Below are 62,234 nucleotides of genomic sequence, written 5' to 3' on the forward strand. Positions count from 1 at the left end.
GTTTTTTTCCCCCCCTCAAAGGTTAATGCATATTTCTTTTTTCATTTATTTATTAAGGTTTCTTATGTGGATGTAAAAAAGAGAAAATTGGTAATACAAATTTAGTATATAACTACAATTGTACGTACCAATGCATGTGTGTAGTTTATAGGTGCTGTGCATGGGCTAATACATCTGCTTCCTATGCCCTCTGCATCTCAACATCATGGAGTGGTGCCAGATACATTAATCAAGCCTTTTGAGCAGTGCTAATATTTATGGTTGTTCTTTTATCTATTCAAAAGGACAAAGTCATGTATAAGTGACAATATGGATCTACTATTTCCATCTATGCATTGTGCGTGCCACACTGAAAAAATATGGATTAACAATAATTTTTTTAAATTATTTATGTACATTTCCACACATCGCATATTTCAGGTAAGCTGTTGCTTTGTTTAGTCGTGTGAAAAAGAAAGTAAACCCTCCTTGAATTTGATGGTTTTACAAATCAGGACATCATAACAATCATCTGTTTCCTAGCAGGTCTAAAAGATAGGTGTATGCAACCTCAGATGAAAAACAACACAACGACATATTACACCGTATCATGATTTAGTCAACAAAAATAATAAAATGAAACAATAAAAAGCAACAAAATCATGGTTCATTGAATACATAGCAACACAAATAAATAACTCACACATAAATAAGTCATTATAATTGGACATTAGTATATACCGTATTTGCTCTATTATAAGATGACCCCCCCAAATCTGAATATTAATTTAGGGGAAAAAAAGCCTGAATATAAGATGACCCTATAGGAAAAAAGTTTTACTAGTAAATGTTAATTCATAAATAAAAGCTATGATTGAGAAAAAAAATGTTTTTATTTCCTTTTATATTCCAACCTGCAGTTATGCACATCTGCCCCCAGGCTTGACACGCTACCCCAGAAATGCCTTATACCCCCTATATGCCACTGTGCCCCATGATATGCATTTTAACCCTCTAAATGCCACTGTGCCCCATGATATGCATTTTAACCCTCTAAATGCCACTGTGCCCCATGATATGCCTTTTAACCCTCTATATGCCACTGTGCCCCATGATATGCCTTTTGACCCCCTATGTGCCACTGTGCCCCATGATATGCCTTTTGAACCTCTATGTGCCACTCTGCCTCCAGAAATGCCACTCTGGCATTTAGGGGGTTAAAAGGCATATTATGGGGCAGAGTGGCATATAGGGAGGTATAAGGCATTTCAGGAGGCAGAGTGGCGTATAGAGGGTTAAAACGCATATCTGGAGGCAGAGTGGCTTTAGGGGCGTTAAAATGCATATCATAGAGCACTTTGCCTACAGAAATGCCTTATGCCCCCCATTTAACACCACCCAAACTTACCGGTGAAGCCGGAAGGAGGTCCGGTTAGTAACGGGGGGGTCGCGTCCATCGCGCATACGCCCTCCGGCTGTAAGAGAGAATACCTCACAGCATTGCGGGGAACTCTGCTCTCCGACAGCTGGGGAAGGTCTGCGCGATGGACGCAGACAACCCGCGCTGCTAACAGCACCTCCTTCTAGCTGCAGCGGAAGTTGCCTATGCGAATCGCGTAGACGTCTACCCGCTGCCCCGACTACACACCAGGAAGTCAGACGCACCGGTAAGTTTTTTTTTGGGGGGGTGTTAAATGGGGGGCATAAGAGAGGAGGATCCAGGTCCCCTGCAGCACTGCGGGGGATCTGGATCTTAGTCTCATAGGCAGACCTATTTGAGGTCTGAATGGATCACTATGCCTCCTTAAATGGTCCACAAGACCACATAATTGTGTCTTAGCTCAGGGCCCTGGGGCATATCAGGGGTGGGCTGGCACATTTTGGCATAGGGGGCAGGTAAAGTCTTTTGGCTCCTTGCTTCCCCTGGCCTGGTAACTTATATACGCACTAGCATACACACTGACTCTCACACTAACACACTCACACATTTACACATAAACACTAACACTTATACATACACACTCATGTTGAACATCCTCACTGTATCATTACACCTTACTCCACACCTTGCATCATCAGATCATCACACTGCCACAGAGTTACCTTGTCGTATGGCTGCTCTCACACTGTGATCTATTCCATCCTACTTAAATCACGCTACCATAACTCAAATTATTATTATTTATTGTTTCATATAGCGGCATCATATTCAGTAGCACTGTACAATGGTTGGCCAAGACAAGAGGATGGCCCTGCTTAAGTGAGCTGACAATCAAGAGGGAGTTAGGGTGTATTAAACAAGAGATAAAAGTGCTACTGTTAAGGATGGACCAGCCACACTAGTATAAGTATTGCAGGAAAAGGCCTAGGAAAGATGAGCTAGAGGAATATGGGAATATGAGAGCATTGGGAGGGTGGCCATGCAAGAGCCAGACTGAAAGAAACCCAGACTGAGAGGAGACCCCTGTGGGTGTAATCTGTTTGCTGGGTAAATCCAGTGAATGCAATCTGGCCAAGTCTGTGTGTAATCTGGGTGCTGGTGTAAATCCTTATGTATTATTATTATTTATTGTTTTATATAGCGCCATCAAACTCTGTAGCGCTGTACAATGGGTGGACAGGACATAACAAGTAGTAAGTAACATATCAATTTGACTTACAGAGACAACAGGTGAGGAGGGCCCTGCTCAATAGGTAAAAGTGCCGTTGTTAGGGATGGACCAGCCACACTAGTAAAAGTATTGTAGGAGAGGGACTAGGAAAGGTGAGCTAAAGGAATATGGGAGGACATTAATGTGCTATGTTGTAAGCGTCTTTAAAGAAGTGGGTCTTGAGGGATTTCTTGAAGGAATAAAGGCACGGATAAAGACGGATATGCTGGGGGAAAGCATTCCAGAGCATAGGGAAATCTTGTGCATAAAGGAGAGGATAGAAGGAGAATGAGTGATGAGATGTAGGTAGGGGAACACCTGTGAAGGGCTTCCAAAATTAAGCGTAAGTATTTTGAAATGAATCCTGAAGCGCACAGGCAGCCAGTGAAGAGACTGACAGAGGGGAGAGGAAGATAAGTCTGGCGGCAGCAGGGTGAGACAGTTAAGAGGGAGACCAGCTAAAACAGAGTTACAATAATCAAGGCAGGAGATAATAAGGGCATGGATAAGAGCCTTAGTGGCATGCTGTGTTAGGAAGGGACGGATGCGGGCAATGTTTTTAAGATGGAGACGGCAGATTTTAGAGACAGACTGAATGTGGGGGGTGAATGAAAGGGTGACACCAAGACAGCGGGCATGAGGAGACGGGGAGAAGTTAGCACCATTAACATTAACTTATGTGCGCAATCTAATTGCTGAGCCAGATGTATGCAGGCTAGGTGCTGGGGCAAATCCTTTGGATGTGATCTGGGTGCCTAAAATGTGTATCTAAGATGGTCTTTTTATGCTTTACGCTTTACTCTTACAGCCAGAAAGTGATGAAAATTGTTTTAGGGCACCAGTGCCTTAGACTAGCTTGGATACACCCAGACAGACTTTTTTATTATTACAGCATTGGTGGATTAAGGAGACTGACTCCTTCTTGTGTCAGCCAAGCATAGAGGATCAGACTTAGTTTTATTAGCTTGGTGAGCGGCTGGCTTTTCCTCATGTGAAGTGTGTATTCTCACCTTGGTATATATTTTATTTGTTGTTGTTAATTATAACTGTTAGACTGACTTAGACTCTCAATGAGCCACTTTACAGTACCTCATCATTTTTCAGAGGGGTAATATCATTACTGTACATGACATCCTTATTCCAAGCTCAAATTCCCATGCTATGTTACATTTACCCCAGTTAAACGCTTTTATACGTATTCACCACACTTTCATGAAATTAAAACTATTTACATTACATCTAAGCCTCTGACCCTCTAGTTTTAGTCTATGGCCACTTGATCGTAAGTTTCTCTCCCTTTGAAATATACTTTAAACCTCCTGAAGCTTGTTTAATCCTTTAAATATTAAAATATTTCTCCATATATATGCATTTTTAATGTCAAGTTTCAAACAGACCTTTATGGATCTTATAAATAAACTACCACCCTTCAGATAATCTGTGAAATTTACAAATTTCATTATCATTCTATACAGCAACTGCAGGACTCACTGATGAAATCCCTTATATTAACAGAGCGTAATTTAGCCACGGCCTAGTATGGGGTTTTTTCTACTTCTCAAGGACATGCAATTTTCTGCTGCTGTAAGCATGTGGGTAAATCTCCTTGTCTATTTTGCTGAGTATTATACAGAGAGGAGGCCTGGCATCTTTTAACAATATTTGTAAATGTATGACCCTGATATGAAGGCCCCAACAACATCTGGCACACATCTGACAAAATTCACTAAAACCTGTCCAACATACCAGCAATAAGAACAGAACTTGGTAGCAAATTGAGTAATGGAACCTAGTATCTGAGGCAGGTCCGGACTGGTGGCAAATGCTCAGTGTGCTGGGTCTCGACAGTGCCTCCCACACCCTGTTCCATACACAAGGCTGTATAATCTAAATGTGTGCATGCTGCAGGTTTACCTCTGATTTATGGGCTGCTGGCCAAGTGCCAGGGTCAAGTTCCTATACAGTCTGGTGCTTATCAGATAAAAGAACAATAGGAACGAATGAACATTTGCCATTACCACCATCAATTGAGACCACCCTCTTTGCACAACTGGCCATCTAACTCAACTACTGTCTTAAATCAAAGCTACTTAATTACACAGTTAGTATTATAGCGATAGACTATATGAGTGAATCTAATGTAACACATTTATAAATCAACACTTGTTAATTCTTTCTTAGGAACATACTGAGGAAGAATAGATACCATATGTTCCGAATATGATATGGGCCATATTATACACTAAACAATTAAAAGAAGCATTAGAGAAGCACACAACCTAAAAAGCATAAAAGACACATACATTTATATTACTGGGTTGCTGCTAGAAAATTAACCAATAAGTACACAAAACAAAGGAATTTGGCGCATATCTAGCACATCTGCCAGATCTTCCTCTTCCATCACTTTACTAACACCTATCCCCTCTATCTCTTCACTCTCTGCCTGTGCACTTGACTCTTACTTTCAGAGCTCTTCATAGCGGCTCAACCGATGATCTCTGTCTGCCCTCCTCTTCTAGCTCTCATGCACGCTTACAAGACTTCTCAAGAATGCCCTCCTTCAACCTAGCTGTCTTTTCCCCACCTTTGCTTCTTCAAACTAGTGTGGCTAGTTCACCACTAACAGTGACACTTTTACCTCTGGTATAATTCCCCCCAACTCCCTCTAGATTGTAAGCTTATTTGTGCAGGGCCATCCTCACCTGTTTCTTCTGTGCTGCCCTCTTGTTATGTTATATACTAATTATTATGTCCTGTCTTTCCTTTATACAGCGCTGCAGAAGCTAATGGCATTATATAAAGTAATGAATAATAATAATAGTTTGATGGGATCCCTAGTATTTATATATTGCTATGATCTAGTTTCTGCTTATTATTCCATTTTGTTGACATACCCCTCCTGCAAAGCCTGTTTTAGATGTTTTTTAACCCCTTAAGGACAATGGGCGGTCCCTAAACCCATTGAAAACAATGCATTTTGAGCCCGTACATGTACGGGCTTTGTCATTAAGGGGTTAAATATAGGGACTTTGTGCCTGTCGTTCAAGACAGGTTGTGCTACCACAGTGAGAAGTGTTATTCTATTTACTCTTTTTTAGGACTGACATGTTCCATACTGTAGGTTTATAATGGTTGAAACGACCTCTTAGGTCAATCATTTCCTGGCAGTTGACAAGCCAGCATGTAGTTCTTGACCTATTGCTCTTATAAACATCAATGTCTCTATGGCAACTTAAAATAAGAAATAGTAATTAGGTTTATTTTTATTTGGCTATATTATGATGATAGTAGTGTGAATATATACAAAGGGCATTATTGAATTTGTTTTGGAACACAATGCTTGCCATAGTATGTTTCATGCTTGACTGTATACCACATAACACTGTCCCTTCTATAAAATTGTTTATAAGCTTTGATGATTTAGCTCTTCAATGTCTTCAGGATCATTGCTTGAAAAGCATTCAATAATAGACCTGAACAAAATTCCCTATCTCTTTAATAGTAATATATTAATTAGTACTAAATCATTTAGTGCTTATTGATATAAACACATGTGTTTAAAGACTCTTTATATGGGGTATTATACAATTACCATATACTATATATAAACATATCTGACCAAGAGTATGTGGACACTTGCCCATTATACCTATATGAGCTTGAACAAAATTCCCTATCTCTTTAATAGTAATATATTAATTAGTACTAAATCATTTAGTGCTTATTGATATAAACACATGTGTTTAAAGACTCTTTATATGGGGTATTATACAATTACCATATACTATATATAAACATATCTGACCAAGAGTATGTGGACACTTGCCCATTATACCTATATGAGCTTGTTGGACATCCCATGCCAATACCATGGGCATTAATATGGAGTTGGTCCCTCTTTACCACTCTTCTGGTAAGGATTTCCACAAGTTTGTGGGGTGTGTCAAACCCAAGATAATCCACCAGACTTTCAGATAGTGAAGCAAGATTCATCGCTCCAGAGAACAAGTTTTGACTGCTTCAGGGTCCAATGTTCTTTACAGTTACACCACTCCAGCTTATCCTTGGGATTGCACATAAGGATCTTTGGCTTGTGTGCAGCTACTTGCCCATGGAAAACCATTTCCATACCTCCCAACATTTCAAAAGGTGAAAGAGAGGCACTTTTTTTTTTAATCGCTCTCGCGGGAACTCATATACACATACACTGCCCTTACACACGCCTCTCCATACACACTGCCTGTACACACACCTGCCATAAACATACATATACACGTACAGTGCCCTTACACACCCACATATACACATACACTGCCCTTACACACGCCTCTCCATACACACTGCCTTTACACACACCTGCCCATAAACATACATATACACGTACAGTGCCCTTACATAACACACATACACTGCCCTTACAGACACCTGCTCATAAACACACATATACACATACACTGCCCTTACACACAACTGCCTTTACGCACACATATACACGTGCATTGTGCTTACATACACATATACACATACACTGCCCTTACACACAGCTTACATATACCTATACTGCTCTTATATACACCTGTCCATACACACAAACAAGCTTACAAACACATACATTCATATATACTGCCATTACACCCCTTTCTCCCCATCTCTTACCTCTTCCACCACCCTTCCTTCTTCCTTCATTCTTCATCCTTCGTCCTCCATCCTGTGGTGGGAGCGTGAGGCCTGTCACTTCAGACCTCGTTTTACTGCTGCCTCATCACTACACGCAGGCTATTGCTGCAGAGTGCAGGGATGATGTCATATCCCCGCGCTCGGCATTATTTGCCGTCACGTAGTGATGAGGGAGCAGGTCTGAAGTGACAGACCTCGCGCTTCCTAACGTTGAACCGACTAGAGGGAGATCGTGATCTCCCAACTAGTCCTGCAGGCTGCAGCTGCTGATCAGGCGGCTTTTGCCTCACCTTACCTTTGCCCCTGCAAAGCGGGACAAAGGTAGGGACAAAGGTAGGGATAGGTGGGACAGCGGGACAGACACTCAAAATCGGGACTGTCCCGCCCAAATCGGGACAGTTGGGGGGCATGCATTTCACAAAGCTCCTGTGCTTGTGTTGCTGTTGCTTCCAGAGGCAGAGGTTTGGAACTCTGTAGCAAGTGATGCTACATAGATAAGATAATAATAATTGTCTCTAAACTATACTATACTATACTATATACTATATTTAGCATATTATTCAGTGCAGGGTCATTCGAAAAGAGAAGTAGTGAAATGCTTTTCTTGCTGCATTCTCTGACAAACACATGTTGGAGTGGGAGGACTTCCTAAATTTGGCTCATTTTACCCAATGTAGGGGATGGGCCACGTTCTGTAAAATGTAGGGTTTGTGAAGGTGATGGTCCAAATATCTGTGTGTCTGTACCATGCATTGTGTAGACTGCAGATCTATGTAAACATTTCAAGGTCCTAGAAAATCTGTAAATCTAAGCAGCCTTCTCATTTAAAACCACATTTTCATGTGGATTTTTAAAAGAAAGTACTATAGCTCAGCAACTGTGCATACTCCTTGATGTAAATGTGGCATCCGTCTGAGGACTAATGATTTCAGTAGTGAAGCCCCCCCTCTGTCGTTGCATAATTTAATTTTGCTTAGCTTGCACAGTTTCCATAAAATGCTGCAACACCAGGAAGGTGACTTGAGGAAAAGCCTTTCACAGCTATTTTACAGATGTGACAGCATTCCTGGTGGTGTGTGGAAATAATTAGTAGCCTGTGACTCTGTGATGAGAATAAACCTTATGAGATTAGGTTACTTCCCATCTTAGATATTTTTTTCTACTTAAAATTGCATTGTAGATCTTGTGACACATAAGGGGCTAATTAATTGTATTGATTAAAATGAAAAAAGCAGATCTAGCAGACCTAGTTAATAAAAAAAACACAAATATTAGTCTGGAGCCAAAGCTATTGGCATCGAATGGCTGCTAGAGTATTGTTTAAGAAGGCCAGCAGTTTAGTTTGCAAGGGTCCTACTTTACTCTATTTAACTCACTCTAACAAAATATTTTAGTTTTATTTTCTATTATACAAACTACAGGGATGTCTCTACAAAGTATTTCTAATGTAATTTGATAAACTGCAGCAACATGAAACATTAAAACAAATCTTACAGTCCATATTAACATAATTGGGAACTTTCAGGCTTCGGCCACACAAAGCCCTCTTTGCAGGGTGTGGGTAGAAGGTCCCGCTGACATTTTGGGTCGTCCCGCTGATGTCAGTAGGTGGTCCTGCCAACATCGCATGACACATGCAATTTTTAATGGGGAAGTAGGTTGAGAGTACGGCATGCTGCAATGCGATCTGGAGTTTTCCCTTAATGACCTGGATAAGCAGTGCTATACCCGGAGTCTCTATTCAAGTGTCGGTTAGTTCCCAGTTATGCATATAAACCCCTTTATGACTAATGTTTTTTGCACATGTAATTCATGTAATGACTGTTACCCCATAGATATACAGGGCTGGTGCAAGGATTTTTGCCACCCTAGGCAAAACATAATTTTGCCATCCCTGACACCACCCCACAAGCCCCTCCCATTTTGCCACACCCACTTATACCCCACCTCTTTTAATGCTTGTTATGCTGGGCCGCACCCAACCAAGTCTCAGCAGACAGCAGCTCAGCGTGAGCCTCCCCCTCCCTCCTCCCACCAAATCTATGCGCAGGGCAGGAGCATAATTACAACAGGGGCGCCCATAAGGTCCTCCTAACTTGCTGACTTGCTCCCACTCCTCCCAATAGTGCCTGCGCACCAGCCTGCCTCCCATCAAGTCACTGCGAGCCGTGCGGCTGCCGGCCAGGGCTGGACTGGGAATGAAAAGCAGCCCTGGAAACATTTGGAGACCAGCCCCATATAGTTTATCTTGTGGTCGAGTTCTTATACCCACCTATATGCCACTCTGCCCCATGATATGCCTTTTAACCCCCTTTATGCCACTCTGCCTCCAGAAATGCCTTTTAACCCCCTATATGCCACTCTGCCTCCAGAAATGCCTTATATCCCTATATGCCAGGGGCATATCATGGGACATAGTGGCATACAGGGGGTTAAAAGGCATTTCTGGAGGCAGAGTGGCATATAGGGGGTTAAAAGGCCTAACTCCTAACTTGCTGACTCGCTCTGCAAGCGCTGCCATATTGCCCTCAGTTCAGGCATGTTAAAAATTGTATGCAGTTTTTCTAGAGGTACTGAAAAGGCTGTCAAGATGAAAATTCTTCATACGCTCATTCAGAGTTACTTGCTACCCTCAAGTAAAACAGTTTATGCTAGACTTTGAGCGATTCTATTGGTTGCCGATAGGGGGCTCCTCTGGCATTAACCAATGAAGGGCAGTTGCTATTCATTGGTTGATCCCAGACAAGCCCCCAGCCGGGACCAATACAGTCACTCTTACGGACCTTTAACTCTTGGCGCGATCCTTCGAAGACTAAAGGTAGGCTAGAAGCAGTGATTTGTGTGGGGGAAGGGGCCAGGGAGATTAGCTAGGAGATATTTACAAAGACGTAAGGAAGAAACGAAGATTCTTCGTGTCGTGCTTCTGCGTCTTTGGGTACATTTATCTGCCGCAATATTTGTATTCAATACAAATCGGTATTTAGTTTGAACAACAAAAACACAACTTTTCTCCCAAATCCGAATGCAGAAAGTCTAGTTTATACCCCAAATGCTGTTTACAAAGTGATTTTTGATATGTATGATTATCATCCCATCCACTGTGCTCGCATTACTGCAGGCTTTATCTAGCATACACTATGGACTGGGCCCAGTTGGCACAACCTCCACAGCAATCTTTCCAATTTTTCTGGATTGCTTATAAAATTAGTTTTTGTAACATTACCAGGTGCATTTTATTGCTGATTTCCATTCTATATAAGGTATTTTAATAACTGTGTGTGACATACATATTTATCTTGCTCCATCTTTGACAATGAACATTTAATGAGAGTGAAAATGTATGTTCTGTTCTACTGGAAAGTGGCTCATTTCTAAAATTATGCTCACACTCTTGACAAAATAAAAAAGCAGGTTTTCTCTGTAACAAAAGCCACTTGAAGCCACTTACCATATATTTGCTGAATGCAGCAAAGGCTACTATCCTGATAATGTGAAAAAGACCTTCCACCCCATCCCTCTTGGCGTGGTTCCATAATGTTGAGTTTATAAGGTCTGTGAAGGACTTTACTCATACATTTACATTTAAGAGACCTGACCATGAGCTCTGTTGGCTGTCCTGGATAGAATATATTAAAACACAGCCTTTTCTTGAGATCATTGCCCTGAATGATGACCGGCCAATTCTCCCCTAGCTAGAAAATAAGACCCCCAAATCTTTACCCACGATTACACAAAATGACCCTGGCCATTCACCTACCCATACACATCATATACTTCTGAATCATTATCATTGCAAAAGTAGCACATATTTAAATTATAATACAAATGTTACAAATTGTTTGAGAATGTTTGTTTATAATTTTTTAAGCTGGTGCCCACCAACAGATTTCAAGGTTATTTCAATATGTATCCTATAAAATTCTGCATATTTTTGTACCACTGATAATACGACTACTTAAGACATTTACATATGTTTGTTTATGATGTTCATGCTAGTATCCAAAAAGTATTGTATTGTATTCATCATGTACTTTTGTATCCTCAATAAAACTTGAGAATTAAAAAACAAAAACTAAATTGTATTTCCCATGATTGCAACAATTGATTAAAATAAAAAAACAATCAGGTACCAAAATTCCAAACCACAATTTATATTATTCGTCTATTGCTTCTGTTTAGTTAAAATAACACATCTTGTTTATAGAAAAATATTTTTGCAAATATGATACCTTACTAAGGCATCATTAGCAGTGTTTTCTTTCGGTCTGAAAGTATTTCAAGGTCTTTTCCCCTGGGAACATTGAAGTTGCAATGAAACTATTTTCTGGTACTTAAAGTATCACTGCACAGTACCAATGCATGACATGTTTGCTTAAATTAAGGAATAATATAGTTTACTTTTTGATCTTGGTTCATTTACCAAAATGTTATCCCTGCTAAGAATATTGTCTGGAATTATGCAATAATGATGTGCTGTAAATACTCTTAGTAGAAAAAACATAAATGGAATAGATATAATAAATATACCATATAAAAATATATATTGGTTCATACCAGGGGGAATTGTACTGATTTTGCAGCCAGATGCCTGCTCATACAATGAATTATCTCTCTCTCTGTATATATATATATATATATATATATATATATATATATATATATATATATATATATATACACATTTGTATTGGAAATTAAAATTTTATACTTAAGAGATTTCACAAAGTTGTCCTTTGGCCTCAAAGCAGGAGTTGACCCTGGTTTGGTTCATTGCAAAATACATTAAAACATCCCTTAACAGGATTATATCCCTGCTATTATATTTTCTCTGATTTGTTTAGTTTATAGAAGGGTGAAAATACAAAATATAACCAAAATAATTCCCTTTGTTGTTAAACATGATGGAAGGATATTTTTGCTAATTATGCCAATACAAAATCCCACTGTATTCAACAGCATCTTTACTGTATGCGTAAAAAAAGAGAAGAACTAACTGATTGTGTGAAAAGTATATTGCATGGCCTCTGACTTTTGGAATGACCTTGGAATCTTTTTTTTTTAAATAACTGCTTGGTAAGGCATTTTCTAAATAATCCCTCACACATAGAAGCGCTTTGATATAGCAATTACAAAAGAATTCTTTATGGAGTGGCAGGACTGGGGCCTTGTGTTCTAGAGGTCAGAATACTTACAAGGCTGCCCTTTGATTTACAGGGGGAAAGTAACAGGAGAAGAAACCAACATAGTTCATTAGTGAAAGCTGAAGGAGGAGAAGGAAATGAAAGCTGTAAATGAAAGCAACCCAGACAGCTATTTACATGATTTGTTACAGGCGCAAGTTCTGCAGTTTATCAACTGTTTGTGCAGCCACACTTAGCAAATTATAATAGAATTGCTTTAAACTGGACACAAAACATAACACCCTCTCTATTTGTATTACGTGTTTCATGGCAATGGATTTTCTCCTTAGATCAAGGATTCATTTGCATGATATACAGTAACAAAATGGTGGGACAGAATTAGGACTGCATGTTAATTTACCTGAAGATTATATTTTAATATTATTTAATGATCATTATAGCAACAGCAAATATTATTATTATTTATAATGTATTATTATTGTATTATGTACTATTATATGGAATCAAAGATCCTGGTTAAATAGAAAAGGATTATTCACTGGTAGCAGTGAATCATGAAGTGAAGAGTTCTTGTAACTGTTTTTTGTTTGTTTGTTTTTTATTTTTATAATAATTCTTGTAATTTTATGTTTGTTTTGCAGAGAAATGAGTGATGTCTAAACTTACTGAAAAATCAAAGTCAGCACCTTTTCTGTACGAATAATCAATCTGCACCTTTATCAATAAGTGAAAATGATTCAAAGAAAAATAAATGTATTATATTTTATTTATATAGCACTTATGCAGTGACTCTTAAATTGTATACATGACAAAACTAGTGCTTGTAAGCTTACTATTTAATACCCTTCTTCTTTTATAATAATGTACAAGTTACTGAATTAATGAATTGCATAAGTGAAGCAAACGGTTTCCTTGATTGAACCCTGGGTACACAGATTTGTGGTACATATATTTGCTTCTTATTATGTCAGGGGCATGCTGGGTGCACTGCATACTGATACATATATTATTATCATTATTATTATTATTATTAGGGTCCATAATAATGCATGATCCAATCTGTTTCATGGAACTGGCAGAATAGACTGACCACATGGGAAATATAGGAGTGTAAAATGTGCTTATTTGTCAGCATTGTGTATATAGTAGCAAGTTAAGTATTATTTGAGAAATGTAGTATTAGCAAGTTAATGTGTTGATTATATGGTAAAAATACTTTTTGGTCCTACAAGGACGGGACACCATTACTATAGACCGATTACTATAGACTCATTATTATATACCATACACCTATACATCTGTCTTATTATTTGGTGAATGCAGGGGTGAAAGGTATTTGATAATGTCCAGGTTCATGGAGGTTTCCCTATGGGAAATAAAGAATTCATTTTAAAAATACTGAAGCTGTACATTTACATTTGTCATCTTTAACATCGTTTTTTGTTAATGTAACAACATTTTTATTTCTAGGTTACACTTGCAGAATGTTTTTACAGGAATAGCCATATTATTAACATAAATTCTTTCATCTGCCATGCATTTAACTAAAATAAATGTACTTGCCGGTAAAAGAAACGTGTAAATGTGAATATTTACCTCCTGCCCTAAAATGTTTCTGCAGTTTAAGCTCAATCATGCACAATCACAAACAGATTATCCAAAAATACTACTTGGTCTAAAATAGCAAATTACATATAAATGGTACCAGCTTCACTTTATGCAAATCTTTTCATCTACAAGCAATAAACACTGTACAGCACAGTGAAAAGAAAAAATGTCGGTGCGCTAAGCTAGTCTCGGGCTCAAATAATACAAATGTGTAATACGAGGCCTACCAAACAGGTGTAAGCATGGTGCAAAAACAGTGTATTGGCTGTACAATGTATACAAGAAACAAAAACTGTCTGCGCTTCTTACCCTAATAAAGTTGGCAACAAATATATAAACATAATATAAATGAGAGGTTTTTGTTATATGAATTGGCCAAAGCATAATTAAGCTCACCCGCCACGTCAAGGCACACTCTCAATAGGGTGAGAACCTACTCTCACCTCCTACGTAGTGTTCAGTTTGAAAAAGCCAAATACTTTTAAAGGCTAAAAAAAACCGCAGTGTATGTAAAATGAGATGCTACTGAATACAGTCAAATGTACTGACCCCTAACAAGTGTATCTGAATGAATATCTTTCCCTCACTGAGACTGAAGTATGTTTATTTATCTTGTGTACTCGTGGGAAAACCTTTGATTGTTTAGAAATGTATTTGACCTTTGCAACCATGGCCTCTCTAGTATGAAATCTGATATAGAAATTGAATGGTGGTAATAAAGGTCTAAATTCAATTAAATTGAGTTATAAAAGCTAGGATGAAGTATATAAAGTATATAACTGTGATGCAAGTGTTAGTGGTGTTATTCCTAAAGCTTGAGAAGGCGAAAAAGGCACTCAAGCTTTTGCTTAGTCTTATGATGGGAAGAATATCATACAATCCAGGCCTATAATTAAATGGGCACAGTGAGTGCATCTTATAGCCAACTGAGAATTTGAGGCCAATGCAATAGGAAAGTGATATAATTCCAATATTTGCCACCTAAACGTGTGTTTTTCTCTCTTCTGCCCACCGAGCTGGGATAGCATACCATACACATAAAAATAGGGCCTCAGCACTAGCAGGATCAGAATGCAATTCACCCCCTCTATCTACAGATACGACTGCACCCTTAAATAAAGTGTATTTCTCCAGTTGCCCAGACTACATTTCTCCTTTATTATCATAAATAACATGGCAACGTAAACCCAATTCATGCTAAAAAAGAATGTTTTCATAATCGGATGTTTTAAGGTGAGAAAGGTCAAAGGTCTCTCCTGTGATAAGTAGCTCTCTAAATTCCTGTATCCGTAAACCCTGTTTAATGATTTTTTAAACTTTTCAAAATTCCATGGATCCATCATGCTGGATTTATGGCATTACAAGAGGGTTGTCCACCTCAGTCCTTTAGGGCCATATTTTCATGAAAATTAGCTATGGGTTCCACTAAAAGTTGCACCCTAAACTATGCAGTAAAACAGAGTTATAGAAACCAATGTCTAATTTAAAGATACAGAAGGCATAGAAGACCTTGATTGTTAAGCCTTGATATGCAAAATGCAGAAGTACTGAACATGAGATTACGCTATTTTAAACAAATATATCTATGAAAGTCATTATAATAATGTATTGTTGTGAGAATTGTTTGCCTCTGATAGCCTTTTTTGTTAAGTAGAATTTGTTGTAAGTAGAATTTTTAGAGTTGTGGGTTACAATAGTTCTCAATTTATCTAAACCGGTTCACTAAAAGAACAAACAGTGTCTTTAATACAAAACTTAGAAAGTGTCAGGCATTAAAAGTATTTACTTCAATGTTCAATGGAATCAGGGTCATTTTAGTATTGTTTAGTTGTCTGGAGCAATTCAATCAATAGCAAGATGTCTTCACATCTACTCTTAAGGATACTTAACAATGACTTACTAATTAGTTTATCATAGTATAAACAAATACTCATTGTTTAATGGTTAACTAATCAACCAGATCACTACACAGAAAATATAATTACTTTATAAATGAGTATATGGGATATTTTGTATGTATTTTATACATTGTAGTTCTTTTGGATGAAGAGTATTCATGAAATAGATCAAAACGCTCTTAGCCTTGTATTTTTAAATGAATCTACTCGCTGCTCTGACATAATACCCTTGCCCATGTAATGAGAACAGAAGGTGTTTTCATATTATATAGCTGCCTGCATAATATGGGCGACCCACATATGACATCATGTTCTGCGTTAGATTCAGGAGACACTCGGGCAAACAGCAATATCTAACACCAGGGATGGGACTAGATAGGCCAAACCGTTCTTATCTGCTGTCAAATTCTATGTTTCTATGTTTTAACAATGACAGATGTGTGTGGGATCCTATAAATCACATTATACATGGGACCCTTCAGCCTTCCCTGTGTTCTGTGTATATCTGCCAAGTTTTCTAATCCTGACTATTAACAGAAATGTATCAAGAACTGGAAACCCAATCAGGTTTCCCTAAAATGTGCTTGTGTTAATGTACAAAATATTGTATATAATATTAAACAAGATTATGCTGTCCTGACAGCTGTCACAATAAATGACAAAAGGGCAATTATGTGCCATTCATGTGGTCATCATTATTGCAGCCTAGCAGGTTACATTTTATATTATTATTATTTATTGTTTTATATAGCGCCTTTATATTTCAAGCCACCCGGTCAAATGAGTTTACAATCTAGAGGTCATGTCAGTCTGAAACACAAGGAGAAATAAATGGCATTAGGTGTAACAAATACAGCTTATATTCCTCATGCATAGTATTTAACTTGGTGCCCATAGCAATGGCAAAATAGCATTACAATTAGCAGGGCTGGCACCTCCCGCAGCAAGCTTACTCAGTGTTAAGGGCCACGCAGGTCTGATTTTCCTTCCTGATTTTTATCCATAGACAGCAAGTTGTCTATATACAGTATCTCCAACTAAATACAAAGTAAACACGTGTGACGATAGACAATTTTTTGTCTCTATGTAGACAGAGATCACTAGAGGGATATAATAATAATAATAATAATAACAACAAAACTTGCATGCTATTGCGCTAACTCTACAAAAAAGCATAACTCCTCCCCCTGTTCACTACCCCCAAGGGATGGATGTGGCCCTATAGAATATATACATGAGGCATTTCTGTAATGAGGGGATGTTGGCAAACATACATTTGATCATTGTTTAATAGTTGCACCTCATGTGTAGAGCAAATTCTATGCAAATTGCAAAAATACTACATACTAGCACTTACAATTATTATTTTTGTATGTTTCTATGGTTTCAAATGAAAGCTCCACATATGGTAAACATGGCAAAGAGAGCCCGCCCCCGAGGGGGTACCAAAAATCCTGGGGCATTGTAGTGAAACTAAATGCTGGGATATGACATCATATTGTCGCACTTTTTCATTACATCACAAGTTGGCAATGTGGGAGCTGTGATGGAGGTCAGCAGTCAGTGTTCAGGGGAGACCAATGGAACTCCCCAACTTGCCCATGACTTTTGCTGCCTACAATGGTGGAGCTGCCTGGCAGGACAGTGCTGCAATAGGACAGAAAATAGGACACTCGGGAAGTATGGTATAGCCTCCAACATAAACAAAATCAGAAAAACATGGAATATAAAGGGGTTATATAAATGGCAGTAAATTATAACAAATAAAGATAATAATACACGTTTCCTTTCTTGTGTAATATGATAGTAAGCTGCGTATATGGAAACATACTGGGATTTAAAGCAACATACATGAATGGAATGTCGTGTTATGGAATGTGTTAGATTCTCCAGTTAGGCATCTGTGCTCTATTTGGACACATAGGAGAAGTAGTAACAGATGCGTGAATGCATATTGGTTAAAATGGACTCAGTTGGCTATTTCTATTTTTATTTACAGCACATATAAAGGAGTGTTTTTTTAATGCCAGTTACTTGTAGAATGGAATTCCACAAACATTGCTTATGTTTGTTTTCAATGTTCCTGAACTGACCTCTGCCAAATTAAGGTCAGATGTTAGTTGGGGAGGAATCCAGACCCTGATGCTATCTCAGCGAAGTAATTTAGTCAATTAGAGCGGATTCTAGATTTTCCCCCCAATGCTGATTATATTATGTGCTTTCTTGGAGATTATTATTATATTTACATTTATAATTGTGAATAATTGGTTTTTAATTGTAGTATTAGGAATATTACTTAATTTTCTGGAAAATATCCTTTTGGGAGGGAGATAGATGTATTGAAAATGCTAGTTTGCCTATCTTTCGCCAATCTTTCACCGCAAGTGTCAGTTTCTAAAGCCAAAATTACTTTTAAACTAAACATCTCCAAAACAACTACACTGAGATTTGTATTTTGTAATAAGACTTTGTTGAAGACCTCTAAGTTTGAGACATTGGAAATATAGGTACATATGTAAAATGGAATTATTCATTTTTCCTTATAAGTTAGTGCATGGTAAATGTATTTGGTTTGACCGGTCAGTTTGATTGTGTGTGTATGAAAAATATTGTGATTTTTTTCCTTACTGTAATAAACAAAGTGACCTCTACTTAAAGGTCATTCCATATATCATTACTATAAGGCAGTACAAAGTCACACAAGATAATGTGAGGTATAAAATGACCAGGAATATGTTCGTCTTTACCCTAACATTGACAAAGCTCTATGACTAGTAGTGAGTAAAAGTGACAGAAGCCTTAAAAGGCCTCACACGATTATTCTAGAATCTTGAAAAAGGCAGAATAGGAACTCCAGGCAAAAACAAATAGTGTGAAATGGAAATCCCTGCCCCAGGGAATGTGTAGTTAAAAACATCAGCTGTCTGCATGCAGTCTGGACCATGTGTCTGCTTAAAAAATGTAGCATTATATTAGAAGAGATTTTAACAGATTACAAAGCAGTCTCGATTCAGTGGCTGTGGGTGATACAATACAATCCCAGTGCATTGTATGCAACACAAGTAAATGTGATTGCTTTATAACACCTAGAAGGACAATGTTTTTTTTTATATTATACATCCACTCCTGATATATAATCAGCGTCGATCAGGATATTTCCTGGATATGAATAAAAAGAATGATGCGTTTGCATTGTAAATGTCATCATAAACACAAGTAGGCATTGTTATTCTTAAAATCTCTCTGTGATGTTATTGGTTTTGAACTCTTGTTTAACTGCTTTTGAGTTTCTGTCAAAATTTGATGACCAATACAATTCCTAAAAGTCAAATATGTTACTGTGAATTTATAATAGTGTCTGACTTCATCAAACAAAGAAGACTTTAAAACTAAATGAGGTTACGTTAGCCATTGTGGATTATATGTAAAATGTGTTGGTTTGTCTTTATCTGTTCTAGTTCTTGAATGTATCTATTGAAGAAGTGCTGCATAAATTGTTGGTACACTCTCTCTCTATAATAATAATAATAATAATAATAATAATAATATGTACTATACAACATGAAGCTAAACTCATTTGCTATCCATGAATTATATTTTCCTGTGATTTTAGGCCAAGGACTAATAAAGGTTTGAGTCCTTACATCCAAAATATGGGCAAACTAAATGGCAGAATGGTTGTCAAATCAATTAGGTCTCATATCGATTAATACCAATCATATGTAATAATCTAGATTATGATGTAAACCTGCAGTTTAAGGATAAAACCCATGTGATTTATTGTAAATTGTGTATACTGTAAGCAAAATAAATTTTTATTCAGAAAAATCTTTACAAAATTCTAATTTTCGGATTATAATGTCAGATTATATTGTATACAAATGCTTTACAGTACTGTATTTCTGGTTTGTATATGAGAAGGAATATGGGAGTGGGAGTCTACTAATTTGGCACGTAAAGCGTAAAGAAAGTAAAATGTAATAGGAATTGGGCAAAACTAGGTTTTGACATTTTTAATTGATTTTCTATAGATTGAATAGATTGATACCAACCCAATATTTGGGTGGCACACATTGGCCAGCATGTATTTTTATTATGATGATCTAGTTACTTGTTATGCATGTAGTTGAAAATGAATTACTGAGATAACCTAAAATATCATCTTGGATACAAAGTCTCGGCTAGTTGTTAACCTCTAGTGTTGTTTTTTTCTCTCCTGTTTGGACTGTTTCTTCCTATTCTACACATTAACATTAAGCAGTCTCCCCTGCGGCCATGAGGCTGAGACAGCAGGGGGAATAAGCATGGCCTGCGGCTGTCTGTATATGAGTGGGCGAGCCAGTCATTCAGATGTAGGTGGGAGGCCATTTAACAGTCTAGGTCTGGGAGATGTTTATCCGTGAGGGAAGCAGTGACAGAATAGAGAGGGGAGGGTGAGTCGGGAATGAATAGTATAGCGCTAGGAGGTGTTAAAGGGATTCGGAGGGAGTGACTGAGAAGCAAAACACCGGGCAGTGGGAGGGGACACAGGAGGAGTGAACTTTGAATGTACTGAGATACCAAAGCTGCAAGTGTACCGGAGCAGAAAGCCCGCGACATCGTGCAAGTGCCTCAGCGATCTTTGCTCCACTCGGAATGGCATTTAAGCCGCACGCTGCATAGATTACTCACTGGAGATCGGCCCGAACCATTATAACGATCTGGGACGCTACCATGGCAGCGGGGGACTTTATATCGCAATGAGTGGACTATTAAATACTATTTAATAATATTAAAATCATTGCTGAAGCTAAAACCCTTTTATCCCAAATCACTAGACGTGCTCGGCTTCTATTCCCAACTCCCAGTGTAGCCCTGACGCAAGGGGGATTTTCAAACCCGTCGTCACCCCCAGCGCCTCTCAAGGTAAATATAAATGTATTTGTTTTAGAATTCCAATTGATCGGTCCGTTTGAATGGAATTTCCCTGTAACCCCCAGCATGGATGACTGCCCTCTGCTGCGTGGTGTGGGGTCCGCATCCTATTACTACTAGTTGTGGAGGGGGGGGTGTTTTGGGGGGTTTTAAATGGTGGCCAATTTGTATACAATTGGGCAACTGCATACAGTAGTGTACATTTAATCTAATTTAGCACACATTTGCGTTAATTGTGTAATTAGACTGCAGTGACGCAGTGATGTAAATATTGCCTGTTGTGAATAATAATAATAACATCTCATACGTGGAGTATATAAATAGTACTGACCAGTTTTTCATAATCATCGGAATGACATCAGCTCTAATGAGCACAAAGATGACTCAATGAGCCAAATGGGGATGTGAATAATAAGGCTAGTATGTCGGATTAGCAGCTATTAGTGGGGCTGGTGTATATGTGTTAGAGTGAAACTGGAACTATCACTGCTGTTTACGGTTTATCAGGCGGTACTCTATGTTCTGCATGTAGTGTTGTGGAATGTGATCCAAGTTGGCCGCAGTTCCCCATTACTAGGACATTGTCATCAGTGGAGTTTATTTGTGTTTAATCTATATTTAGATCATGTATTAGGAACTCAGAATCGTGTGAACCAAAAAAAGATGGATATGGGAATCTAGAGCTGGCATTCTCCAGTAGAATATATATATATATATATATATATATATATATATCACTACCATTCAAAAGTTTGGGGTCACTATGGGCCAGAAATAGTGTAGACGTTGTTAATTTGTTATTGTTGTAAATGACTATTGTAGCAGGTTTTTAGGACAATATCTTCACAGGTGTACAGAGACTCTTCATGAGTAACCATCAGTTCTGTGTTCCAATGGCAATGTGTTGTTAATCCAAGTTTAAGTTTAAAAGGCTAATTGATCATTAGAAATCCATTTTTGCAATTATGTTATAGCTACAAAATGTAATTCCTTGTTTTCCATGAAAATGGCTAAGTGACCCAAACTTTTGAAGGGTAGTGTGTATATATACCTATATATGTATATCTTTATAAAAATGTAAGAAAACACATTTAAAGTAATTTTTTCCCACTTGTATGGGGGGGGGGTTATCACTATTATGAATGTGCAAGCTGATGTAAATGGCGTTCAATAAATTGGGTTATATCTACTGTTTTGGAAGCATAAAGCCAGGCCTAATATATAAGATATTTTACTCATTGTACAGTATTATACAGTACTATGGCAAAGGGAAATGCTTTTGTTTTCCCCTGTTTGTACCTTATGTATAATTCCATTTTTGGGGCAATCACAACAAATGGATTTTTCCAGCTGAACCTCCATTATGTTGCCAGTCCTTTAGTAAGATTAGCCATTGTGAATGGATGTTGGTTGTTGGGTTTTCCACAAGATAAACTAAACATTAAAGGACATTTTTTGATGTTCCACAGGACCTTCAGAAAGCAAAGTGGTCTGTGTCATCATATCTTTGAAATGTTCTTGTTTTGTTCATGGGTTTTATCAGCAAGGACACGTGGTGGAGAATTTCACCTTCACACTAGGTCTTCCATCAGTACTTAACGGGATGACACCATCCTTTGGGATTTAGCTTGCTATTTTTCTTTACTTGTGTGCCTGTTTGTTTGTTTTTTGTACAAAAGGAAATTCCCACTATCCAAGTTGAGCATACAATATTTTTGGAATGTAAAAAATATTAAAACTTTGTATGTTTTACTTCTGTGCAAAGGGCCCTCAGGTATAGAGAACCCCTGTTAATTATATCACCATTAAATAAAGTCAATTTGACTGGAGATCCCCTATGCTGCTTTAAAGGAAGCACTTTAGGTATTCCATGGTGCCTTATCAATCTTTAAAATGAGGGTTAGAGGCTAGCAAAGCTATTGTTATCACGTTAAAACCATTATCACACTTCTTTGTAGTTGAAAACTGGGTTAGAAGTATCTCAATGAAGTCTACAATAGAGAACTGCATCATGTTTATGTTATGCAAAAATACACATTTTTGATCAATTATAGAGTGGAGAACAAGTGTGTTTGTTGGGAAGCTGTGGTTTGTGGTCATGTGGCTTCATACAAACATTATTTTTAGAACCTTGCAGAAGTTATAATTAAGGTTGAAGTAATGATTATTTTTATTCCCTATGTTTACAATACCTTTCATGAATGAAACTTGGCTTCTGATGTACGGTTGTTGTCCTCATATTGAGTTCTCGGCGGATGTGATGTGAGCACTGCTCACATTTGTCCAGCTAAGAAATAATACAGGTCAGGATAAGGAATGATATTGCATCACAGGCTATTCTTGGACATGTCAGGAGAATCACAACTAATCCTATGCAAGCAGCAGTAAATCCTTTAATATTGTATATCCCACAAGCTGCCATTGGGTTAGTGCTGAATTAATCTACAACTGATCATACACATTGGCGTTTTACATGTCTGTATCGTTAATTATTCATAATTGTTAATAATTTCATAAAGGTGTAAGTCTTTAAAGTTTAATTACTGCTTTATTTGTAAAACAGTAATGCAATAAAATATTGCTATGGACTTTTAACAGTTGTTTTAAAGAGCCAACACATGGTGCCATCTCAGGCTGACAGTTGGTCAATTTTTGAGATCTGTTGTCCTTTGCTTTGTGCTGTTAGCACATATGATCTGAAGCTGTTCAGCTATGCCGACAACAGCTGAAGAAGACTTTTGTAGTGCGGAATAGTGATTTCTCTGTTTCATGACCCATCTGCCAACATAAGCTTAATTAATTAATAAAGAAAGTATATGTGTAAATGCATGGAAAAACCAGTTAGGGCAAAAACAATTAAAAAAACCCCAATGGGATTGTATACCAACATTATCTAAGGTTATTTTTTGATGGATGCAATCTAAAACGTGAGCCTTTTTTATCTTGTGAAGCTTGGAGGTTTGCAAACCATTACATTTAATGAGGTTGAACAGGATTGAACTTGACTTTGGTACTATAAGACCCCCAGCTTCAGGTTGTGGACCCTGAACTGTCTATCTGAATACTAGCCCTGCCCATTAAGTATTTTCAAAATATTGAGCATGCAGCCCTGTTTTAAATTTTTTCTATGGTAGATGTTGAGGATCTTTGAGTTTTAAAATAAATTTTTTTATGGAAATTGTTTTACAAACTGGTGAATAGAATCCATATTATAAAATAGGATTTTTCTTATAGTACCTTTTGTGAGAAGGCACTCTGAGACATGTTTCTGATTTTGGGGTAACCAATGGGGATGTTCCATTGGTTTCTATGGTCACTGCTTCACATTTGGGACTTCATTTGGGGCATTTGCTGTTGTCAGTTTCTCCAGCTGGACATTTTATGTTTATTTTTAGTGATGGATATACTTTTCATTGCTCCCATTTGCATGAAGTCTTTCTATACATGTATCTGCGTCTAAGCATTTTTTCTTTTCTTATTAATCTTGTGGACCTACCTTGACGTGTACCTTGATTGTCCTAGTATAAGACAAACAAACGGTCTCGCCCAGAAGTTTACAATCAACTGCAACATTCTGACATGACTGCGTGCTATTTAAAGATCTTTTTGTACAGTTTGTTTGGGGAAAATACCACAAGTATGCACATGCTATTTTAACAGGTGTGACTGTTTAGTGATGAAAAGGGCTGTGACTGTCTCTTCCAGTAGCAGTTCAGAAATATTCCTCTCTGATGGCTAAATGTTGGCAGCGGTGTGTTAGAACAGCTATTGTAATTTGCAGAGTTCATTCGACCTAAAAAAAAGTTCAGAGAATGAAAATGCCTAGATTATGTTAGACAATTGAGATAACAATACATTTTTGGTCTATTGCGTTAATAGAAAGTTACACAGCTCTGGACAAATTATTCCGCTAATCTCTACCCATGATGTATGTGGAACATTGTCACAGAGCAGTCTAAATAGAGACAGACTTTAATAAGCTTGGTCAGAGACTTGTGGTTCTAGGCTAGGCATTCTTGTGGCATCAATAGCCCCTTAATGACAAAGCCCGTACATGTACGGACTCAAAATGCATTGTTTTCAATGGGTTTAGGGACCGGCCATTCTCCTTAAGGGGTTAGAGAACTGCATCATGTTTATGTTATGTAAAACATAAAGAAAGCATAGGCATGTGCTAACCTTCTTTGACTGGTATACCATTTATTGGTGAATAATTTCAGGAATTATGTGTATCCTTGCCTGAAAACAAGTAGTTTAATGAATTTTTTATTGTGATGCCCATGCCCTTGGAGCCTGTGTAAGTGAGGTATTTAGAATGTTTAGCTAAATGCCTCACCTCACTTTGTACAAATATTAATATATAAATATTAACATTGGCCCTTAGTAGTTGAATTAAGAAGGATTGTCTTTATCCTTGATTCAAAGTAGCCTAATATTAAAAGTTGGGGGGGGGGGACTACTTTTTATGTCTTTTTTTTTTCTTTTCAAAACCCATTGTTTATCATGGTGACACATCAGTCCCACGGACTCCTCTTGTCACCTACACTCTAGCTGACAAATAAAAATGATTTGTGAATGCTGTCAAAAATGATTCTCGTCTTTTGCCCTGTCTAGACAAGAGTCGGCCCGAAAAGGTGCGTAAATGCCTTCAGTCAGCATAATATAAAAGAAGAAATCAGCAAATCCCTACATGCCATGTTCAGTCTATGGATTTCATATATTTATTACTGCATGAACTGAGTTTTCTAGGGCTGTTGTCAATTTAGTTTATGTTATACACTCTCGGTAAATGCACGGTGCATAGGATGATGTATACGTCTGTGACAATGCATGTATACTTATAACCTGGTTACCTCTCTATGGAGGCTAAGTATCAAGTACTGCAGTTATTTCACACTACGTTAATAACCTTGAACAGAAATTCTCTTGATATATGACTATGTGCTATATCATTATTGCTATTTTTTGCTATATCATTATTAGATATTGCATACAGTGTGTGTGTGTGTGTGTATATATATATATATATATATATATATATATATATATATATATATATATATATATATATATGCAATTTTATGTAAAGATCTTTAACCCGTTGTAGATAAGTGTTAACTGAATCGGGTCTATGCTGCTTTGTCCTTTAATTACGCACACAATACAAGCTTTTTAGTTCCTACAAAGATCAAAGACAGGCTATGTATGGCAAGGAGATAAGGCAACCTGTCCTTATTCCAGTTTATTTCTGTGGGTTGGATCTTTGAAGTTGCATGCCTCTGAATCAATGGGGTTGGTATTGTTATTGTATTTGCATGTTTCACAACCAAAAGGAAACAGTCAACAAGCATCGCATTTATTGGTTAATTTATACTGCTAATACATGTTCTTGCCTGGTGATTTTATGAATCACACTTCCTTTAAGGAAGCAGATAATTCAGAACGATTTAGAGATTTTAATAAATAAAAATGCATTTTTAGTGTTATTTGTGATTTAACAATCAAGGTTTGTCAGGCGATTGTTGGACAAATAAAATAAAACACACTAACAATAGAAAGGAAACCAAGCATACCCCCAAAATACTTTATCTGTATTAAAAGGTCCTGACAATTTTATTGTCAAACAATGTAGCAACAACATACTTAAATAGATTGTTTCCAAACGTCATACATATTCGGTTAACCCTATATAATCAGTCTTGTTGTAGTAGGATTTTCGTGTCTTGAGTATCCTTCATCTTTATGGTTTTGTTTTGATTCCCTCAATACAAAGGCAGTTAGTGACAAGTACCACCTAATTCTTTAATTATCGCCAACTAAGCTCTTTAGGCCTTTCTTGCATAATCGTTAATGCAAATTAGACCCATTGTCAAACAGAAAGGAATGAGAGGGTCTTAATTTAAGCACACATCTTGTTGCATTCTTCCACTGTATATCTCAGTGTACATATTGAAGGGGCATTCAGTTGTAAGTTACCCTGACAGGTACAATCACTATTGTTGCTTTGCTGTTAATATTGTATTTTTTGTATATAGGCCAAGCTCCAGACACTTAAGCCAAAACTAATCTATTAAACCCATATTAATATAAAAAAAGGGAAAACACAGACATAGCTAATAAGGTTTTCTTTTAACCATCAATAGATATAGTGAATAATCCTTACTAGAATTATCATACAAAGGCAACTCTCCAGATAAATTACTGTCATACTGAGTAGGGTTGGCAAGATCACAATTGCAGAGTCGGTTGCATGGAGAATTGTTTTTTACTCACGCAAATGCAAAGGGGTATTAAACTTACATGGGGCGTTTCAGTTTGTCTACACATAATATTTAATAGTCTACAATTACCAAGAAGGGAAATTATGAGTTATTACTAATTGTGTTTTAGTTCTTGGTGTGCAAAAATAATGCACTCAATTTCAAGGCTTTACTTATTTGTTTGGTCATTAAAGGGTGTATTTTGTAATGTTAAATCCTGCTTTGGTAAACTCAGTCCTATAATCTTGACCAGAATGTCCCAATTCTTATTTGTTTTACATTCTTGGCTTCCAGCCTTTGTGTCTGGCCAAAGAGACACAGTTGTACCCATTATATCAGCATTCAAAATCTCTAAACTGGGACACGTGTATTATTTAATTTCTCTTGTACTGCAGTGACGGCTGTCCTACTTGCAGCTGAGCAGATGCACGAAGTGGCTTTTATTTTTACTTTATGCGATCAGGAACTGTGCCCTATTTTAATGCAGATATTCTTTTTTTTTTTTTTTTGAGTAGATAAAAAGAACCATTAGTGAGGCCTGAACTCCCAGCAGCCTCCATTGTTTATGTGAGTGTATGTGTGATGGACTTTGCCTTCTCGTATTGTGTACCCATTGATATAATCTGAATAGTTCTATTGTTTGGCTGTGCTGCCAGGGGCTGTAAGTGTGTGTGTGTGTGTGCTCTACATTTTGTCCCCAGGAATCTAGCTAATAACTTAATAGTCCTGCTGCTGAACCCTTTTTGAAGACTCTCTTGTGCTGACAGTATAGATGTACAGATGGAAAGAAGCTACTTAACTGCAGGCTGTCACTTCACTCCCTGCATTTGTGATCATATGGCTGCACAGACTGGTGTTTACTATTGTCCACAGTTCCAAACAAGGCTCCACATAATGTAGATAGCTTGAGAAGTGGGGGAGGGGAGCCATAACATCTGCTCCTTTATAAAAAGAATAGCACTCCTAAATTAGCCATAATGGATTATATTTTATATGAGCAACTTTAATTTCCCTTTCTAATTTTGGTTTAATAATATATATATATATATATAATTTTTTTTATTATTATTATTTTTTTGTTGTTCTTGATGAGTTACATACAACTTTTTCGTATCTGCACAAGCAGTAAGGAGGTCATGGACAAATACAGAGATTCTAAAATGGATGAGTTTTGAAAAATATGGGTTTCTATTTTCTTATTCAAATATCTGAGCGTAGGCATATCATTTGCAAAATGTTTAACTTTTATTTTCCTCTTAACACGTGTACCTGGAAGTCTAAATATTGTCTTAAATTAAGTTTTGTTTTTTTTTCTCAGAATATATTTTAATGTGTTTTCTTGAAATGTGTCAAATTATCATACTTTTTTTCTATTCCTTTTTATTAAACTAGGAGAGAATGCCTCAGACGCCAACTCTTGTAGCCATGTTTGACAGCAGCGGTTTTAACCGGAACTTAAATCAATGTAAAGAAGAGGGCTGTTCTGACCTGTATTACCAAGATAATAACCTGCTTTCTGGATCTCTGGAAGCACTCATCCAACACTTAGTGCCCAACGTTGATTACTATCCGGATGTAAGTTTAAGGAAACTGAAAATAATCTGTTGTCAAGCCTATTATTTCTGGCAATGAATGCTTACAAAGGAAACTCTCAGCACAGGAAACACACAGATAGCTTATCACTGTAACACTTAGGGCTGGTCGATAGATAAAGTTTGCTACGCAACTAGTGGGTGACAATAATGTGAATTGGGAACATTCTGTAGTACAATATTTTTGCCTTTTAATTTATTGTGGGGTGTGCCCTTAAACTTTAAATTCTGAAGATTGGTAATCCAGCCTCTATTAAAATAGTCATTTCAAAGGACAGGTTACTTTCCCTGACAGCCCAAATAACAAAACTATAAATATAAAAAAAACTGCCTTGGGTAGAAGTTGTTTCACAGCTACCCTTGGTTTCACACCACTAATTGGCAGCTTGAAGTATTCATTCAGTGGCAGGAAGTTATGTGGGTACTTTCCGCACCTGTATAAAGTGTATAAAGTGTCTCCTTAAAACCCAGTGTGACTTTCGGTGAGCCGATGCTCAAGTTGTGGTAAGTATATAACTTACACGGAGATGCATTCAGCCAAAGACATCTTCTGCCCAGAAATTAACTGGGGGGGGCGGGCAATGAGGCAAATGAATATGTGCATTATTTATCAAAGCAGCATATATTAATAATATTGTGTTTATATTATTGGTCAATCCGGTAATTCCTAAAATGTAACAATAAAACTATTCTGGTTTAAAGTGATTACACTACATTTGTCAAAAGTCTTATATATGATGATGAATGTGTTGGTGTTGGACCTGTTTGGCACTGAAGTGATTTTGTCAGACCAATCACTGTAATGAAATAATAATGGTTTTCATACAATGACACACGCATCAGTGTAGGAAATTATAAGAAATACAGTTTTTTTTTATTGCGTTATATAAATGTGCATTTATATTTTTTTCTGTTTTGTCTTCAGAGAACGTATATCTTCACCTTCTTGTTGAGTTCTCGGCTGTTCATACATCCCTTTGAACTAATGGCTAAAGTCTGCCATGTTTGTTTGGAACAGCAAAAATTAAACGAGCGTGGAGCTGATAAGGTATGTAATGAATGAGCAATTTCATAGGCCTACAACTGGTGAGAAAAGTCACTGGTTTTATTATCCGAGCAAAAGGACGTGACTAGAAATGACAGTGCTGTATAGAGCTGCTTCTGGTCATTTAGCCATAGCTGCAGCAGACATACTTACAATTTAGCATTATGCCATAGCTTGATCTCATAGTATCCAAAACATAGATGTTACATACTGCACCCTAGAAGGAATCTATATACACACACCACACCTACAGATGGGCGATGCCAAGTTAATAACCCAGTTTTTGACAAAGGCATCACTGTCGTTTCAAAAGCCCACTTGACTTCTACAGCACCAAATACATTCTAATTGTTTAAAACATGTTTTTGCAGTTTGGTTTAGAGATATCACCCTGAATAACCTCTGTTTGCTTCCTTAATAGAGTAATGTAAGAAAAATTGCTCCGAAAATCCTTCAGCTTCTTACAGAATGGACAGAGACATTCCCTTATGATTTTAGGGATGAGAGAATGATGCGAAATCTGAAAGACACTGCTCACCGAATAACAAATGGAGATGAGGTAGGGTGTCTATTTATTTTTGTTTTGTCTACCAATGCTTGTCCAAGTATCTGCATCCTGACTGCAGAATAACACTGTTTGTCTTGACACGTACAGTAAAATAAATGCTTGTGTGAAGGCAGTAATTTTCCTGCAAAATAAGAACAGATGATTTTTGGCAATTGGCTGGTTGACAGGGATAAATATCTATACATTTGCATACAAAAACATATAAAATATATGGTAACATTCAGCTATCATATCCACATACATTGCATGTGATGGGTGGAATTTAACTATCCTAAAACCACATAGATAACCACATTGTCTACTACTTTTAAATGCATAAATGAATGTGTTCTAAAGCTGAGTATGAAAGGTGGACAGGGTTGTTGGTTCCTGATGTATTGCTCACACTTGAAAGGGTGATGTTGTTTTGACTGTTAGGCTTAATTACGCTGCCAAACAAAGCAGTATTACAGAGCTTTTATGATTTTTGGGAATGACTTTAAAAGGCCACACAGCAATATAGACCATTTCACATGGTAGATCTAATGCATTGCATTCAACAGATGGTGTTAAAAGCGTACACAGTTCTCTGTCACCTTACTGTGTCCTTGCTATCACATGGATGTTGCCTCTTAACCCCTTAAGGACAATAGGGGTTTTTACTCGTAGTATATTGCGGGACAATGGCTCTTTTAACGTTTTTCAGTGTTACTGTTTAGCTGTGATTTTCTTCTTTCTCATTTCATGCTCCCACACATATTATATATTGTTTTTTTCAGGACAAACAGGGCTTTCTTTAGATACCATTATTTTTATCATACCATCTAATTTACTATACAAAAAATGATAAAATATGGTGATTTTTTGTTAAAAAATTACTTTCTCTCACATTTTAAACAAAAAAACTTTTACTCATCTGCAAAAACTAATGATAAAACCTGCTAAATAGATTCGACTATTTGTCCTGAGTTTAGAAATACCCAATGTTTTTATGTTTTTTTTGCTTTTTTCTGCACGTTTTGGGGCATTAAGTACAGGTAGCGTTTTGCTATTTCAAAACAATTTTTTCCCCAAAGTTGGTCATTCTGCCCCATGTGCCATTTCGGGTATCTTTGAAGCCGGCCAATGCAATTTACCCCATCAAACCATATATATTTAAAAACTAGACACCCCAAGGTATTTGAAATGCTGGTATTTTAACCCTTTCCATGCACTAATTCTACCACTAGCTTTTGTCAAACTTTATGGTAGTAATTTTTTTTTGTATTTTTTTCACACACGTTGTACTTCAGGTATAAATTTATCGCTCCTCGTATATGTCACTGCCAAACCCCCCCCCAATATGTGTTCAGTAACATCTCCTGAGCGCAGTGATACCCCACATGCAGGGGTTTGTTGGGTTATTTGGGAGGTAAAAGGCCACCTTTGTGAGGTGTGTATTTTTTTGCCATTTATACATCTGGTCACTCTGTGCCCACGTCCCATACTTGGGACATCTTTGAAGCCAGCCAATTGAATTTACCCCATCAAATCATAATTTTTTAAAACTTAGGCACACTATGGGCATTTATAATCCTAATATTTTAACTCTTTGCGTGTGGGATTTTTTTGGGAAGATACAGTGCTAATTGTATGTAGCGCTAATTGTGTATAAAAAAAACTTATACATATATACCTATTTGTACTTTTTTTGTGACAGTAGGTAATTATTTCAGTCACTGGTCTGTCGTTTAACCCACCGATCGCCGTGATTCACTGTGAATCACGGCGATCGGGAGGTTGTGAAGCCCCCCCCTGAGCATTGCAGGCTTGCCTCAATGAAGAGGCAGCCTGGAATGCCCCTCACCCGATTTGCATCGGGGGCAGGGGCGGGAGCGTGAATGACAGACCAGTGATTTGAATCACTGGCCTGTCGTTTAACCCACCGATCGCTGCGATTCACGGTGAATCACGGCGATCGGGGGGGTTGTGAAGCCCCCTCTGGGGCATTGCAGGCTTCCCTCAACAAAGAGGGAGTCTGGAATGCCCTTCACCAGATTTGCATCTGGTTCGGGGGGGCGTGATTGACAGACCAGTGATATGAATCGCTGGTCTGTCGTTTAACCCACCGATCACCGTGATTCACGGTGAATCACAGCGATCCGGAGGTTGTGAAGCCCCCTCTGGGGCATTGCAGGCATGCCTCAATGTAGAAGCAGCCTGGAATGCCTCTTACCCGATTTGAATCGGGCTCGGGGGGCGTGTTTAACAGACCGGTGATTTGCATCGCCGGTCTGTTGTTTCAACCGCCGATCTCCGTGAATTGCGGAGATCGTAAGGTTGCAAAACCTTTTTTTTTGGTTTGCCTGGATAGCCTCACTTGTGAGGCTTCCAGGAAAACCGCGATGCCGCCGATCGCGGCGAAAACGCCGCGGTAAACGGCAAATAACGTTACCACGTACATGTACGGGCATTGTCGTTATCGCGTTGCATGGCAACCCCGTACATGTACGTGGATTGTCGTTAAGGGGTTAAAACCACTCATGGGCTGTTAGGAAAATAGCTACATGTATTTCCTCTTTTCATCAATCCAAGACTGCTGCAAAAAGTCCCCAATTCTCATGACTACACTTTTTTTAAAAACGGTAGTAGAAGCGTTATTAAACACTCATCTACAGACACCAGACAAGCCAGAAGGCTTGTTTTTCCCTCAGAAATCTCATGGTGCTGCCACAACCACAAGGCATTCTGGGTAGGTGCAAGGTCAACAAGATCACCTCTTGCCTCTATATCCACTTTATACATGGATTCCTTGAAAGTAATTGCCTGCTGTACAAGACAGCCTTTAGACAAAACTCGGGTAAGAGGTACAGTAGCCAGATCACCACTCATGGACAGCTGTTTCGTCCTTAATGGGACTCGTCAGCATGAGGTTGTGATACTGGCTTAATACTTGAGGCTTTTTTTTTTAAAAAAAAAGAAAATTTTACATGTTTATTTATTGATGGTATTTTATTCAGTATCGATTTACTTAATTCCAGCTAATTGGGTGTCCACAGATTATTTTTTTCCCCAGCTTACTGTCGGGCATCTAGTCACAGCTCTTCTTAGACACATGGCAAGCAAATATATACATGGGCTTTCCTTATAGAGTTGAAACAGAATAGCGAACATACACGTGTAATAATCCACATCATACATCTGAAATCAGCAACATCAAATGCTTTCTACGTATATTTTTATTTTGCAGTAGCTAACAATGGTGGATGTAATGTTGAAAATGAATACTGCTGTGGAATAATTACAGTAATTACATTAACGGTTCTGACTTTCATCTTGATAATTAATCATTTTTTCTGCAAGTATTATTAAAAGTTAGATCTTTTTGGTATCACCTTTGGGATCAAACCGTATAAAGCAATGTTGTATTCCCTTTTTAGTATCAAAACGTATAAACATTGTTTTTGTTCTGGCACATTTCTTTTCTCAAATCTCAGGAGGCATTGTGCCAACCAATCTTTGATTTGATAAAGCAAAGTAGGCAGTTCTCATGCTGTGGACTTTGAAATTCACAGCCCCGAACTTTCTAGATGCAAGCATTATATTACTAAGAATTCTACAAAATAACATTTGGGTGATTCACACTGGCTGCAGTGGTAATGTTGTTTATTTTACAAAGATCAACTAGAAACATTACTTTTAACTGTCACATCAGCTTAAAGGTGCTGTTGTACCTATTCTACTTGACATTTTTATTTTAAATGCAGCGTTAACAACATCATTCCCAGTAGCAAGTATACTTTTTCACACATTGTGTTTATTTTTGTTAATAACATGAATGTTTTGTTGCAGATGTACCGAAAAAATGTACAGCAGATCATCCAGAATCTTATCCGCAAGTTGACCGCACTAAGTCAATATGAGGAACTGATTGCAAAAATCAATGCACAGTCCACTGATCGTATGACTATCCTCAAGAACAAACCACAGTCCATACAAAGGGACATCATCACAGTATGCAGTGACCCCTACACCTTAGCCCAACAGCTCACTCACATAGAGCTGGTATGTGGCACCTGACCTCAGAATTATAATCAGTATCTGGAATGTAACTTATGTTTCTGGTATTAATATGTTGTTAATGCTTCTGTTCCAGGAGAGGCTAAGTTACATTGGACCAGAAGAATTTGTCCAAGCATTTGTGCAGAAGGATCCATTAGACAATAATGAGGTATTATAAGCCATTTTTATCCCAGTTTTTGACAGTATGGAAATAAATATACTTTATATTTACATATAAAAAAAGAAAACCACATTTGGGTGTGCTATACAGCATTATATAATAGAAACTTAGGTATTGTTTTTTTTTTTAATCTTTATGCAAATAATGAAGACTCTTCATACTCTTCTCCAAAACGAATAACTTTTCATGAATTCAAATGGAGTAACAAATTGTTTCCCCTTTCTTAGAGCTGCTATGGTGACCGAAAGAAGACCCGGAATCTAGAGGCATATGTTGAATGGTTCAATCGTCTTAGCTACTTGGTGGCCACGGAGATCTGCATGGTAGGACATTATTATGTAGTGCCAACCGTTTACACAACACTTTTTACAGTACATATCTTCAATAGTTATGACAAAATTGACAGACTTAAAACAATCAAATTAAAGTCTTGTTCTAAACTTTTTTTTTTTTTTACATATTAACAGCATTATGTTTACCTTTTTTTCCAGCCTGTGAAGAAAAAGCACAGAGCACGGATGATAGAGTTCTTCATTGATGTTGCCCGAGAATGCTTCAACATTGGAAACTTTAATTCGCTAATGGCGATCATTTGTAAGTGTTACAGCTTGGCTTTGTACCAAAAATGCAACCTAAAGGCACCCTATTTTTCTTTTTTAAAACAGTACTAAATTCCTACGGATCACATACATATATATGAAACTAACCTAAACCTAACTTGGTGTCACATGTATTTGATCTATACATTTGATACATATGATAAAAAGAATACACCAGGAAGGAAAAATTTCACGTTCTGTAAATTCTGTTTGTAACCTATTCTCAAATCTTGCTAAGAACCAGACACTTAACATTAGCTGTACAAATGTCAACAATAAACCTTGGCTTAATAGCTGTATTGGCAGTACTCTTCTGTTTATCACATTTCAAAATAATTTTTAACATGAAAAGGCTATATTTAGTTTTAAAAAAGAAAATGATATAGTACCAGTCTGTCTGTTCAAATCATGCTAATTTAGGAATGTGGAATATAAATTAGCTTCAAGAATAAATAATAAAATGCTAATTTGTCTGAATATATCACAGTTACATTTAGTCATGTATTGCAGTTAAACTAAAATGTTCTAGCAAATATACAAGATAAGTAAAAACCCAAGTTAAGCATTTCAAAAAACAGGCACATAGTTAAACTCAGGAGAACTGGCTTTCATATTTGTAATTAATTTCCTTACTTTGTGCTCTCTTAAAGCTGGCATGAACATGAGCCCAGTGTCCAGGCTTAAGAAAACGTGGGCGAAGGTCAAAACTGCCAAGTTTGATATTCTTGAGGTATGTGACACAGATTTTATATAGTTTGATGCACACATATAAATATATAACACCAATCTTGAATCTTGAGGATTAGATCACCAATGCATGTATGTAGAATTGCCATGACAAAAACATTCAATTTTTGGGAGGATTAGTTTTCATCTTTTGTTCTAAAAATTGTTATTTCTCCCTACAGCATCAGATGGATCCTTCTAGCAATTTTTACAACTACAGAACAGCTCTGCGAGGAGCAGCTCAAAGGTCGCTAACAGCTCACAGCAACAGAGAAAGGGTATGGCTTAGCAAACAGACTGATAACATGTGCAGGTGGCCTGTTGCCACCCTGCTGTTTGTTCTGTAGATTCTGACAACCGGAAATTATTTCTGTGATATAGAATATTAATGTATACTCGAGGGTCATATAGGAACTGCAAGGTGCCTTCTAAGCATAACAAATAGAAATGGACAATAAACATTACGAAATAACATACAATATAGGCTTTAACTCTTTTCTGACTCAATAGTTTTGACATTATTAGTAATTTTTTTTATATTAACTTATAATTGAATGCTGACTTGATCCACAGTAATATGCAGTAGAGAATAAATAGTATTAAGTAAAGCATGTGAGTTGCCAAATACTAACCAGTCCAGAAGCTAACCAATCATTTGGATAGGCCCCGTAAAGTCAAACCCTGATTCACTTAAGTGAAAATTCTAAATAATCAGCAGATACAGCTATACAATATGAGATAAGATATATGTTTTATATATAAGTTGGCTGCCATAGGTATTAAAGCTGACAGGGCTGGGCATTCTCCCCACACATTTAAGATATGTACACAAGGTTCTACTGGGGAACAAAGCTCATTCACTGGCCATCATGGTGAGGAGGAGATAAATGATACAGCAATGGAACACTTGTCCACAAAAATCCCCTTTTTAACTACCTGCCAAGATAAGCTTGTGCATGCTAAGAAACTTTTAAATCATGTTTTATTCAGAAGCTGTAATAAACGGTGTCTGTTATGCTACATTGATTTTACAACAGCTTGCTTTAAATGGGACATTACTTTCCAGAAAACATAATTAAAAGCCTTGAATTGCTTGGGGTATAGTCTACATAAATTGTATGCAAACATATTTAATTATTTGTTTAACATGCATGCACAACCATGCAGTAAATAATGTTTATTTACAATATATCTTTTTAACACTGACAATCGTGTGGCTTACATTTCATTATTGCAATCTATCAGTAATACGTTTGCACATGAACACTATAATAGTTTTATGTTAATAAGAACAAAAAGATACCTGAAACATTAGCACTCAAAAGTCATTCACAAAAATGCACTTTCCACTATGACAATAGGATAAGAAATGGAACTATATCAGGAAAATAAAGAAATAATTTATTTAAATGCATACATACTATTTACTATACACATATCTAGATGATTAGAGGTGTGGGGGCTGATAAGGGAGAGCAGTCGCCTCTGGGTTGTTTTTAGTTAAAGAATTTGGGGGACCCTCTGAAGAGTGTTTTAATTACCGTTGTTAATACAGCCACCAGGGTCAAGCGTCTGAATTTAATCACCTGTCTAAGGTCTAGACAGACAATTAAGATAGTAAGATTGCATGCTAACGTCATACCCACAATTCAGTAATTCATTTCCGAAGGCACAAAAAAAGATTGTTGATGCACGTATATGGCTTTGTGTATCAAAGAATCAACAGCTAATTGTTAGTAGTTCAGGTTGTTGCTACAACAGAAGCTCATTTAAGGCAATGTGGGATAGCCAGCAGTACATACTACGTATGCTGATATTTATTTTGGTGTATGCTTACCCTATGTAAAATAACTTTATTGGGCTGAAAGAACAAAAAAGGAAACCATCTTTATGAAAGTGAATGCAGTATGGTAATAAATAAGTCTGTGCAACTTCTTCAGTGGCATATAGTTTAGCATAAACACAGCATAGATATTTTTAATGCTACATTCCATGTATCAGCTTTGAAATGGTTAAATTATTAAGATACTTCTGTGTGCTAGTGAAGCATGTTAATTTCAGCCTTTAGACAATGCTATCTTTATATGCGTCTTGTGGATTCTTTACATTTTTCTTATAGTGTGTAATATACATATAAAATGTATCTATTTAAGTTATGCTAGTGTGTGTGTGCGCAGCCAATTGACTCATTAAATAGACTTAATTTTGTGTTGATAACAATGTAGCTTTTCTACATCGTCTCAGGCTAGAATGTATGAATCTATTTGGGGATTAGTCAGGGTGTTGTATTGCAAACAATGCATTTTGAACTGTTTTACCACCAGTTCAGGTTTAGACAAGACACTGAACCCATCTTAAGGTAGTATTTACAGTACTAGATGATGTATAGTCTAACAGGTGTGCTTTAAACGGCTCACGTGGCTGAATTTTTCTAGCTGCCAATAGACCAGATTTCACTTATGTAAAAGAATGGTGCAACTCGTAGCAGCAGCCATTTTAATGCACGTAATTAGTTATTGATATCACATGACAGTAAGTGATTATGGCTACTCGCTGGAATTAAAGATCATTTTTATTCACATATTTTATTTTAATTTGGACACAGAATTACAACACATACCTTGATTTTTACTCGGAAACAGCATTACATAGCTTTATTGTTTATGTGTTTTCCCTGGCCTGTAAAATTTATATTTTAGTAAATCACTTGATTAAATCTATCTTTGCATTAAAAAAATGTGTTCTTTCTGTAAAATCTTTTATTCAGTGCTTTTCAAGTTACGTTTAAAACGTGTGTTTTGTTACATTAAACTCATGTTTATTTCTTGCTGACAAGCTCCATTTTCTTAGCTATAAATCTATATTGGTTTTACAGCATGCTATATTAGTCATTTTTTTAATTAACAAGTCAAGCTTATGCTAAACTAAGTGCTACAGCTTTTAGTTTATAAATAAAACATTCACATTAAGCATATGTGGAGTTTATGGCTAAAAAAACCTACTACTGAATCTATTTTATTGTTTTTTTTGGACGGGGGGGGGCAGCCAATGTGGCTCATTGCCCAGCATGCATTCTAAGACAGAGTTGTTCAATATTTTATTGCACTCATAGAATGCTAGAACAGGGGCAGAGGTTTTCATTCATCATGTGCCATGCCATGAAGAAACTGGCTACCTGTGGTATCTGCCCATTGTCTACTTTTTTATAGAATTAATTCACTTAAACTGAACTGCTGTGTTTCATCTTCTAGATTGTAAGCTTGTTTGAGCAGGGCCATCCTTACCTCCTTGTTTCTGAGTCAAAGTCGAATTATGTTATTTACCACTTGTTAGGTCATGTTTACCCATTGTACAGCTCTGCTGAATATGATGGCTCTATGTAAAACAACAAATAATAATAATGTTTACATATTTTATATTGGTATCTGGTACGGGGTTTTGGTTAAAAAAGGGAATTTGTGCCAGTGCAGGCCCAGTCTCTGTTTTGATGGATATAGACCAAACCCAGAACCTTCAAGATTTGCAACTATCTATCTGGTCTCTTCTTGATCTCATTGTTTGGTTTACTCCTGGCTCTCCTTACATATATACTTGAAATTGTACTTGTTCCCAATTAATCACAACCAAAACATACTTACTGCTTTTCATAGGGAATATAAAAAATGAATCAACCGTATAAGAAAAATATGGATTTGTGAATTATCTTTATCTTCTGTGTTTTTGTAGATTGTGATCCCCTTCTGTAGTCTTCTAATCAAAGATATCTACTTCCTGAATGAGGGTTGCACCAATTGTCTTCCAAATGGTCATATCAATTTTGAAGTGAGTACCACCAGAACAAACCTTGGTAATGTCTTTGTACATACTATGGACTGAAACCGTCAGTCTGCCAGATATAATCTGCATTCATCAAGAGCCAGAAAGCCTATTCCTGCTTCATAACCCTGCTGTTGTGAATTGACTTGCAGGAATAGGCATTCCAGTTCTTGTTGAATATACCGTCGCTAGGCATTGTTGTGACAATTATAGCAGACCTATGTTTGTAAGTGCCTTACCTATAAGTAAGGAGCGTCCTGATCTGTGCTGCCAGATGGAGAACAAAAACAATCACAGAGTACATTAACATTAACATAACTGACAGGGTTTGTCACGCCCGGATGAGATAACATAGGTTTTGAAAATGCAATTAAACTAACTTATTTACTAGTTTACAAAAAAAATGCACGAGCTGTCAAACAGCCGAGACTGACGCAAGCGTTATGAGATCTGCTGCTTGTAGTTCATTTCAGATGCGCTGCAGTTCTAGCTTCTGTTCTAGATGAAAAAACACTAGCAGCCTCTTCTATAGTCCAATAATGGACTGGGTTGCAATTGCTGCTCTCTACATAATTTAATTGCATTGTATATAATTCCTACTCAGTGTTGAAAATAACATAAGTGGAAAGCTTCAAGATAAGTCCTCAAAATATTTGTGTTTATGTTTTCCCTGTTTTTAGAAATTCTGGGAGCTAGCAAGGCAAGTGAGTGAGTTCATGACTTGGAAGCAGGTTGAGTGCCCTTTTGAAAAAGACCGGAAAATTCTGCAATATGTACTGACAGCTTCCATCTTCAGTGAGGACGGTAAGAGGAGGATGTGAATTAAACCTCTTTTTAACATGGTTTATGATATTTGTAGTTAATTGTATTCATTATAAAATAAAATTAGCTTAAATTAGCTTTAACAATACAGAGAGTCCAGCGTGCATTCAGTGTCATCTTGTCTCTGGTTGTCCTCACAAAGGTCACAATTGGTATTTGAACATTATTTGTAATTTTAGGCATGTTGTTGTAGGAATTATTGTGGACTATAGCTGCTCCTTGTACTGACAACATTGTCATCAAATGCCACAACGCTAACTTGGTTGTGAGGTATTTTTTTTTTACAATGTAAATGATCCGATTGCCTAGTTTCCATTGTAAACAGTGGCACCATGCACATTGACAAATGACAAAGAATAGTTTGTAGCGTTAAAACACTTTATCAGTTCTTCGGAGAGACATCAAGTCTTACATTCAGAGGAAATATGAAAAGTCTGTTTCAAAACTTGTTATGGGCAATGGTGCAGTACTAATTAATTTCTTGTTTCTGCTTTCAGCACTCTATTTGGCCTCTTATGAAAGTGAAGGTCCTGAGAATAATATTGAAAAGGACAGATGGAAGACTATGAGGTTTGTGTCACTAGCCATTTAAATCAATCAATCAGAGTTTCATACGAGTCTTGGACACTGGGAAGTCCAGCATGAAAATGCATGCACACCCATGCAGAACATGGCACTATACGATGCAAATCAATAAATAATATTGTTTTTCCTTTAGTATTGTGTGAAACCTAAATGATATATTTAGTATTGCATACATTTGAAATTAGCTGCACGTGTATGCTCACAAATAGCATTATTTAACACCCATCTACATCCACCAGACAAGCCAGCAGACTTGCTTTTCCCCACAGAAATCTCGCAAGGGTTTTGTTTATTTTTATTAACCGTCTATGAACATTGCATTTTTTACATCTGGTCTTTTAACTGAGATTGTACTTCTTTGGAATTATTTAATTTTTTACTAAACTCATAACTTGCAGTGGTATTTTTCTACATTTATATATAGTTCAGTGTAATGAAAAATCAATTTGTCATGTTTTTTTATATTAAATAAATACACCTATAAATCATTTCTTCTCTATTTCATGTGGGAAAAATCCTATTATCCAGATGGTTATTTGTGTCCTGATTAAGTTTAACGTTATGTATTTTCTTCTAGGTCAGGGCTTTTGGGCAGAGTCTAATGTGTAAAATGCCTACGTGTGAAGAAGGCCATTATTTATGGACACATATTGCACTGAGTGGGATTTGAGTGATGACAGCTGAGTAGGCAGCTGAAACTTTACCTCACAGTGGAGGTAAATCATGACAGATTGAGAGCAGACAAGCAGAAGAAATGAATTTCTGGTGACTGGACCATGAAACCTACTTAGGACATTAATAATGGAATACTTCACAGTCCCCATTATGCTGAGTTTTCCTTTCTCTGTAGCATATTTAGAACTCTTACTGGACTCTGCAACATGCTTATCGATCTAAACACTGCTTCCAGCGATGCCATGTACACTATAACAAACACACGAAATAGAAGAAAACTGAAACGAAGAAAGGATTTTCTGCGTGATCTTGGACAGCCACTCGCTGGCGGGGGTTCCTAACCCGTAGACACTTGTTTCTTTTCTTAAAGTTCATATTTACTGCTGGATGGTAAATAATGTGAACAATATCATTTACTGGAAAACAATGATAATTGGAAATTGCCCACAGCGGTCTGCTTCCCAATGGTACATAGCTAAAGCTAATTTTGACTGCGATGGAACCTGTGGACTCTTTCATTGGACTTTTATTATAATAGAGAAATCTGTTTACAAACACTGTATATTTTTGTCGTCTTTTTCCCCCAACCATTTTGCAGTCCCTTGTAATATTTTGTTATATATGCTGTATATTTTTTTCCCTATTTATTACTACATGACCTGTGCAAAACTGAATGGTACAAAAGTGCACTGAAGGCATTACTGAAGCGATATCCTGTATTTTGTTCAACATTTTTATAAGAATTATTTTTTTATAATTGGGCTTTATTTCATAAACATCAGCTTTTAGAGTTCCTGTTTGTTGGGCTGAACAGTCATCTGATTTTATGGCATATAACCAGAACGAAACACACATGCATAGATTCTGAGATAACTGCTTGCAGCAAATCAGAAGAGGTCAGACACATAAAGTAAGCATGTCATCTAAATGGTGCTAGAGGTTTATAGAGCATGTGCATTGTGCTCGCAGAAATACTTGGAAGTACAGAGACTGGTGGAAATTGATTTAAACTCCCTTTTGATGTTGTTTTTTAATGGTAGCATAATGAGGGTATGTATAATGCTTGTGTTATATACTGTAGATAGGTATATATTTGTGTATCTGTGCACATATATGTATGATTTGCAAACATGTGCTTTATTAAGACGGGTTTGCTTTATTACTCCAGTTATAAAGTAGGTCACTAAACCTAATGTACCCTAGGCAAAAGGCGATACCAGATCCTTCCCCTCTCTCCCCTCATTACGATCCCTTTTTCTGGTAGGGGTGGGCTCAAAAAACACACTTAGCCTTTTGCTTAATTCGATCTAATTGGTGGGCCTACTGACCCATATACAATGTGGATTGTTAACATTAAGCATTACAAAACCCTCAGTGTAATTCTAACAAGCCAATGTTATCTCTGTATAATAGAGGTTTAGCAGGTTTTGGACAACATGGCGCCAAATCACCTTATACACTACATTTTCCATTGCCCTCTGGGAGTTGTAGTCCAACAGTTGGAAGGTGGCAGGAGTACCAACCCGGCTCTGTGTATTCGCTCATTCTGAAACTTACAAAGAAATTAATTTTATTTTGTTGGAACAACCAAGCATATGAATTAATTTATCATTAAATAGCGCATTATTTATTGGATGTGAATGTGATAAGATACCTTTAATAAAGAATTGAGGCCTAATTGTTTAGGTGAAATTCAAGTTTTATATACACAATTTGTATGATCTGTGATTTTTAGCCAAAACACATAAAGGATATCCAGAACTAAAATGTCGCTTTGACCTTTCAAATATTAAGTTTGTGTGATAAGCAGAAAGATTGCTTATAGTGAAAAATGCGTGGTTTGAAATTTTGTATACCCTACACATTTATGCAGATAACTGTGTATTCCTTTAACATAGTTAAATATATTCATTGAAGACTATAGATAATTATTAATAAGTGTTTAAAATCCAATTTTATAAATTTTAATTGGGCTACCCCGTGTATGGTATAATACACCAAGAACATTGTATACGTTAGGAGTGGACTAACTGGCCAAATATACTTGTGTCCATAAATTATTGGAAAGGTCTCAAAATTCTTGCTTTTAAAAGTGAGCAGACTAGATGGGCTGAGTGGTTCTTATCTGCTGTCAAATTTTGTATCTATATGGCATGGTTAGATTATTATAGGACAGTATGGGGATTTAAAAATAACATTTTTATTATAAAGTTGTTACATTTAGTAGGGTAGGTAGAATGGCATTGTGGAAGTGATAACATTAAAAAGGCACTTGATAGATGTGGTTGATACACAGGCATTCTATTAAGATAGTTTTACTCCAGGTAAACATTAGCAAAGCCCCAGTTCATTCAACCGACACCCGAGGAAAGATGCATATGAGGGTGGCCCAACATTATTGGTGTTCTAGTACCATGCCGTGTTTCCAGGGTGTCTTCACAAGGATCAGGAGGTTTGTTAATTATCATAAATGGATGCAGGAGAAGAACCGTCATGTATTATTGTGGATTGCTATTTATATTGAAATATACATTTAGGGCCCGGTTTGATTTTTAGGAGCCAAAAACTTATATTTTCAGATAGATATAAATAGATTTGCTAGCCCTGGGCTAGCTTTGTTAAGCCCCATTTAAGAAAGGGGAAAATGTATGCTTAGAAATATGGATTTATGTCAGTTGTATGATTACTGTAGGGTGATCTGTGAATCCTCTAATTTGATCAAATTTTCTTAAAGATTTGCAGACAAGAATAGGTTTAATTTAAAAAAAAACCCCTTAAACTTCAAAGCTAAACATTACCTGGCAATGATTATTTTATTTTTGTAATTATTGAATGCGTATGAGATGTTTGCCAGCATTTTAAAAAGGGCCACAGTACCCTAATTTAACTGTTCACAGGTGACATAACAGTTGTTGTTACGGTAGTGCAAGTTATATGTTTCAATCACACATCTGTCCTTAGGCAATGATATGCTAAAACATTGCATGTTGGAGGTATGAATTTGTACATATCATATCTGTGGGTTTCTTTAAGGAATATTAATATTTAAAAATTAAACCCTAGGTCCTAAGAATATCATATAAATCCCTTCTTATAGGATAAGATTTACAGCATATATAATTATATTTATTACATTTTAATGCATGTTTTGCCAAACTAGCACATTTTTTTTTAGAAACATCAGGATTGTCAAAATTGTCTACTGTAATTCTCAATTGATAGGTTCAGGGTTAAGCTTAGATTTGCTTTCCAAATGTGGGAAGTACTATAATAGCTCCCATGCATTTTCAAAAAATGCTAAGCTAAAGCTAAAGCAAGGCCCTTGTGGTAGGTATGTGTGTGATTAAAAATTGCTAAAAATGATTTTAATTTATGTAGATTAAATGAAACTGTACATCTATAAATACAATAAAACAACATTGTTAATATTATCTGTGTGATTTTACATATGCTTATAGTCCCCTCCCCTACCCACCAACAGGGAGATTTATGACATCACATAGACATTAATAGGGTTGAGATCATGGCTGTGTGCAGGCCTTTTAAGTTCTTGCACATAAAACTCATCCAGCCATGTCCTTAGACCTTGCTTGGTGTACTGGGGCACAGTCATTCTGGAACAGAAAAGGCCCATCCCCACCAAGTTGGAAGCATAGCATTGTCTAAAATGCTGAAGGAGACATACCAAGACATTTTGGAAAATACTGGCATGCACAGAGCTGTGACATCAACCCAATCCAACACCTTTGAGAGCCAACATCAGTGTCTGACCTCACAAATGCTCTACTGGATGAATGGGCAAATATTCCCACAGAAACACAGAAACAAATCTTTGTGGAAACTTTTCCCAGAAGAGTGAAAGCTGTTTTAGCTGCAAAGGGGGACAAACTACATATTAATGTCTATGAATTTAGAATGTGATGTCATAAAAGTCCCTGTTGGTGTAATAGTCAGATGTCCCAATACTTATGTCCATATAATGTACGTTGGGAGAAGTTGAAAAAAAAAATGTTTAGGCCTTCCACTTTTAAAAGGTTTACCTAAAACAGGCTTTGTACTGTGAACACGGTGCACAGAATATATTTCTGCAGAACTGTAGCGCCTTAAGGGAATTCATTTTTTTTGCAGTAGTTCATTCACATATGCATACCTGGGAACTTCCCATGGGACACTACAAAGTCCAAAATATTTTTTCTATCTATAAATCTGCATAAATTTCTGTAAACAAATGTGTAGGTCAACCATCCCCAAGACATTACAAGAAGAATTGAGTTGTCAACCTGGCGTGATCCTGCTGAGAATCTGCCCTAATTTAAACAAACACTTTTACCTCTCCGTTTCTCTCATTTGCATCACTGATGTTGTACCGTGGATATATTCATTTTCTAATCTTACCTATATTGCTATATTGCAACCTTTATTGTTTGCATAATTAGCGATACTTCATTTTGAATTTGATAGTTATTTGTTGTTTTTGATAAAAAATATTCCATTACAAAGAGTTAAGTAAGTAGTAATATTGTGTGAATGAGACTCCAACAATAGTGGATTTACAAAAAAGATGAAATGCATTTTAAAGATTATTGATATCATTAATCTATTCAGTCAAACTAAAAAAAACTAAATGAAACACATCTTGAGTGGTTTGCCATTTAAATAGAAATATTGATTTACCTTGCAAGAGCTGAACACCCATAAAATTAAGGTAAACATAGAAACTAGAAAGTGATGGCAGATAAGAACCATTCAGCCTATTTAGTCTGCCCAAAGACAGCAGAATGTAAAGAAAAATATATTGCTGCAAAAATTGCTAGTTGTAGCAAAAATGTTGGTAAATGTTTGCATTTATAAGTTATTAGCAGAATTCATTTATTAGGTTTTGTTCTTAAACTACTCCATGGGAATCTATTCCACAGCCTGACAGAACAAGATAAAAATTTAATTTGAAAGGTCAGTTCAGCTCTTTTGTTTTAGGGGTAATTCACTGGGATACCTTGCTACTTGTGTTCAGGCCCGGACTGGGACAAAAAATAGGCCCGGGCATTTCAGACTGAGCAGCGCATTTTTATGAAAAAACATATACGTACATACACATACATAATAATTGGTCATTCAACATGGGAAGCCTGAAGCCACAATTTAGTGCGGCTAATCCTTGAAATAAATATCATAGCGTAAATAACACAATACCTTATCTTTTCCCCTAAATTATTTCAGGGCCTTGAATGTTTTGTCCCCTGAAGTCACAGGAGGACGTTTTATCTCTGGATAAGTAAAAATGAAATCGTTCCTACTATAAATTAAGGAAACAGATAACCAAATACACACACCAGGACAGGCTTTTCCACACCGACACCCAGACACACACCAGGATAGGTTCTGCCACACCGACACCCAAGCACACACCAGGACAGGCTTTGCCACACCAACATCCAAACACACACACACCAGGACAGGCTCTGCCACACCAACACCAGACACACACACCAGGACAGTTAAAAAAGCTGGATGCTAGCAGGAAAAAAGGGACAGCATAAACCCTTTTGAAGTATACGAACACAGAAAAGAATCCCAGCACACCAATCAGCTTCCAATCCTTAGGTTACTTTATTCAGAGAAAGCAAAACAAAAAAAACAGCGTTCCGGCCAAACAGGGCCGTTTGAGCTTGACAAAGGCCCTGTTTGGCCGAAACGTTGCTTTTTTTGTTTTGTTTTGCTTTCTCTGAATAAAGTAACCTAAGGATTGGAAGCTGATTGGGGTGCTGGGGTTCTTTTCTGTGTTGGTACACACACCAGGACAGGCTCTGCCACACCAACACCCAAACACACCCCCCAAGACAGGCTCTGCCACACCGACACCCAAAAACACACACCAGGACAGGCCCTGCCACACCGACACTCAAACACACACACACACACACACACAACAGGACAGGCTCTGCCACACTGACACACAAACACCAGGACAGGCTCTGCCACACTGACACCCGCATCCGGAGGGTTTCCATGGACGGTTTCACTTTGGTATTGATTTATGTGATGGTCGCTGCCCCCAAAACAGCCTGCCTGTGGCATCTTTGCCCCCAAAACAGCCTGCCTGTGGCATCTTTACCAAAACAGCCTGCCTGTGGCATCTTTGCCCCCTTACACATCCATGCTATCACACACACATATTCATTCACTCGTTCACAAATATTTATTCACTAAGTCACAGATTATCATTCACTCATTCAGATATTCATTCATACATTGATACTCATTAATTCCCTCATTCAGATACTCATTTACATATACTCATTCACAAACATTCATTCACTCACTCCTTCACAGATGCTCATTAATTCACTCACTCACTCACTCACTCACTTCTCTGTCGGATACAGGCTCTACGGTAGGGACGGGCTGCACCTCAATAGGGAGGGTGCAGCTGTGCTCGGGGAGAAGATGGCCAGAAGGGTGGAGGAGTGTTTAAACTAGGGAAAGGGGGGAGGGAAACTACAATATAGAAGGGGAAGATAGTGTAGATAGAGAGCTGGGGCTTATAAATGTACCTGGTGGTGGAGCGGAGGGAGGGGTTAGAATAGTTAATAGGGATAGGCTTCATAGGAAAAAAAAACATACACCTCTAAATTGTATGCTTACTAATGCCAGAAGTCTGACCAATAAAACTGACGAACTGGAGTTAATAATGTCTGAAGAAAATTATGACATAGTGGGTATAACAGAGACATGGTTGGATGATAGCTATGACTGGGCGGTTAACATACAGGGTTATAGTCTATTCAGGAAGGATCGAAAAAAACGCAAAGGGGGAGGAGTTTGCCTTTCCCTTACGAAAAATTACTGCAGTTTTTTCTGAAGTAATACTGCAGTTTTTTGGACATGAAAAAACTGCAATACTGCACTTTTACTGCAGTATTACTGCACATTTACTGCACTTTTTTTTATATTGCAAACCTACATTTACTTCAATGTGCTGTAGCTTTATTGCATTTGTACTTCCGTACAAAAATAACTGCAGTAATACTGCAGTACAGTGAAGTACAAATACAGTAAAACTGCAGTAAATGTGCAGTAATACTACGGTAAAACTGCAGTATTGCAGTTTTTTCATGTCCAAAAAACTGCAGTATTACTTCAGAAAAACTGCAGTAATTTTTTGTAAGGGTTATGTAAAGTCCAGCCTAAAGGCTACACTGCGGGAGAATATATGTGAAGGAAATGATAATGTGGAGTCATTATAGGTAGAAATATATGGAAAGAAAAATAACAAAATACTGATCGGGGTTTGCTATAAGCCACCAAATATAATGGAAGCAGCAGAAGATCAATTATTAAAGCAAATAAACAAGGCAGCAAATCACAATGAGGTGGTTATTATGGGGGACTTTAACTATCCCGACATAAACTGGGAAACCGAGACCTGTGAATCTCATAAAGGAAACCGGTTTCTGACTATAAGTAAGGATAATTATCTGTCCCAAATGGTACAGGACCCGACCAGAGGGGGCGCCCTACTGGACTTAATATTAACCAACAGACCTGACAGAGTAACTAATGTGCAGGTCAGAGGGCACCTAGGAAATAGTGATCACAATATAATAGATTATAACATGTCGTTCAATAAGGGAACTCTTAGAGGAGCCACAAGAACTATGAACTTTAGGAAGGCAAAGTTTGATCAACTAAGAGAAGCCCTTAACACTGAAAATTGGGAAAATGTCCTCAAAAACAAGAGTACAGACACTCAATGGGAGATTTTTAAGAATATCTTAAATTCTCACTGTGAAAGGTACATACCGTATGGGAATAAAAGAGTCAGGAACAAGAGAAAACCAATGTGGATAAATAAAAATATAAAGAAGGCAATAAATGGCAAAAAAAGGCATTTAAGCTACTAAAACAGGAAGGCAGTGAGGAAGCACTAAAAAGCTATCGGGGAAAAAATAAAATATGTAAAAATCAGATAAAAGCAGCAAAAGTGGAGACAGAAAGACTCATTGCCAAAGAGAGTACAAAAACCCCCAAAATGTTCTTTAACTATATAAATAGTAAAAAGGTTAAAAATGAAAGCGTTGGCCCCTTAAAAAGTAATGAGGGAGAAGTTAGACTGGGATCAGGAAAAAGCTAATCTATTAAATATATTCTTATCTGCTGTATTCACAGAGGAAAATGAAATGCCAGGTAATATACAGCAGGATGAGATAAATGCCCCAGTACATGTCGCCTGTCTAACCCAGGAAGAAGTGCAGTGCCGCCTAAAAAAAAAATCAAAATAGACAAATCACCAGGTCCAGATGGCATTCACCCCCGCGTTCTAAGGGAGTTAAGTAATGTAATAGACAGACCCCTATTTCTAATATTCAAGGACTCTATAGTGACAGGGTCACTATTGCCAATATTCAAAAAGGGGGAAAAAAGTGACCCGGGGAATTATAGGCCTGTTAGTTTAACTTCTCTTGTGTGTAAACTGTTTGAGGGTTTCCTAAGAGATGCTATTTTGGAGAATCTCAATGAAAATAAATGTATGACTCCATATCAGCATGGGTTTACAAGGGATCGGTCCTGTCAAACTAACCTGATCAGCTTTTATGAGGAGGTGAGCTCAAGACTGGATCGGGGTGAATCACTGGATGTCGTATAAATTGATTTTTCCAAAGCATTTGATACGATGCCACATAAAAGGCTGGTATATAAAATGAGAATGCTTGGGCTGGGGGAGAATGTGTGTATGTGGGGTAAGTAACTGGCTCAGGGATAGGAAACAGAGGGTGGTTATTAATGGTACATACTCTGAGTGGGTGACTGTTACTAGTGGGGTACCACAGGGGTCAGTTTTGGGTCCTATTCTTTTTAATATATTTATTAATGACCTTGTAGAGGGATTGTATAGTAAAGTATCAATCTTTGCAGATGATACTAAGCTCTGTAACGTGGTTAACACAATAGAGGACAGTGCACGATTACAAATGGATCTGCATAGGTTGGAGGCTTGGGCTGGGATGTGGCAGATGAGGTTCAACACAGATAAATGTAAGGTTATGCACATGGGGAAGAAAAATCCAGGCTGGGAATATGTATTAAATGGGAAAACACTGGGGACGACTGACATGGAAAAGGACTTAGGAGTTTTAGTTAACAGTAAATTTACCTGTAGCGACCGGTGTCAGGCAGCTGCTGCTAAGGCAAATAAAATCATGGGGTGCATCAAAAGGGGCATAGATGCCCACGACAAGAAAATAATTCTACCACTGTACAAGTCACTAGTCAGACCACACATGGAATACTGTGTACAGTACTGGGCACCAGTGTACAAGAAAGATATAGTGGAGCTGGAGAGGGTTCAAAGATGGGCAACCAGAGTAATAAGGGGAATGGGAGGACTACAGTACCCAGAAAGATTATCAGAATTAGGGTTATTTAGGTTGGAAAAAAGACGGCTTAGGGGGAGCTTAATAACTATGTATAAATATATAAGGGGGCAGTACAGAGATCACTCCCAGGACCTATTTATACCCAGGACTGTATCTATAACAAGGGGACATCCTCTACGGCTGGAGGAAAGAAGGTTTCTAAACCAGCATAGACGGGGGTTCTTTACAGTAAGAGCGGTGAGATTATGGAACTCTCTGCCAGAGGAAGTGGTAATGGTAAACTCAATAAAAGAGTTCAAAATGAGCCTGGACGTGTTTCTTGAAAGCAATAATATTACAAGTTATGGATATTAGATTAATAGGGACAGAACGTTGATCCAGGGATTTATTCTGATTGCCATATTTGGAGTCGGGAAGGAATTTTCCCCCTGGTATGGGGCAATTGGCATCTGCTTCATAAGGGTTTTTTTGCCTTACTCTGGATCAACACAGTAGGGACACAATATGTATATAGGTTGAACTTGATGGACTTTGGTCTTTTTTCAACCTTATGAACTATGTTACTATGTAATATCACATACTTCTTCATACAGCCTCCCTCACCCCCCTTAACGGAACTGATAATGTACGTGCCACTCGCAGACTTCCGCGAACAACCTGTTCTACTGCACAGGGGAAGCAGACGCACAGCAGGGTCATGTGACGTACGTGACTCTCTTGGATTCCCGCGTCCCCCTGGCGGTAGAAGAGACGCTGCTCGCCCGCGTAGCGGGCCCGGTCACAGTTGCTGCGGGCTTAAGGGGCAGTTAAGGGCCTATGCCCTGCGTTAAGGACGGCCGCATAGGCCCAGTCAGTCCGGTCCTGACTGGGCCTATTTTAAGGTAGGGACCTGGAGCTGCAGCTTCATCAGCCCCTTCGTCTATCCGGCCCTGCCGCCGCCCGGCCCACAGGGCAAATGCCTGGTGTGCCTGATGGCCAGTCTTTGCCTACCAGAGATAACTCAGAAAGCACCGATCTGCATCTAGTCACCAACTGTTTACTAATCCTATGTGAATTTGGTACCATATATGGTACAAAGACCAACTGCCAATTAACATTCTGTATGTAAATGAGCAAATACTGTATAACACATGACATGTTGATAACATTACATAATGAATCATAGCTTGTGCATAACAGTTAAGTTGTTAAATATTATTCGAGAACCTGTACCTTCTTTTTTGCTTCTGGAATGAATTACTGATGCATTTCACCCAGAAGAATACAATTTTAAAGGTGATTCAATGCTGACACCTGGTGATCAAACAAGGGAACTAATGTTCTTTTCAGAAAAGCATGATGTAAATATTCAAATACATTTTCAAGGCAAAAACATACCGTATTTACTCAATTATAAGAAGACCCTGATTAAAAAAAAAAAAAAAACAACCCCCAAAATTTGAATATTAATTTAGGAAAAAAATAAAAGCCTGAAGAAAAAATATTTTCTGAAGAAAAAAAATCTACCCTATAAGAAAAAAGTTTTACTTGTAAATATTAATTCACATATAAACAATTTTTTCATATTTAATAAAAACTATGATTGAAAAAAGGAAACCAAAACAAAAAAAAGCATTTTTCTTAATCATAGTTTTTATTATCAAAACAATGTGAATTAATACTTACTAATAAAACCTTTTTCTTTAAGGGTAGTCAAATATTCAGGATTTTTTATTTTTATTTTTTATTTTGGGGGAGTCGTCTTATATTACAGCAAATACGGTAGGCCTTCATATTTTAAGGCTAAAATGGGCTAATTCTGCTGTGTTAAACAGGAACTGGCCAATTACAAATACCCTTGATTGGAAGCTTGCAAGCAACTTTGTATACTGGCTTTACCATACTGTATGTGTTGGGTAAAACAAAATATATATGAACAGAGGCGTATCTAGTGAAAATAGCGCCTATGGCAAGCACTGAAATTGTGCCCCTGTCCAAACTTCCACACATTAATTCACACTCTTTACTACCCCCTCTCCCTCCCTTGTCACTTTCTAACCCCTTTCCCTCCCCTTTCCCTACTACCCTCTTCCTCTCCCCCTTTGTAGTTCTCTCACCTTGAGGTCCAGCGACGGGAGTCTTCTGTCTTCCTGCACTGCTGCGGTGCCTGCTGCTTCACTGCTGAGCACCGTAATATGATGTCATATTTCGGCGCTCAGCAGTGAAGCAGCGGGCACCAGCGGGTTTTAAACGCTGTCGCATCAAAAAAAAAAAAAAAGACAGCGTTTAAAAGCCGCTCGCTGGTGCCCACTGCTTCACTGCTGAGCGCCGAAATATAACGCCATATTAGGGCGCTAAGCATGAAATGGCGGCACCGGGACGGAGGTAGAGGCAGTGGCGACTCTAGAAACAATATATAAGTGGGAGGGGGGCACACAAGATACCACAGTCAAACTGGGGGGGCATTCATAATTTCCAAAAGTAATGTGCTATGGAATTATACTTGATCATTCAACATGGGAAGCCTGAAGCCACAATTGAGTGTGACTAATCCTTGAAATAAATATTATAACACAATAAATAACTTTTCCACTAAATTATTTCAGGGCCTTGAACGTTTTGTCCCCTGAAGTCACTACAACTTCAGGAGGGCATTTTATCTCTGGATAAATATAAATTAAATAATTCCTACTGTAGGTTAAGTGCCAGGAAACAGATGACCAAACACACACACCAACACAGGCTCTGCCACACCGACAACCAAACACACACACCAGGACAGGCTCTGCCACACAGACACTCACACACATCAGGACAGGCTCTGCCACACCCACATCCAAACACACACACACACACACACACCAGGACAGGCTCTGCTACACTGATAACCAAAAACACACAAACAGCAGGACACAATCTACGTCACAGACGTCTACATCAAGATGGATTTTTCACACTGCATTGTCATTTATACCCCCCTTAGTGTTTTTGCCCCTTGTGTATTGATGTCCCTGCTGCCCATATATATTAATATTAGCCCCAGTTGCCGATAGCAGGTATAGATCAACACATTAACACACAAACCAAGCTTTGCATGTATAGACCAACTGAAAATCACTTGTGATCTCAGCACTGAAGGTATATATCAAATAAACAGAATCAGACATACAAATCCTGTATTTGCAGGTATACAATAGTATATGAAACGTAGCACTGCGGGTATAGATCAAAAAAATACATGGAAACAGCATTGCAGGTATTAATCAACTGAATAAGACATACAAACACTGTATTTGCAGGTATACATAAATAATGTATGGAAATATATAGATATGGATCTACAGAATAACGCAAAAACCCAGCTTTGCAGGTATAGATCAATTGGAATTCACATAAAATCATGTCATTAAAAGGTATATTTAAAACCCCCTAAATTACAGGCATAGATCACAGGTTGCACATCCCAAAGCCAGCCCTGGCGTCCACACTGCCCACACAGCAATCACACTCCTATCATACCCAGGCAACCAGTAAATGCTGGTACCTAGGCATGATGGGACTGTGCTTGCTGTTAGCAATCACACTCCTATCATGCTAGGTCAGCCAGTACATGCTGGTACAGGGTGGCTGTAAGTGATGTGTAGACCCCATACTGCTGGCAGCATCAATACACAAGGGGGGCAGCTAGCTAGGTTTCAGCATGTACTGGCTGACTTGGCATGGTAGGAGTGTGATTGCTAACAGCAATCACAGTCCCATCATGCCTAGGTTCCAGCACTTACACATCCATGCTATCACACACACACTCATTCATTCACAGATTAATTCCCTCAATCACGCACACTCATTCAAACACCCTCCCCACCCCTTACCTGCACTGCAGCTCCTCGATGCCGCTCACAGACTTCAGCAGAGGGCGCGGCCTCCCTCTGCGTTCTCTGGTACTGTACAGAGGAAGCAGGACTGGAGCAGAGTCATATGATGTCACGTGAACTCTGCTAGGTTCCGCTTCCTCTATGCAGTACAGAAGACCCTCCCACAGGTAAGTAGCAGGGCTCAAGTTGCGGCCCGCGTAAGATCAGTTGCCCTGGCTGCCGATCTTACGCGGACCGCACCCTCTCTCTCCTCTGCATAAAAAAAAAAAAAAAAAAAGACGGGATTTATAGTCGCATTGCGACTTTATTCCAAATTCAGCAGGGGGCAACAGGGGGGGCAAGGATTAACCTAGAGGGGGTAAGGATTAACCTAGGGGGGCCCCCCTTGCCCCCTTGTAGCGACGCCACTGGGTAGAGGGCTCGTGTAGGAGAATGAGGGGCGCCGAGCCGTTTCTAGGCGCCTCTCTCTCTCCTCCGCATCAAATAAAATTAAAAAAAAAGACGGCGTTTAAAAGCCGCTCACTGGCGCCCCCTTTCAAATGGCGCCTATGGCACGAACCATAGCCGCCATACCCTAGATACGTGTCAGAAGGTAGGGGAACGGAGCACAGCGCAGTGAGACGCTAAACACAGGTGATGCCAAAGTGGTGCAAGCAGGTATTTATTTCACAAAAGACAGGCATATACCGGAAGCGAAGTCTTAACACAAGCCGTGGTCAGGGAGTACAGAAATACACGAGAGTCCTTTTAAACGTAGCCGAGTTCCAGGGTAGTAGATAAGCACATAGTCCAATAAACAAGCCGAGGTCAAAAATAGCCGGGAAACTTACGTAGTCCAGTAAACAAGCCGAGGTCAAATTAGCCAGGAAATCCACAAACAAGATAAGGGTAAGGAAGGGTAAGATTCAGGTAATCAGCATACAGGAATGGAGCACCGCTTAGTTAACAAGCCAGCACTGACTGAACAGTGCTGGGGGTTTATATAGCCCTGCCAGATCCTGACTCCTCCCCTCTAATTATCCACCTTCAGTGTAGAGCTGTCAATCCTCCCTATTCCCCGCCCTCTGCTTACCTCCTGCACTAGCTTCAATGGAACTGGGAAGTTGGACACGCCCCCCCGCCATGGACAACGTGTTCGCGGCCATCTTCCGCGAGATGCCTTTCAATCGAGGCCGGGGATGCGGCCCACGCCGCAACCGCGTGGTTCTCGTACGGCGTCTTGGCTGTCCGGACATGGAGGCAGTTCGTGGTGGGACCCTGCACCGCCGCCGAGGTAGGTTGGATGCCTGACAATACGCCTCTGTATATGAATATTGATAATAACTTCCAATACTAATTCTTACATCTGTATAAAAAAAAAAGTTTTTTTTCCACTAAAGTATCTGTGGCGCTAAAAGTGTCATTTTCTTCATTCAATATGGGTGAAAATTTTCACCTACTGCTACCTGTTATTTATTCATTGTGCTGTATAAGAAGCACTTTCCCTTGACCCCATCCCATCACACCTCCCAAAGTCTCTACGTCCATCCCTTGGTTCATCACTTACCCACCTATTTAATCTTTCTCTATCATCTGGAACTGTACCAACAGCCTTCAAGCATGCACTAATCACATGTTTTCTAAAACATCTTTCCTCATATCCCATCTGTCTGACTAACTACCACCCTATCTCTCTGCTTCCTTTTACCTCTAAGTTGCTTGAATGGATTGTGTACAATCGCCTTGCTCACTTCTTGTCAGGACTCGGGTGATCAGGTCGGGTAGGAGCCCATGCGCAGGGGATACTTGGGGTTCAGTATGTAACCCACAGTGCATGATTATGCAAACAAAGATACCACAAACAGAAATCCAGGTAAAGCAGTGTATATTACATATATAACAGGACCAGCAAATAAGGGTAATATAGTCTAAGCAAGTAACCGGACATATGGCAAAATAAATACAGGTAATAAGTCTTTTGGCAGGGAGCCCGCTTGGAAGGGCACGACAGACAGAGAGCCCGCTTGGAAGGGTACAAAATGCACAAAAGCAGGGAGTCCACTTGGAAGGACACAAAAGCAGGGAGTCCACTTGGAAGGACACAAAAGCAGGGAGTCCACTTGGAAGGACACAAAAGCAGGGAGTCCACTTGGAAGGACACAAAAGCAGGGAGTCCACTTGGAAGGACACAATAGCAGGGAGTCCACTTGGAAGGACACAATAGCAGGGAACCAGGAACAGTACAGGTGCAGAGCCACAGCAGGAAGGTCCATAGACTTCAATGCAAAGGCCCTGACTAAAGGGCAGGGCAGGTTAATAAGGGCCAGGTTCCACTCAGGTGATCAGACCCAGCTGACCTGGTAATCTGATCCTGAGCACTTTAGAGGGGGGAGGGTGGCCACTGGTGGTAGCAACCAGACATAACAGCAAAAATAATCATCCATGGTCCGGGCTAGCAGGGTGGAATCCTGACACTTCTTCTCCTCTAATTCCCTCCTTGACCTTCTACATTCTGATTTCAAACCCCTTCACTCTACTGAAACAGCTCTAACAATAGTCTCAAATGAACTTGCTCTCTGTCAAAGCAAAAGGTCACTTTCGGTTGGCATCCCCCAAGGTTCAGTCCTTGGCCCTCTGCCTGTTCTCTCTTTATACTTCATCTTTTCTTCTTTTGGCAAACTAATCAACTCATTTGGCATCTAATATCATCTATATGGTCTACCTGTCTTTTCCTGCTCTCTCTCCATCTCTCATGTCCCGTATTACCAATTGCTTGTCTGCTATTTCTTCACGGATGTCACAACTCTACCTGAAACTTAATCTTTCTAAAACGCATTATCTTCCCTCCTTCCATCTCCACTCCACTACCTGAAATTTCTATCACCATTAACAACGCGACTATCTCTCCTTCTAACCAGGCCCGATGCCTTGGGGTCATACTTGATTCAAACTTCTTCAGAGAAGCATACCATCGTAGCTGCTAGAACTTCCTTGTCACTGATAAAACCACCACACTACCTCTCACCCTGTCTCTGTGCCTTATGTTTGTCACCCATTCCCTCAACATTGTAAGCTTGCGAGCAGGGCTCTCTCTACTTTAATTTATCGGTTTGTCTTAGTCTGTCAATTCTCGTCTTGTCATACCATATTTGTATTGTATTAAGCACTGCTTAAATTGTTGGCGCTATATAAATTAAAGATAATAATAATAATAACAACACCAATAACACCAATATACACGCATATAAAGGAGGGTAAGAGAAGAAAGATCAGGGCTGGTAAATACATTAACGTCTTTTGACCTGATCAAAGAGGCAGTGAAGGCCGAAAAGATGTGGAGGAGAGCGGGAAAGGTTAAAAGGATCAAAGAGGCATAAAAATATATTTTAGTGGATTCGGGGTTTCTACGTGTATGCTTGAACCGACTTGATAGTAGAACTGTACACATCATATGTAGGGTTATATGGCATGAGTATGGTAGGGAATTCAGAAAAAAGGAAGGATCAAAATCGTTAAGCTTTGGGAAAAAAACATTGATGTGTGGACAAGGGTGGTGTCCCTTAGAAAAGGGCTGAGCGCAGAGGGTGGCACGCAGAAAGCAGAAGGTAGCTCGCTAAAACTCATCTATTGGGCCTTTAACAAGAAAAAAATGTAGCAAAGGTTTCAATTGTAAATATAAACACAAATGGAGCATGTGTGGTGGGGGTCACCCAGCTCCTAAGAAATACACAAGCTAAGGGCTCAACATAGTAAAAGCTCAAACACCAATAGTAATAGGCAAACTCAGCGAGTTGCTGGACAACTATCCAGATAGAAAGAAAGCGGGGTTTTTATTGAATGGGTTTTAGTTTGGTTTTAAAATTTCTGTTAGAGACGTTGTGGTACAGTCAGACCTTACAAGTCCCAACTGGGGATGCCACGGGAGTACATGAATCTCGGCTGACTCAGGAAGAGCGGAATGACATTAAAAGGACCTCTCGCATGCTAGACCAGGCATACCCCTCCGCTGACGATATGGGTCAGTGGCAAGCACTGACTTTGAGGTCAGGCCTTTTTCTCAGGGCTGAATGGGGCTTTTGCCAGAGGCACGCCAGGGTATGGATGGGGATGGAATTTCTGATAATGCCCCGTCGATCCTCCGCTGTATCAGCTATCTGTTTATCGGGGGTGGACGGCTAGTTTAACTCATAGCCAGCCCCTCAGACCCACGCGTCACTCCAGATGCAGGTTAATCTGGGCGCTGACTGGCCTATCTACCCCCTTCTCACTCCCTTCTGCCCTATCTACCCCCTTATGGCCTATCTACCCCCTTCTCACTCCCTTCTGCCCAATCTACCCCTTCTCACTCCCTTCTCTCCAATCTACCCCTTCTCACTCCCTTCTCCCTATCTACCCCTTCTCACTTCCTTCTCCCTATCTACCCCCTTCTCACTCCCTTCTCCCTATCTACCCCCTTCTCACTCCCTTCTCCCTATCTACCCCCTATCCCCCGTCTCACTCCCTTCTCCCTATCTAGCCCCTCCTAACTATCTACCCTCTCCCAATTTGAAGTTCACTTACCTCTCAGGAGTCCTGCGGTGGGATCGCGAGGCCTCTATCTCCCAGCTATGCCGCGGTGTGCGCGGCTTCACTGCTGAGCGCCGGAATATGACGTCCTATACCGGCGCTCAGCATGAAATGCCGGCACCGCGACAAGACAGAAGCCTCACGGAGGAGAGTGAGAGGCGCCGAACGGTTGCTGAAAACATGTTCCGGCGCCTCTCACTCTCCTCCTCATCAGGTTGATGAGATATTTTAAAACATTTCACCTTGTATTTCCATAACCCTCTTTGGTTATCTACCTACTTTGTAAACTATGCGGTATTCCCCCTGTCAGACATGTACTCTACACCTGCGCATGTAAATTTGATAAGGCCTTCTTGCATTGATTAAAATAGTGAGTCCAGGTCAAAACCGTTAAAGTAAAATTAATTGTTCAGAGACTACATGTCTCTGGCCCTCAATAAACCCCTTATAATTTACTGCACAGCATACCACCTGTATGATACAGCTGTCTCAGCCATTATACCGACAGAAGAGAAAAGTGATATTTGGTGCAGTTAAAAACATATGCTTTTGAGGTTTCCATTTTCAACTAACTAAAAACATGTGTAGCATATGTACGAGAGAAGCTGTATTTTCAACCAACCAAAACAACTAGGCCTTTCTGCGTCAGGCTAGAGAACTGCAATGAAGGAAAAATATACAGAATCTATACCTCTTTATGTTGAAGCGCTGAGGGGAACTTTTTTGAAATGTACTTACTCGTACACTGGCTTCAATTTAATGGAAAATTATACCCTATAAATAAACAGAGTTCAATTATATTTAGATCCACTAATGATATATACAGGCCCGGACTGGGACACAAAAATAGGCCCGGGCATTTAAGCCTGAGCAGCCCATTTTTATTTATTTATTTATTGTTAAAGCCCACCTTTCATGTACCATCTTTGCATTTACTCACTCATTCACACAAATCATTAACACATTCATTAATGCAGTCTCACAAATCATTCAAGCAATTCATCCACACATGAATTCATTAATTGTCATACGAATTCATACAATTCATGCACACATTTATTCATTCATTCTCATACGCATTCACACTACCCCTTCTCTCCCCATCTTATCTGCCCCTTCTCACTATGTTCACCCTTTTCACTATGTACCCCCTTCCCCACTTCTCAATATGTACCCCCTCTCACTATCTATCCCCTCTCCCCATTTCTCACTATCTAACCCCTCTCTGCCCCTTCTCACTGCACCCCTCTCCCTCACCCTACTTACCTTGTTGCCGGAGCAAGCAGCAACTGCGACTGGGCCCGCGGCAGGGCCGGATTGACTTAGGGGCTGATAGAGCTACAGCTCCAGGCCCCTACCTTAAAATAGGTCCGGTCCTCTACGGCCGCACTAACGCAGGGCCCCTTAAGCCCGCCGCAACTGCGACCGGTTCCGCCACTCTAAGGGGCCGGGAAGCCCCCACCAGGGCCGGCCTTAGGGGTCTGCGGCCGCACAGGGCTTAAATTAAAAAATTAAAACATCGGGATTTTTTTTTACTTTATTTAACATCCTCCATGTTAAATAAAGTTAACAAAAACTTTATTTAACATGGAGGATGTTAAATAAAGTAAAAAAAAAACAACAACCCCCCCCCGATGTTTTAATTTAAACCCTGTGCGGCCGCACACCCGTAAGGCAGGCCCTGGTGGGGGCTTCCCGGCCCCTTACAGTGGCAGACCCGGTCGCAGTTGCGGCGGGCTCAAGGGGCAGGTGCCCCTTACGCCCTGCGTTAATGCGGCCGTAGAGGCCGCATAGGCCCAGTCAGTCCGGTCCTGACTGGGCCTATTTTAAGGTAGGGGCCTGGAGCTGCAGCTCCATCAGCCCCTAAGTCAATCTGGCAAATGCCCGGTGTGCCCGATGGCCAGTCCGGGCCTGGATATATATATATATAATATATATATATATACTGTATTTGCTCGCATATAAGATGACTCTGATTATAAGACAACCCCCCAAAATCTGAATATTAATTTAGGAAAAAAAGAAAAAGCCTGAATATAAGATGACCCCATAGGAAAAATGTTTTACTAGTAAATTCTAATTCATGTATACTATGTAAACATTTTTTTAAAGAAATGATTGAGAAAAATATTTTTTTTGTTTTTATTTTCCAACCTGCCCTCCAGTTATGCACATCTGCCCCCAGGCTTGCCACTCTGCCCCAGAAATGCCGTATACCCCCTATATGCCACTGTACCCCATGATACGCCTTTTAACCCCCTATGTGCCACCGTGCCTCCCCTATGTGCCACCCTGCCTCCAGAAATGCCTTATACCCTATATGCCACACTGGTATTTAGGGGGTTATAAGGCATATTATGGGGCAGAGTGGCATTAAGAGGGTGAAAAGGAATATCATATAGCACTCTGCCTACAGAAATGCCTTATGCCCCCCACTTAACATCCCCCCCAAACTTACCGGTGCTTCTGACTCCCCGGTGTGTTGTCCGGGCAGCAGGTAGACGTCTATGCGATTCGCGTAGGCAACTTCCACTACAGCCGGAAGGAGTGCAGTTAGCAGCGGGGGTTGTTGGCGTCCATCGCACATATACCCTCCGACTGTCAGAGAGAATTCCCCGCAGCGGTGTGGGAACTCTCCTGTCTGACAGCCGGGGAAGGTCTGCGCGATGGACGCAGACAACCCCCGCTGCTAACCGCACCT

At 38.7% G+C, this 62,234-nt stretch overlaps 1 protein-coding gene across 2 annotated transcripts; it reads left to right on the top strand.

Moving 5' to 3' along the window:
• The first annotated feature begins 20,491 nt into the window (after window positions 1–20,491).
• On the top strand, window positions 20,492–42,553 carry RASGEF1B (RasGEF domain family member 1B). 2 transcript variants are annotated; one of them, XM_053463190.1, is made up of 14 exons: window positions 20,492–20,862; window positions 28,524–28,706; window positions 29,649–29,771; window positions 30,190–30,327; window positions 34,147–34,359; window positions 34,451–34,525; window positions 34,765–34,860; window positions 35,029–35,131; window positions 35,787–35,866; window positions 36,045–36,140; window positions 39,589–39,684; window positions 40,359–40,482; window positions 40,998–41,070; window positions 41,663–42,553. In XM_053463190.1, the coding sequence occupies exons 2-14, from the start codon at window positions 28,530–28,532 to the stop codon at window positions 41,685–41,687; spliced, it is 1,419 nt and encodes a 472-aa protein (XP_053319165.1). In that variant the 5' UTR covers window positions 20,492–20,862; window positions 28,524–28,529; the 3' UTR covers window positions 41,688–42,553. The 2 variants fall into 2 exon arrangements, with proteins under 2 accessions (XP_053319165.1, XP_053319173.1); XM_053463198.1 differs by lacking the exon at window positions 20,492–20,862 and adding an exon at window positions 27,465–27,698.
• The last annotated feature ends 19,681 nt before the right edge of the window (window positions 42,554–62,234 follow it).

The sequence above is a fragment of the Spea bombifrons genome, chromosome 1, assembly GCF_027358695.1.
Source record: "Spea bombifrons isolate aSpeBom1 chromosome 1, aSpeBom1.2.pri, whole genome shotgun sequence".
NCBI classification, from domain to species: domain Eukaryota; kingdom Metazoa; phylum Chordata; class Amphibia; order Anura; family Pelobatidae; genus Spea; species Spea bombifrons.

Coding starts and splice junctions, on each gene's coding strand:
- RASGEF1B (XM_053463190.1), top strand. CDS start 28,530: ATGCCTCAGACGCCAACTCTTGTAGCCATGTTTGACAGCAGCGGTTTT. Junction 28,707..29,648: donor ACGTTGATTACTATCCGGAT/GTAAGTTTAAGG, acceptor TTTTGTCTTCAG/AGAACGTATATCTTCACCTT. Junction 41,071..41,662: donor GACAGATGGAAGACTATGAG/GTTTGTGTCACT, acceptor ATTTTCTTCTAG/GTCAGGGCTTTTGGGCAGAG.